The 72,089-nt window shown below is 38.4% G+C and overlaps 3 protein-coding genes across 3 annotated transcripts; 2 read left to right on the top strand and 1 right to left on the bottom strand.

Moving 5' to 3' along the window:
* The first annotated feature begins 12,990 nt into the window (after positions 1–12,990).
* LOC103967946 (methyl-CpG-binding domain-containing protein 2) lies at positions 12,991–15,642 on the top strand. Its single transcript, XM_009381281.3, has 5 exons — positions 12,991–13,220; positions 13,289–13,969; positions 14,061–14,114; positions 14,202–14,386; positions 15,082–15,642. Exons 2-5 carry the CDS (start codon positions 13,320–13,322, stop codon positions 15,291–15,293), a joined length of 1,101 nt encoding a protein of 366 aa, XP_009379556.2. The 5' UTR covers positions 12,991–13,220; positions 13,289–13,319; the 3' UTR covers positions 15,294–15,642.
* A 6,721-nt stretch (positions 15,643–22,363) lies between these two features.
* On the bottom strand, positions 22,364–25,597 carry LOC103967947 (arginine decarboxylase). The gene is given in 5 exon segments (XM_009381282.3): positions 22,364–23,725; positions 23,819–24,151; positions 24,153–24,377; positions 25,298–25,378; positions 25,458–25,597. Coding segments are annotated over 5 exon segments (1,701 nt in total). The 5' UTR covers positions 25,494–25,597; the 3' UTR covers positions 22,364–22,699.
* A 33,937-nt stretch (positions 25,598–59,534) lies between these two features.
* LOC103959396 (auxin response factor 19) lies at positions 59,535–66,139 on the top strand. Its single transcript, XM_009371744.3, is given in 15 exon segments — positions 59,535–59,761; positions 60,121–60,239; positions 60,728–60,826; positions 60,925–60,981; positions 61,130–61,285; positions 61,493–61,577; positions 61,674–61,764; positions 61,894–62,058; positions 62,204–62,326; positions 62,571–62,646; positions 62,751–62,889; positions 63,174–64,375; positions 64,377–65,009; positions 65,114–65,304; positions 65,565–66,139. Coding segments are annotated over 15 exon segments (3,339 nt in total). The 5' UTR covers positions 59,535–59,697; the 3' UTR covers positions 65,704–66,139.
* The last annotated feature ends 5,950 nt before the right edge of the window (positions 66,140–72,089 follow it).

Below are 72,089 nucleotides of genomic sequence, written 5' to 3'. Positions count from 1 at the left end.
CAAGCTATTTTCTGAGAAATCATATGTACCTTGACCGAGTATTTTTCCAATGCTTATTTAGGGATGTATAGCAATAGTCACTAGTTTTCATACCCTGCTTCGGGTTGAAAACAGTAGTGTTTTGTATCAATTTTAATTTTCCTTTTTGCTCTATGATTATGAGGCGTCGAGAATTTTATCGTAGTACAAAAATCATTTGAAGTCTTTGATTTGTTACATATTTGTGGACCAAGACAAAGACCCGTATTTTGCATTGATTGCGTTAACCTTCCCTAGTGCTGCAGTCAGGCTAAACCGAAGCGGACAACCATGTTGTCAACGGAATCCTTTCATGTCAAACTGAAGGGAATTTGGTTAGATTTTCTCTCCATTCAGAAAACAAAGAAGGTTTTGCGCTTGTCTTTTTAAGAGCTGACCTTGATTACACTATTGAGTAGGAGATTGGTTCATTTCAGACAGGAAATATATTACTATTCCTGCAAATAGTAGGTTATAATATGTCTGTCATTAGATCGTATTCTGCGCTGTAATGGTGGATCATTTGTATTAAATTTTGTTTTGTCTAGGTATCTACGATGCATGAAGTAGGTATACATTGTCAAATAGTACATGTTTTACAGCATCAATTTTCCCAAACTTGATTGCTCCCCTTATGTCGGTAAACAACAAAATAGCATCATGAGTGATATAATCTCTTGCTCCTTGTTAACTTCCATCTGGCGAATGATATAATCTCGTCTGCTTACATCCCTATAATTTCATCACCTTGTTGATTGAACGTTATTAGCCTCGTGAGTGGTATTGTTGTATGACTTGTATCTGTTTACACATCAGTAGCTCTTCTTTTTTCACTAGTTTTTGGAAAGCTGTATGATTATCCTACTTATTGTTGGAATATAAGTGTTTGTGCTAGAGAAATATTAGTTTAAGTCTTAGTATTTTAGGTTTAAATGTGAGCCATTGGATTATATTCCAATTGGGCAGCTGCGATGTAATCTTAGTGTTAGTAATGTGTTTGCCACTTGTAGCTATCTTATAGGGTAGATTATATGAATGGTGGAGATTGAACTTTGTGAGAGAGAATCCCTCCCTTCCCAACGGTATTACACTTGCACATGTCTTGTGTGCTGAGTGTGAATGAATGAAAAGGATCCTTCTGTGAATATTCTCCCTACAGCTCTTTGAGATTTCTCTAGAAACCTTCATCTTCATTTTCGATTCATTCCTAACAATAGAGATCATAGTCTCTAGATTCTAACATGGCCTCAGAGCCTCGTTTGGTTGCTTAACAATGGGTGATTGAATCTGTTAAGGAATTTAAAGAAATTGCTTGCAAGATCTGTGTCTAACATGGTAGGGTCTAGAGGTGGTGAGCTGAGAGCGTCGATCTTCAACGGTGAGAATTATGAGTTCTGGAGCACAAGGATGAAGACTATTTTCAAGTCTCATGGATTATGGGAGTTTGTTGAAAAAGGAGTAGAGTGCTCAGATTCGAAAAGAGCTGATGAATCTGATGCAAAGAAGTAGGAGGAGGAATCGAGTGATGTTGCAACTCTCACAAAGAAGCTCATAAAAGATGCCAAGGCGTTGGGGCTGATTTAGTGAGCAGTTTCTGATGAGATTTCCCCTTGAATCTCTTATGAAGAAACTTCTAAGGGAGCTTGGGATATTTTGATGCAAGAATTCCATGGCGACAAACAGGTTAGAAGTATCAAATTACAAGGTCTTCGTAGAGAATTCAAATATACAAGAATTAGAGATGATAAGTCTTTGCCTGTTTATCTTACAAAATTGTTTGATCTGATAAATCAAATGAGAAGTTATGGAGAGGAATTGTCTAGAGAAAGAATTGTGCAGAAAATGTTGATTAGTTTACCCTTTGCGTATGGTCCTATATGCTCTGTGATTCAACACTCAAGGGATATAGATATGATTGAGGTTCAAGAGGTGGTTGCCATAATGAAAAGTTTTGCACAGAGATTGGAGAGACATAATGAGAAAAAGACTAAGAGAGCATTTGCAAGTCTAAGTGTGAATTTCAAATCTGCCAATTCTTCTGGAAATCAAGGCAATCGATACCAGAAGAATTGGAAATCAAAATTTAAAAAGTGGGATCAAAAGCCTACTTACCAATCTAGGAAGCAAATTGCAGTTGTAGAAGGTGGAAGAAACCCTTGCAGGCACTGTGATAAATACCATTATGGAGAATGTTTTCTTAAAGGCAAACCTAAGTGTCGCAATTGTGGGAAAAATAGGGCATATTGTAAGGGACTGCAACAACAAGAAAAATGTTTAGTAGCTAAATTTTGCAACTCAAGTCCTTCCTACCCCAACCATGTTCTATGCAATAATGCGATTGACAAGAAGTCTATTGAAGATGTATGGTATGTGGACAATGGTTGTAGTAACCACATGACTGGTAAAGAAGATGTACTAGTTGATATTGATAGAAGCATAACTGCAAAAGTAGAAATAAGGACAGGGCAATTGGTTGCTGTTATTGGAAAAGGAAGTCTGGTGGTGGACACGAAGATGGGAAGGAGGTATATCAAAGAAATAATGGTTGTCTCTGGTCTTAAGGAGAATCTACTAAGTGTAGGGTAGATGATGGAACATGGATACTTTCTGATTTTGGGAGATAATAAGGCTGAAATTTATGATGACTGCTTTCTCTCTAATCTGATTGCTAAGGTGCCAAAGAAAGGAAACATAAGTTTTCCTTTGAAACTTCAAACATATTTACATTTTGCATTAAGGGCAAGTGTGAGTAAGTGAACCTTGATCTGGCATAGGAGAATGGGACATCTAAATGTCAATAGTTTGAAGTTGCTACATGAGAAAGAAATGGTACTTGGATTGCCAGAAATCAAGAACACCAATGAAGTGTGTGAGGGGTGCATTCTTGGGAAACGTTGCAGAGATTCTTTTCCAAAAGAAACAACAAGCAAGGCCACTATTCCGTTGGAATTGGTCCACACTTGATGTTTGTGGACCAATGCAAACTGTTACAAAGGTTGGAAATATGTACTTCCTCATCTTTATAGATGATTGTACTCGGATGTGTTGGGTTTACTTCCTAAGATACAAATCTGAGGTGTTCAATGTCTTTAAGAAGTTTAAGGCTACTGTTGAATTGCAAAGTGGGTATAAGTTGAAGAAACTAAGAAGTGATAGAGGATGAGAGTATACATTCATGGAGTTTAACAAGTTTTGTGAAGAAATGGGAATGGAAAGACAACTTACTGTGGCATACTCACCACAGCAGAATGGAGTGGCTGAAAGGAAAAACAGGACCATTGTGGAGATGCCTAAGTGTATGATGTTTAAGAAGAAAATACCACTGGAGTTTTGGGTTGAAGCAGTGAACACTGCAGTATATGTCTTAAACAGGTGTCCAACTAAAGCCTTGGACAAGAAAACTCCATTTGAAGCCTATAATGGAAGAAAGCCAGGAATTAAGCTTTTGAGAGTGTTTGCTTCTCTGTACTATGCATATATTCCAAAACAACAGAGACAGAAGCTTGATTTGTCTAGCACAAGATGTGTATTTTTGGGGTATGGAAGTTGTGAGAAAGGCTACAAACTGTATAACATTGAATCTGGAAAAGTTGTCATTTCTAGAGATGTAGTGTTCAATGAGGAAGCAAGTTGGGATTGGAGTGCACAAAAAGAATGTAGTGTTTCAGTTCCATTTATTGATATACTTACTGAGAAAGAAAATGAGACTAGTGAATCAAGTTTAACTCAAGCTGAGATTACAGAAGGTGATAGTGAGACACTAGAAAATATTGAAGAAGCACATGATGGAATTGGTGCTGCAGGACATAGTGAAAGTTCAGGTCCACTGGATTTCGATCACACTCCACTCAAATATAAAAGCATTGCAAAAGTTTATGAAAGATGCAATCTGTGTATCATTGAGCCTAAAACATTTGAAGAAGCTGCCAAGGATGAATCATGGCAGAAAGCAATGGAGAATGAAATTGCAATGATAGGGAAGAACAATACTTCGGAGTTGGTTAGTAGACCATCTGATAAGCTAGTAATTGGTGTCAAATGGGTTTACAAAACCAAGTTGAATCTCGATGGCTCAGTGCAGAAAAACAAAGCAAGACTGGTTGCAAAAGGTTATTCTCAAAAGCCTGGGATAGACTTCAATGAAACCTTTGCACCAGTTGCTAGGCTTAACACAGTTAGAACATTGAATTAGATGTGAAGTCAGCATTTTTAAATGGAGTGTTTCATGAAAAGGTATATGTTGATCAACCCCCTAGATTTGTGATTAAGAACAAGGAGGATGGAGTTTACAGACTCAAGAAGGCATTATATGGTCTTAAGCAAGCTCCAAGAGCTTGGTATGAGGAAATCAACTCTTATTTCACTAAGGCTGGTTTTCAAAGAAGTCTACGTGAAGCAACATTATATGTGAAGACTGTTGAAAGTGGAGTACTCATTGTTTCTCTATATGTGAATGATATCATCTACACTGGGAGTTCACAAGAATTGATGATGGAGTTCAAAACTGAGACGACATTATGAAATGATTGATCTTGGGTTGTTACATCATTTCTTGGGTTTAGGTGTGATAGAAATTGATTCTTACATCTTCTTGCACTAGAAGAAGTATGCAAAGACACTGCTGGATAAGTTTGGTTTCAAAGATTGTAAATCAGTTGCTACCCCTATTGTAGTGAATGAAAAACCATCTAAGATAGATGGAAGTGAACAAGCTGATGAAAGTCTATATAGATAGATAGCTGGGAGTTTGCTATATTTGATTGCAACAAGGCCATACATCATGTTTGCAGCAAGTCTATTAGCTAGATGTATGCATGGTCCGACCAGAAAACATATGGGAACTACCAAGAAAGTATTTAGATACATTCAAGGCACACTTGATTATGGTATAGCATATGAGAAAGGGAAGGAAGCAATTCTTATTGGCTACTGTGATAGTGATTGATCAAGGAGTGAGGATGACATGAAAAGCACATCTGGATATGCAGTTAACCTTGGTTCAGGTGTATTTTCATGGGCATTAATCAAGTAAAGCAGTGTTGCACTATCCATTGCATAGGCTGAATGTGTCAGTGCAGCGGAAGCTACTACACAAGCAATCTGGTTGAGATTTGTTCTCTCAGATTTTGGTGAAGAACAGGTTGAACCTACAACAATTCTATGTGATGATACATCTGTTATAGCCATAACCAAGAATCATGTGCATCATCATAAGACAATGCATATAAATAGACGATTTCATTTCATTCGAGATGCATTACAAGTTGGGGAAATTGATCTATTGTACTGCAAGACTGAGGAGCAAGTTGCAGACATTCTTACCAAAGCATTGGCTAGAGATCGGTTCGAATACCTAAGAAAGAAGCTTGGAGTAATCTCAGCACAACACTTAGAAGGGAATGTTGGAATATAAGTGTTTGTGCTAGAGAAATATTAGTTTAAGTCTTAGTATTTCAGGTTTAAATGTGAGCCATTGGATTAAATTCCAATTGGACAGCTAGGATTTAATCTTAGTGTTAGTAATGTGTATTGCCACTTGTACATGAATGGTGGAGATTGAACTTTGTGAGAAAGAATCCCTCTCTCTTCCCAACGATATTACTTTCGCACATGTCTTGTGTGCTGAGTGTGAATGAATGAAAATGATCATTCTGTGAATATTCTCTCTGCAACTCTCTGAGATTTCTCCAGAAACCTTCTTCATTTTCGATTCATTCCTTACAATAGAGATCATAGTCTCTAGATTCTAACACTTATTACCTTGCCATATTTAGGTTCCTCATTCTTGTAGTGCTATGGTCTATACATACACATACATTAGCACACCACATGCATGCACATATGTTTATGCATTTCTGTGTATGCATGCCATGACGATGTAAAACCAAGGATTGATTGATCTCCTAGTGAAGAGTCTAGTTATAGTCCAAGAGTTTTTAACTTTCAGTCTCTCATTAGACATATACTTAGGATGCATTCTTTAGTTGCTGTCTGAGAAGAATTATGTCTATTGTGTTTTCAGACCACGTAGAAAATGAAATGGAATTCGATTGTAAAGGTCAAATGTTGTGCTTTGTTTATAAGGAAAACTAATGAAAATGACTTGAAAACTTTGAGTTTTAATAATAAGGACAAAATAAAGGGTAAAATGAATAGTACCAGGATTGACTTTTCATGAAGTTTTGTTGTTTTTACGCTTGTCGTTTACACGGATTAATAGGATTGTAGAGGTTGGAAGAATTAAAATACTAGTGCAATGGAACATTTGGAGAAAGGCAAGACAACCAAGGAATTGGAAGAATTTACGATTTCTTTGTTGGAATTTGATTTGATCTTTTAGGCTACGTTTGTTATGCTGAAAATGAGGCTTCGAAATGGGAAACTGCTTCATCTTTTGGACATGGAAAACAAAACCCATGAGGAATGGAGAGTTTGTTTTTCTCCCTATTTTTCCAATCATTATTGCAGAATTTTCAACATTAATTTGGGGTGAGGATCCTCTCCAAACCAACTCATTCCACATAGTCTTCCTCTTGCTGCCACCGATGATGACGGTTGGCGAGGCCTGTCTTTATCCTTTTGTTCGAAGTCGGAGCAGCGCTGGTAGTTTTTCTTGAGTTGGCGTTAAGGGTGTCAATCAATTCCCAGTGTGTGAGACCCAAGAGTTCTTCTCCGTCTTCGATTTCCAAGAGGAAGATGAAGGGAAACAACGATTTCTAACTGCATGAGTTGAATCAAATGCCAAGATAACTTTATAGCTGGATTAACCTCTGGAAATGGCCAGAAAATGGCAAAAAAAAAAAAAAAAAAAAAAAAAGTCGAACCATTCAGGCCACGATTCGTCGGCGATGATGGTCAGATGTCGAATTGATGAATTGGTTTCAGTGGCGGGATATAGGTTTCAAGCTAGTGGTGGTTGTATTGTGTTGCTCGCGAGAAAATGACGTCGCAAATGGTCGGTTCTCTATACTGAGACGATTCGAAAGTCTAAGTCACAGGTTGAGCGACTTCCAATTTTGTGGGCATTAGACAATGGCCATAATACCATAAGGGAGCGTTTGTTTGCCCTTACTAACTATCACTCGACTAGATTAGACTAACTATTAGTCCAGTCCGATGTTTGTTATCATGCGGGACTAGTCTTAATGAGACTAGCTCAGACTCGCCTACACTAAAGGCTTCACTAAGGCCATCTCTAACAGGGCTGGCCAAATGGCTCGTTTTAGCCCTCTGGCCTGCCAAGATATTAATATTTTAATGAACAGTACAAGGCCATAGGGCCAAACATAATTTATTATCTAAAAACTACAACTTAAATTCAAATCCAACGGCTAAGTGACATCAGCTAGCCGTTGGATTTGAATTTCTTTTTTGCTATAAATATGATGGATATTGGGCTATAATTCACACAACTTTGAATTCAATCTATTTCAATTCAAGTTTGCAACGAACTCCAACTTTGGATCCTTTTCGGATTCCAATTGGGGGTCCTCATCCAATTCCAAATTGGAAGAAAAATGGCCGCAAATGAGACGAGAAGATGAGAAGTCTGATAAAGAAGTTCAAGTAAGGCGCAATAAACAAAACAGAGCAGCAACCATGGCTGCGATCATGGTGTGTCAACCAACAGAGGAACAACCTCAATGGGGTGGCTCTGTTGTTGGTTACTCTTACAAACCACGAAACAGAGCAATGACGCATGCCAATCTGATGACCAACTACTTCAACCCCAACTTGGTGTACATAGAAGAGGATTTTAGACGTCGCCTTCAGATGAGGCGTTATGTCTTCGAGCGTTTATTTCGTGATGTCCAGCAGGTCAATTCATACTTTTGACAGAAGCGGGACAGAGTAGGTCGTCCTGGTTTCTTACCTCATCAGAAGGTTACTGTTGCACTCCCAAATGATGGTCTATGGCTCCCCAGCTGATTCGATGGATGAAACCCATGGTATGTTTGAGTCTACATACCTTGATACTCTTGAACAATTTTGTGACACAATTGTTCAGGTTTACAAAGACGAGTACTTTTGCGAGCCAAATCAAGAAGATCTGAATCGGCTTATTCGCAAAGCTGAAGACTGTGGGTTTCCGGGCATGATAGGGTCATTAGACTGCATGCATTGGGATTGGAAGAACTATCCCACCGGATGGCAATGAGGGTTTAGTGGAAGGTCGAGAAAGCTAATTGTTGTATTAGAGGCAGTTGCCTCATATGACACATGGATCTGGCATGCTTTTTTTGGAGTCCTTGGATCCCAAAATGACATTACAGTTCTTGGGCGTTCATCCCTCTTCAATCGCCTGACGGAAGGTAAATTACCTCAACTTGGGTACTACATCAACGGCCGTCAATACAATATGGGGTATTAGTTAGCAGATGACATTTACCCAAAGTGGGCGACACTTGTCTAAGCAATTCCAAACCCTAGGAATGACGCGGAAAAGTTGTTTACCTTACACCAAGAGGCATACCGGAAATATGTTGAGAGAGCTTTCGATGTTCTACAAGCACAGTGGAAGATCATCAATGAACCGGCAAAAAGGTGGAGTCAAGAAAATTTGGACTCCATCATGATGTCTTGCATCATATTACACAATATGATAGTGGAGGATGAGCGCGATGGGTATATTGATGGAGAGTCTGATGACGACCAAGAAGATCCAAATAGGTCAAGAAGGGCTCGTGCAAAAATATATGATGGGCCCAATTTGGCTTTCAATCCAAGAATTGTTAGTATCTCTATAAATGAGTACATGTGATGCTATAGAATGATACGTTCCCATGCCACAAACAAGTACCTACAACATGATCTTGTTGCATATCTTTGGGCCAAAAGAAGCATGGAGTAGGCGTTTAAGTTTTATGTTGTTAAATGTTTTTAAAAATGTTGTTGAAGTTTCATGTTGTTAAATGTTTTTTTTATGTTGTATTATTTTTATGTAGGTTAATGTTATTTAATGTTGTTTCATATTGTTTAATGTTGTTTCATGTTACTTAATTTAATTTAATATTGTGTAATGGCTTAGGAAGTTATAGGGAAAAAAATAGAATTTAAAAAAAATATATGAAACAAATTTTGTAAAATAGAAGTTATAGGAAAAAAAAATGGAACTTAAAAAAAATATGAAACAAATTTTGTAAAATAGAAGTTGTAGGAAAAAATGGAATTTTAAAAAATATATGAAACAAATTTTGTAAAATAGTATGGAATGGTGAAAATTATGTGAGAAATGGTGTAGGAATGACTTAGGTATTTATAGGAAAAAAAAACTTTAAATTCATTTAAAAAAAATTGAATACAACGACTAGCTGTAGTCAGCTAGTCGTTGTATTCAAAATTTTCCCAACTATTCGTGTTGGTTATAACCGACACTATTGCTCTTATTCCTGTTGGTTATATCTGACAGTTTTAAGCAAAAATTTTGGCCAACCCAGGGCTGGTTGGAATGGGCAAGCCCTTTGGCCCTTTCAGAGTCCATGGGGCCCACTAGCCCTCTAACCTAACCTTCGGTTGGAGACGATTTTCGGGCTATTTTCAACCCTCTAACCCTCTGGACCCTTCGGTTGGAGATGGCCTAAGAGGTCATAGTGAGCCCCCCCAAAAACTATGGGATTGCTAGTCCCGTCTCCCTTTTCTGCAAGTTGCGTCGCGTGAACCCACATGAGTAGCATCAGCTCTCCCTTCTCCAATGACCAAACCAAAAACGGTTGTTGTCGATCTCCATCGTCCCGTAAACCAAGTGCCCTTTCGGCATCTGGGTCGACCTGAATGACGTCAAAAACGGGTCTCATGGTGACCTAAATTCTTCTATTAACAGCAAGATTGAAAACTTTAGCATGGGTGCAGTGACTTTGAGTGATTTTTGTTGATCAACTGTGATTTTCCCAGAAAATACAGGTACCAAATCTGAAGAAAAAAGAAAAAAATAAATACAAAGAGAGCGATGGGAAAGGGGACAGTATACAGAGGTGAAACGAGAGAAAAAAAAGGGAGGGGAGGGAGACATTGGTACAAAAAAAAAGGTCGGGCAAAAATGGGGAGAAAAGGGAAATAGGAGGGACAGGCGGAGGGACAAAAATGAGGAAAAAGGGAGATGGGGATGGAGTGGCGGAGTAAAAAATGAAAGTAACAGAGATTGGAGAAGTTAGAAGAGGATGATTCTAGAAAAAAAAAAAAAAAAGGAAAGATTGATATATATTAGATTAATATAAAATAATATAATATTGTAGTCCCGCTTCTTAGTCCGACACTGCACCAAACACTTCACTAAATTAGTCCAGCTTAGTCTATTTTAAGTTTGTTGAGCTTAGTCCCTGAAGCTAGTTCAGTTCGAGATAGTCTGGTGCAATAAACGCACCCTAGCACTCCTAACTTCTTCCTTATAAGTCGAAATTGAGCGCAATTTGTGCCTACGTGCTCGCTAGATCTAGGTGTATCCAATCGCCATAAGGGACGACAATAAAGGTTGAACTAAATTTAAAATGACCAAAATACACCGAACTTCACTTTTTCTCAAAATCAAAGAATTTAACCAACTAATTCAATTACATTCTCAAAATCCAACATTAATGAAACTAATCGCTCAAACTTAGTGATCCCAAGATTGCTCCTCAACATGATTCAAAAAGTCTTCGGGCAAAGCTTCATGATTTGAGAAAGAAGTTCCAAGCTTAGCGACTTGAATTATTAGATCACTTAAGAGCTTGACATAAAATAGCCTGAACTGATGTGATCTTATTAGGGGTGGTTCGGTATGGGATACCATACCGAAACTAGTATCCCGAATCCCAAACCGAAATTTTTCGGGATGGGAATTTGAAGACCAATCCCAAACCAAATTTTTGGGAATCCCAAATTTCGGGAATCCCGAAATATTTTCGGGATTTTGGGACAAATCGGGAATCCCAAATTGAAATATGAAATTATGAATTGTTCTTCAAATATATAATTCAAGAACACATTTATGAACTAGGAATTTCATTTCATTCACACTACCATTTAATTGAACACTGGCATGCTTGACTCTTTTTATCATAGTCAAAATTCAAATTAATTAAACTCTTTTTGCAATCTGTTGAGAGACAAAAGAATCAAGCCTTCTGAAATCATCAGCCATGGCAGCAGCAATAATAAAATCCACATGAATATCAAACAGAACATGAAAAATATGCAAGGTGTAGGGCATTCTAGGTTGCTGAGCATGAATTAGAAACTACTAGCATCAATTATAAAAGAATAATATATATATGTATAAATATATATATATATAATAATTAATATTATATATTTTCGGTTTGGTATGGGATTCCCGAAATATCGAGAAGCCAATCCCGAATCCCATACCGAAATTTTGGGATTGGTTCGGGATAGCATCCCGAAAATTTCGGGAATTTCGGTTTGGGAAATTTTTGGTTTGGGATCGGGATTTTTTCGGTTCGGTTCGGGATTTTCGGGAATTTTTTCCACCCCTAGATCTTATTGCATTGTAATTCTAACTGAAGTCACTCATGATTTGTGAAAGAGTTCAAGTTGATAATCAATTCTCACATATAGGGAGAACAAGACTTTTTCTTAAGCTATTAATCAATTGGAAGAGTTCAAATTGGTCACTGCATCGCTAATTAGAACATAGTAGATCATACGATGGTTTACATACTAGATCATACGATGGTTGAAAACCATCGTGACTAGCTTTAAAAGACTACATGCTTAAACACAACGTTTTTGAACAATCCCATGATGGTTTTTCACCCTCATCTATTTATTTTTTGGTAGTAGCGCACTCTCCATTAAACTTGATATGTTTACATTAAACCTTTTTTGGGATTGCACATCTCCTTTTTCCCCTAAAAGGGATAACAATTTTTGGCTTCTTTCCTACACCTCAAAGTTATTTTATCCATATTCGCTCATTAGACTCAAATTTCTCAAACCCAACTTTTGTTCTCAATCTTTCTGGTGCAACCATCGCTAAGGCCCTTTACCACCAACAAAGTAACTTAGTCAACAACACCACACTAAGTATGAACCATTTAACCTAAATCCCAAATATCAAAGTTTCGATAGAAAAATTCTATTTTTTATAACTTGTTTAATCTGAATGTTTTCATTTTGATATTACTTATTAGCTTTTAAGGTTTTGGATGGTGAATTAGTTCTTAGCTATTAATCTTCGCCACTTCAAAATAAATTTATGATCCCCACTGTTTGGAAGTGATTTTGAGAGGACCAGTATTCGTCACAAATAGGTGATGAGTTCGAGGTTTTTTTATTTTTATTTTTTATTTTTATTTTTTTAATTTTTAATATTTTGAGTCTTTGCATTGGAGGAAAAAAAAACATTGAATTTTGAGTTTTGACAATTCAGGTATATATGCATTGAAGACGATACGAGTCAAAATGCAAATCTTATTTTTGTTGCTTGAATTTCTTTGCTAACTTGAGCATCATCTAGAACTCAAATCTCATAATTTGAATGCATTTAGACCTAAGGTTTAAGTATGAGTTTTATTTTTCCGATGCATTAGAGAAATTTGGACTCATTTTCAATTCAAATATTATTTGAGTTTAGATTATGAAAAGAAGGACATGATGTTTTCATAAAATCATTTCTTTAACAAACAATATTATTGACATTAAAGGGACGTAAGAGTGGGCTAAGTTTCATAATGGGCTAGCTATGATGTGGTTCAAATTCGTCTTTGACGACAATCGAACATTTCATTTACAAGTAAAGAGAAATATCACTAAACCGTAACACTAAATAATTCGATAAAATCACTTTAAGACTTTATATACAAGCACATAAAGGTGTTTCTCCGTAAAAATTCACCTTCCAAATAAATCCAAATTACCATGACTGAAACAAAGTTTAATAAACTAAAAACTGCAGTAATTAAAGTAACCCAAAACCAAAAAAAAAAAAAAAAAAAAAGAAGGAAAGTAGAAAATTGTGCACAAATCATATTTGTGACAAATGATCCACCCACCAGCCATAATCTCCTTCCTTCTGGACTCCCTCTTCATTATTCCATCTTCTCACCCAGGACCAGGGTTGAACCTCCAGGCTCCAGTCACTGGATGATGATGCAGAGTACCTGCTCTCACCTCTGATCTGCGCATTTCTTTGTAACCAACGTCCCTGATCGATTCTACCCCTCCACCTTCATCATCATCCTCGCAGATCTCTCATCATCCTTGTAAGCGTTAAACTAGATCTGGGTCTTTCGAAATCTTCCATTTTTTCTCATGGGTATTTTGTTTGCAGGAGGTGTTTGAGATCTGCTGTTTCGTTATCCATGGATTCAAGAAATTTCTGTGCCGTTTCCATGGATTCTCGAAATCCCTGTAAGATAACGTTCAAGAAGCTCAGGAGGGAAGAAGAACAAAATACGCCTCCCCAAGACGCCATCGACGTCCCTCCATCTTCTTCTTCCACTTCGTCGGATTCGGATTCGGGTTCGGACGATGAAACCCTTCGAACCCATCTCCAATCGAACGAGCTGGTGCTGTATGACCCTGCAACTGCAGCAGCCAATGCCAATGCCGCAGACACAGTGCATGACAATGCCAAAACCCTCATTTCGTCTACGTTTGATCACCCGAACAACCCAATGTCGTTTCCATGGACATATCCGTTTAATCACCCACCTAGGGTTTTGCCGTCGGTTGGGGCTTTCACCGTGCAGTGTGCCAATTGCTTCAAATGGAGGCTCATTCCGTCGAAGGAGAAGTATGAGGAAATTCGTGAGCATATTCTGGAAGAGCCCTTTTACTGCGAAACTGCGCGCGAATGGCGGGATTTGGTGTCTTGTGATGACCCGGAAGACATTACTCAGGATGGGAGCAGGCTCTGGGCCATTGATAAGCCCAACATTGCTCAGCCCCCGCGTGGATGGCAGCGATTGCTCAGGATCAGAGGTGAAGGAGGCACCCGATTCGCAGACGTGTATGTAATCTGTCGTGCAACATTATCATCGGCATTGCCAACATGCAACTTAGTTTTGTGACACTCGCATTTCACTATTTTGTGTGTTCAGGTACTATGAATCGCCAACAGGCAAGAAGCTTCGTTCGTCGGTGGAGATCCAGAAGTGTGTTTCTGTGATTCTTGTTTAGTTCAGCTTGAATTTCTTCACTCATTTGGTTGATAGTTAATTATGCTGGTTTTGAATTTTCAGGTATTTGCTTCAACATCCCGAGTATATGGATGCAGGAGTGAACATGTCACAGTTCTCATTTGTAACTCCGAAGCCTTTGCAGGAAAATTATGTGAGAAAACGTTCTGACAATTACTCGAAGAAGCATACTGCTCATTTGACAGACTCTGCTGATACACCTAGACTTCTTGCACCTGGTGAAGAAAGTATGACCTTATGATTTCTTATGCAATGTGTACTTCTGTGCTTTTAAATGCTTTATTCTAAGTTGTGGCTTTTGTTTTCCCTCAGATATTTTTCCCCTGAGTAGATATAGAATGCTATTCTTTCCTGATGAGTCTGTATTTAATGGCATTCTATCCTGATGATTCTATATATAATGGCAATCATTCCTGATGTCTAAAACCAAATTATTGTTCTAATGAGTGAAAACGCTTTCACTGATTCCTGCTTGCTGAAGTCTAAAGTATCTGTCAAGAAAATTAGGGGAAGTGTTTGTTGGAATGCCCTGTGTACTTTGTAAAATATTTGGGTTTTGCTTTCTGGTATTTTACTTAATAGCTATGGTCTCTAAGGCATCTCGATAGAAGGGTTGGTCAGTTTATGCGTTTGGAAATTTACACTCGATAGTAATGCCGCAAAGTGTGATGCCATTTCCATATACTGTTCATCCTGTTCCTTCACGTCTATTTGGTATAACAGAACTTTCTTGCTTCTTGGACGTGAACGATATAATGACAATTAGTATAAGGTAATATATGAAATTCAGGGAGGGAATGAAGACATTGACATAGAGACCTTTCGATTTTAGACGTCCTATTTCTTCAGGGATGGTATCTTTCATTGCTTGCAGAAAAAGAATTAATAACACAAAACTCATAGTTTTGTCTCTCTACTGCAGTAAATCCAGTAGCATGTGTTGGTCCAGTTGACGGTCCAGAATTGCAACCTCGTCGGCTAGCACTCCCTCCTCCAGAAGCAAGGGAACCTCTGTTTGATCCCTCTGTTCGACCGACAAAGAAGCGAGCAACAAGAACTCCATCATCAAAGACTTACAAGGCAGATCCGAACATTAGCATGGAGTCAAGTCCAGAAAGACCTGATCAATCTTGAAACAGTACTCATCTACAGAGTTGTGACCAAATTGTCATTATTGGTGAATGAATGTTCATTTTGTGTTTTCGGCCCTGGTACGCCTGTTAGTACACAGTTGTATACAGTATATCCGGAGAAGAAAAGGGAAGGTTTTGAACTCGTATGAGGAAGAAAAAGGAATGAGAACATTTTGGTGTGTAGGAGTTTTGTAGGGTTGATTTCCTTTGATATGTACAAAAAAAAAGGACATCATAGAAAGGAAATCCACTTTGTATTAAGCCATGTCAGATCCAAAGAACAATTTTACATGTATATGGATATGGCAGTATTTATTGATGCACTCCAAAAGTGGCTTGTGAGTTTTCAACTTTTGAGGAAGAGATATTTCCAGTGCAAAGTTGCGTCTCTTGTGTGAGCAGTCAATCAGTCCTTTGGGAGGGAATGTATTTTTCTGTTCAAGATTTTGATGAGTCACTTATTCCTACCCTCCCCAAGTAGGCAATATTTCAAACTGGATAGCTATATTGGGTCGCACTAAGTTAGCATAATACATTTTTGTCTATTTAATTTGTATATTTCATTGGACATTCTCTGAGTCAGCCAGGCTAAGAGCTTGTTTGATATTTGCTTTTGAAATGGTTAAAAGTGTGTTTATGACTGCGTTTGGGTCGCAAAAGCACGTTCTAGAAAAACAAATGTTTGTTGAAAATATTGGTGGGTTAATGAATGCCCACAGTGATATTGAAAATATTGGTAGATTTTTCAATACCCACTTAGTAATGTGGACTTTGGAAATGAAGGAGATCGTATTTTTCAAAAGTTGTGTGTTGGAGTTACTCTATAAATAGAGCGCTCCGTATACTATCAAAATACAGATAGAACAAGAAAGATCAATAACATTATCTATCGCTCCCTCTTTTATTTGTCATCCCCTTGTGTTATTGTTATAGTGATATTTTACACCTGCTTCACTCCTGTCACTAGTAAAAGTTATCTCTCTAACTTTTATCTATTTATAACACGTTATCAACACGACTCTCTAAAATCTAACCATTTTCTCATTTCTCTTTGCCAAACGAAAGAGAAAAAAAAAAGTTTCCTGTAAGGATTTTACTGTTCATCTTGTTCCTCAGTATCAACTGCTGGATATACCCTCGCGAAGAACTATTTGCACCATGCCTGCTTTTAGTTCTCAACCTAACAGTTACATATATCTTTGATTTCTTGTTTGGTGTAGATCTTGATTACTAACCTAGTGTTTATTTATGTTAATTTTACTGCAATCCAAGATGGTGCGGTACAATCGCCCATCTTGAACTGCAAATTTAATCTTATTGCAATCCAAGATGGTTCAGTATCATCGCCTATCTTGGATTGCAGATCTAATTTTATTACAAATTTTAGGTGGAACGGTATAATCGCTCACACCACCCTGCATATTTAAATTTGTCTGGTGTTTAATTTCATTGCAATTTTAGGTGGTGCGGTATAATCGCCCACCCTGCTTTGCGTATTTAAATTTTCCTGTTACTTGAGTGGTGCGGAATAATCGTTCATCCTATGTTATGTTATTTCAATGAGAATGAGGCGGTACAATCGCCCTCCTCATTCATCTTCAAAATCTTGAGCCTGAAGTTTCGAGTGCTTATCATTTTGGCCTGAAGATCAAAATGAAAAATTTGTAAGAACCAGAAGTTCTAACACTACATACCTCCAGAATACATATTATTCCAAGTTCTTACATAGTCTCAGTTTTCTTTTAGAACAGAAAATGGCGAACTTGGTAAAACTTGATTTTGTTACCCTAGACATTACTGGGAAGAACTACCTTACCTGGGTAGTGGATACCCAGATCTATTTGGAGGTAGGGGAATCTTGGAGAAACAATCAAGGAGGGGAACAGTGCATCTTCTCAAGATCAGGTGAAGGCCATGATCTTTATCCGTCGCCACCTTGATGAAGTATTAAAAAGTAAGTACCTAACGATTGAATATCCGTTAGCACTCTAGAAGGCATTGTGAAACAGATATAATCACCAGAAAATGGTGATTCTTCCAAGAGCTCGTAATGAGTGGACTTACCTAAGGATCGAGGATTTCAAGTTAATGGCTGAGTACAATTCTGCGATGTTCAAAATTAGCTCCCAGATGAAACTCTGTGGGGAAACCATAACTGAGGATGATATGCTCGAAAAGACTTTCAGCACCTTTCATGCCTCAAACGTGCTCCTGTAGCAACATTATAGAGAGCGAGGTTTCATTGAATACAACCAACTAATATCTGTGCTCTTGGTAGTTGAATAAAAGAATGAGCTCCTGATGAAAAATCATCAGCCCTGACCTACTGGGTCTGTACCATTCTCAGAAGTGAATGCTGCTTCCCTCGAAGTGAACGCCACATCCTCTGGTGACAATAATCATAAATGATGACATGGCCACAGACGAGGACGGTGGAACAAGAAAGGCAAGAATCATGGTGTCCAGTTTCACAACTAGGTTCCAAGGCATAATTCAGGCCCGAGCTTTAAAAATGTGAATCGCCACAAAGGCAAAACTCATATGAACAATGCTCCCAGAAACTCTGAAAAAGCCTACTATAGGTGTGGTGGCAATGGACACTGGGCGCAGACTTGTCGTACCCCATAACATATGGTGGATCTATATCAAGCCTCTATCAAGGAAAAGGCTGTCGAGACCAATTTTCTCGACCAGGCTAAACCCATGGAAATACCTGAACCAGTTTGTGACTTATCAAGGCAGTTGAATGCAACCCACCTAGATGTTTCAGTTTATTGTGGAAATGGGGAATGAAGTATACCGGTTCGACTAAATTGTTTATGTTTGATGTACTAAACTTGTAGTTCAAAACTAGCATTTCAAATTCAATAAAAGTGATGTTTAAATTTCCTATTATAATTTGCTTTTAACTGTGATTCCCTTACTCAGAGAGCATGGATAAAAACTATGATCATTCTCAAAACATGAGAAATGGTGGAGATATTTGTCTTGTAGACTGCGCAACCACGCATACAATACTTCGAGATCGAAAGTATTTCTCAAGATTGATGCTTACAAAAGTAAGGGTAACAACAATATTAGGCCTTTCAGATGTAATTGAAGGCTTAGGGAAACCCCATATTATGTTACCAAATAGAACAATATTGTCTATACAGAATGCGTTGTAAGCTACTCGATCTACTCGAAATTTGTTGAGTTTTAAAGACATACGTTTAAATGGATACCACATTGAAACAAAAAGTGCAGAAAATGTGGAGTATCTATGCATTACCTCCAATGATACCCAGAAGCGTATATTGGAGAAGTTGCATGGTTTGATGAGTGGATTGTATTATACATACATGAAGACAGTTGAATCACATACTGTCATGAACCATAAGTTCATTGATTCAAAAGTTTACATGCTTTGGTATGACCGTCTGGGTCACCCAGGATCTACCATAATGCGTATGATCATTACCAACTCTAATGGACTTCCATTATTGAGTAGACACATTGCTATCTCAAATGATAATCCTTGCAAGGCTTGTTCTCATGTGAAGTTGGTAATTAGACCATCACAACTAAAGGTTGATGTTGAATCCCCATCATTTCTACAAAGAATTCAAGGGGGGTATTTGTAGTCTTATTCAACCATCATGTGGACCATTTCAATAATTTGTGGTTTTGGTTGATGCATCTACCCGATGGTCATATGTTTGTCTCTTGTCTACTCGGAATGTAGTTTTTACGAGACTTCTTGTTCAGATAATTAAGTTGCAAGCACAGTTCCCAGATTACCCTATTAAGTCAATCCGACTTGATCACGCTGGTGAATTTACGTCTCAAACCTTTGATGATTACTGCATGACATTGGGCATTGATGTTGAACACCATGTTCCTCATGTCCATAATCAAAATGGTTTAGCAGAAGCATTAATCAAGCGGCTTCAGTTAATAGCTTGCACTCTGCTCATGAAAACAAAATTGCCAATCTCTGCATGGGGACATGTCATCTTACATGCTTCATCATTGGTTCGATTAAGACCTATAGCCAACCATCAATACTCCTCGGTACAACTCGTGTTTGGACATCAGCCAAACATTTCACATTTATGAGTTTTTGGTTGTGATGTTTATGTACCTATTGCACCACCACAATGCACTAAAATGAGACCTCAGCGTCGACTAGGAATTAATGTGGGTTTTAATTCACCATCTATCATTAGAAATTTGGAACCCTTGACAGATTATATGTTTACAGCTTATTTTGCTGATTGTCACTTTGATGAGAGAGTCTTCCCGTCATTAGGGAGAGAAAAGACCATTCCAGAAGAACGGTAAGAGCTGATATGGGTTGTTCCCACCTTATCTCATTTTGATCCTCGAAGCATTCAATGTGAAAATGAAGTAAAAATGATCGTTCATCTTCAAAGTATTGCCAATAAAATGCCAGATGCATTTAATGATGCTATGAAAGTGACAAAATCACATATACCAGTTGAAAATGCAACTGCAAGAATTGATGTCCCTGTTGGACAAAATAAAGTGGCAGTGAATGATTCATCTGGTGCACGCCTGAAGCGTGGTAGACCTCCAGGTTCAAAAGATTCAGCCCCTCGAAAGAGAAAGATAAGGGCACAACTGAATCCAAATGAAATCATTCAAGAAGAGAAAATGAATGACAAATCCACAATTCATGATTCTATACTTTCAGAAAAAGAAAATGTCCTTGATGAGACACATGTACCTAAAGACACAGAGGTACATGAAAGCAAAGAAATCTCCATAAATTATACTTGTACTAATGAATTGTGGGATCAGAATGAAATAATCATCGACGACATGTTCGCATTCGTAGTAGCCAATGAAATCATATTAAGTGATGATCTTGAGCCCCACTTTGTTGATGAATGCAAACAGAGACAAGATTGGCCTAAGTGAAAGATGCAATCTAGGCAGAATTAAATTCCTTGGAAAGGTAAATGTTTTTGGACTAGTAGTCAAACCCCGTCTGGTGTAAACCCCGTGGGTTACAAATGGGTATTCATAAGAAAACGCAATGAGAAAAATGAGATTGCAAGATATAAAGCACGACTCGTTACACAAGGTTTTTCTCAAAGACCTAAAATTGATTATAAGGAGACATACTCTCCTATAATGGACGCAATTACGTTCTGTTACTTAATAAGTTTAGTGGTTTCAGAAAAACTTAACATGCGACTTATGGATGTCATCACCGCTATCTATATGGAGAATTAGATACTGATATATAAATGAAAGTCCCAGAAGGACTTAAGTTGCTTGAAACAACTAACAAACCACGAGGTATGCTCTTAATCAAATTAAGACGATCATTGTATAGGTTGAAACAATCTGGACGAATGTGGTATAATCGTCTCAGTGAGTATTTGATCAAAGAAGGGTATATCAACAATGTCATTTGCCCTTGTGTGTTCATTAAGAAATTCAACTCTAGATTTGCTATAGTGGCAATATATGTTGATGATATTAACTTAGTTGGAACCCCTGAAGAGCTCAATAAAACTGCTAAATATCTGAAAAACAAATTTGAAATGAAAGACCCTAAAAAAACAAAATTTTGTCCCGGCCTACATATCAAGCATTGTGTTAATGAAATTTTGGTCGACCAATCAGCTTACAGTTGAAAAAATCCTAAAGCAATTTGGCATGGACATGGCTTATCCACTAAGCACACCAATGGTCATTCGTTCTTTGAACGTTAAGAAAGATCCATTCCGTCCAAAAGAAGATGATGAATTGGTCCTTAGTCCCAAAGTTCCATATTTAAGTGCAATAGGTGCTTTATTGTATTTAGCACAATGTACTAGACCAGATATAGCCTATTCAGTCAACTTGTTAGCAAGGTATAGCTTTGCTCCAACAATTCGTCACTGGAAGGGAGTCAAAGATGTATTGTGATACCTTTGTGGGACAACAGACATGGGTCTCTTCTACTTAGAGAAATCCACAAATGACAAGATCATTGTCGGATATGCAAATGCTGGTTTTCTCTCTGATCCACATAAAACCCGCTCACAAACTGGATATGTGTTCAAGAATGGAGATACAACAATCTCATGGCGCTCAACAAAGCAAACATTAGTTGCTACATCTTCAAATAATTCATAAATACTTACTTTACATGAAGCAAGTCATGAATGTTTGGTTAAGATCAATGATCCATTCGGAATTCATATGGTCTACCTTCAAAGAAAAACACTCCAACTGTCATCCATGAAGAGAATGCAGCTTGTGTTGCCCAAATGAAAGAAAGATTCATCAAGGGCGATAAGACCAAACACATATCTCCAAAGTTTTTCAATGCACATGAGCTTTAGAAGGCTAAAGTTATTGAAGTCAAAAAAATCCATTCCAATGAAAATCTGGCAGACTTGTTCACCAAATCTCTACCAAAGTGCATGTTTCAGAAGTTAGTGCAAAGTATCAGATTACGTCGACTTACCAATCAGATAAATTTGACAAATACAGAATTAGGAGGAGATACATATCAGGAAGAGCATCCATGATACATGCATATTGTACTCTTTTTCCTTCGATTAGGATTTTTCCTACTGGGTTTTTCCGAGCAAGGTTTTAACGAGGCAACTGATGTTGATATGTGCGCATCCAAGGGGGAGTGTTAAAAATATTGGTGGGTTAATGAATGCCCAAAGTGATATTGAAAACATTGGTAGATTTTTCAATACCCACATAGTAATGTGGATTTTGGAAATGAAGGAGATTGTATTTTTCAAAAGTTGTGTGCTAAAGTTGCTCTATATATAGAGCGTTCCGTGTACTATCCAAATACAGATAAAACAAGAAAGATCAATAACATTAGCTATCCCTCCCTCTTTTATTTGTCATCCCCTTATGTTATAGTTACAGTGTGATATTGTACACCTACTTCGCTCCTGTCACCAATAAAAGTTATCACTCTAACTTTTACCTATTTATAACAATGTTGGATACTAAGAAGCATTTCCAAGTGTTTTTAGGAAAAGTAATTCCAAGTAGGAAACACTTGAATTTTAATAAAAATTTTAACCGTGTTTCCAATGAAAGAAGTAGCAAAACATTTATGAATGTTCTCATTCAGATGCAATCAACCCAAATTGAGTTTGGACTTTTTTACTTAATAAATTTAACTTATTCCTTCTAGAATCCTATCTTACGATATCTTTTGAGTTTTTTCAGTTAATTGAAGTTACAAATATTCAAGAACATCTACCCTTGCATTCGAGATCCTGTATGCAAATTCTTCTTCCCCCAATATTGCTAATATAAATATTAAAAAAAAAAGAGAAAAAAAAAAAAAAAAAAACGTAATATGCTGCTATCTTTTGAAGCAGAAAAAAATTTGGAATGTACCTACACCTTCTCCCTCCCAAACCAAGCAATGCATTACTTGCTGCAGACAACTATGGAAGCGAGTTCGGGATCAGAAGCTCCACTGATTACAGCACCTTTGCTTCTAACATGTAGCAGATAATCCAAAGCTTTCTTTGTGATAGTCTCCCCGGGGATTATTACCGGAATCCCAGGCGGATATGGACATATAAGCTCCCCACAAATTTCCCCAAGGCTGTTTTCAACCCTCACTCTTCTTTTTCCACTAAAAAAGGCATCTCTAGGAACTAAGCTTGTTTCAATTTCTGCAAAGATTGCAGACTCACCAACTCCTTCCACTTTCCTTTTAACAGCCTGAGTTGATGCAGAAGCGACCACCAGGTGCTTTATTCCCGACAATAACCTCTGGACATGCTCTCTACAGGTTCCAAGGTTAATTGCAAAAGTAATGGATTGGGTTTCAACAAGTTCACAAATGATTTCATGATCCTTGTACAAGATTTCATCAGCTTCATAACCGGACAAGCCAAGCTGCTGGAATCCTATGGTAAGCCGCAGGGGATCAGTTGAAGGGAAATTAGGGAAGCCTTGATGGTCGAGAACTGAAATACCTGAAATCTTTCTTATCGTATTCTTCACTTCAATGGACAACTGTAATGCCTTATCAAAAATATTTTCTGGATTTTCACTAATTTGAGCTCTAGCAGCATCTAATGATGCCAGAAGCAGATAACTAGGACTACTACTTTGAAGTGTTTGAAGACATCTTGAAATTCTTTCTCTATCTACAATACTCCCAGACATATGCAACATCGATGATTGTGTGAGAGAGCAGAGAACCTTGTGAGTGGATTGCACGGCTAGGTCAGCACCTTGCTGCATGGCCGAATATGGCATCTTGGGATGAAATCCTAGATGTGCACCATGAGCCTCATCAACAATCACAGGAATTCCATGAGAATGGCAGAACTGGGTTATCTCCCTCACGTTGCTGCATATACCATGATAAGTTGGGGAAGTGACCAAAACTGCAGCTGCTTTTCGGCCTTCTTTCTCCACTTCCTTGATTGCAGCCTCTACCTGTTAAAACGAGCAAATTGGGTCATATACAGACTAACACCACATCTTTCTACAAGCGATGAAATGCTTTGAAAGGTAACAACATAGACTTACCTGTGATGGAGTGACCCCACCAGCAATGTCCCAGTGAAAATTATAATGCGGGATGATGTACTTAGGTACTGCACCGGACAATATCATAGCAGATATGGCTGATATATGCGAATTGCGAGGGAGAATTAAAATTTCTCCAGGGGAACATGTAGCCATAATTGCTGCCTGAATTCCACAAGTGGTTCCTCCTACAAGGAACCATGTCTCGGTTGACCCAAAGAGACTGGCTGCCTGTTGCTGTGCTTCTAAAATGGGCCCTTTCGGGGAAAAGAGGTCGTCAAGATGAGGGAGCTCAGGCAAATCATGAACAAATGGCTTTAAGCCAATAAGCTTAGGTTAAAGAAGATGGTGCGGCTCGACCTCTGTTGTGCCCAGGGAAGTGAAATGTAGCAGCACTTTGTTCAGCTGAAGCCTTCAATGCAGTAATCAGTGGAGGGGAGCTCTCCTGCTGAGAAACCTGAGAGTTGGAAATGACGACCTGATCCTTCGTGGCAGACCTGGTTTTTCCAATCCCACTAATTTTATCTTGCTTCTTGATTGGCTCTAGATTCCCACTTTCCTGCAAGAAGATTCGAAGAATAAACGGATGCAGACGTTACTACCCATTAGAATCTCCTCCAGGCCATCTGTGACCTCCATTGACGTCCTCATGTTTACTCTATTCATGATAAACAAACTTGTGAACCAGAGCACACAGTTGTTTCATAAGCTTATAGAGAGCAATTTCCGACATTAAACAAACCATAGTGAGATATCATTTCCAGCTCTAAAGCATATAATCCAGACTGAGCTGCTAACAAATTCACCAGAAGTTTCCAAAGATTGTTTTCAACGTTTTTCTTTCATATTCAAACTACTGATTCTTATCCAAAAACTAGTCAACCATAACCCTTATCATGGCAAATCAAATCAATGCTTTCACTTCTTTCACGATTTCTAATATCTCCAACTATAAAAGCAAGTCCGACGCCAACGATGGAAAACTGCCATTAACTTAATAGCCTCCAAAAGAAAGGAGCTCAACTGTACAAAGTCACACACAGGCAACAACACGTTTTGATGGAAATTCTTAAATTTGCAACATTAAAATAAATTTTTCTCCACAGTAGTGTTTTTCAGACTCAGAGAATTATCCCTCGAGTCTAGACAATGGTTTCACACTCTTCAAAACCATCATTTTATACAAGTAATAATCTACAACATGGATTCTTAACCACTCTAATATTCACTATTCTGAATCATCCTTACAGAAACATCGACAATCTTCAACATACGAAACAGAAGACAACAAAAACTTTTCATTTTTCATAGCAAACTAGGAAACAAAATGGATAACATTATCCACAGACGAGGAGGAAAAGAAAAAACAGGACAACGAAGAGTACACGAGAGCTGGAAATTTCGAACTGGGTTCTTGCCAAAAGAAGGAAAGATGAACGAGGTAGTTGCGTTGACAGAGCAGAACGTATAGATAGATACCTGGGACTGGGAAAGACAAGCGGTTGGCCTTGCACAAGTCCTGAAATTCCAGTTATTTCCAAGACCCAAATGAAAACTACTCTGCAAAAACAACTCAGTCAATTAATAACAATGAGAACCAACAGATCGAGAGAGAGATAGAGAGAGAGAGAGAGCTTACAAAGTTTAAGGACGATGCTGAGCAAGTTGAAAACATGGTTCAGTGGTGGCGGAGAGACCCTGAGAAGGATGTTTTTCGCAACATCCCTTTTTCTACTTTTTTTTATTTTAATTTTTATTTTTTATTTTTTTTGGATCAAAGGAAAATGATTCGATTTGTGAGATTCCTCATTTCTCACGCGTACCCGTGGGCAGAGACACAACATTTTTTCAGCCGTCCCTTGAGGTTACATTTTTTTTTTTTTTTTTTTGAATCAAACTATATTATCTACATTTAGTAATAATGTGGTTCAAATTTATCTTTGCACGAGAATCAAACATAAGATCTCTTACTTACAAGTAAAGAGGAATACCATTAGACTGTAATACTAAGTGGCTACAATGTCTTGTTAACTAGACATGAAATGATACAAAATTAGTTTAGTTTGAGACTTAATGAGTTAGGCCGTTATCAGATCAATTATTTAAGTATTGGTTAAAATAACAGGTTTGACACGATACGATTTGTTAAAATAATGGGTATAACATGAAAACAAAACGGACATGACAAACCACGACCCGTTTGCCATGCCTATTTGAAGTAGACTCTATTGATGAATTATTCATGGAAGTGATTTTCACACTCTTTTAAAATTTTGGCCACCACATTAAATGTATCAAGCGAAAACAAGGACAAAATTAAATAGATGTATGTGAGAAGTAAAAAAAAATGTATTTATCATTTTCCATTAATCATTAGGGAGGTCTGAGTCTTGCACAAAATGCTCTTTTTTTCCACCGAAGAGAACAACATACATGATTAAACAACTGTGTATTTAAGTTGGAAAAAGGTGTGTGTTTATCATTTTCTTACCAATACATGACAAATGACAATCTTTTTGTAAATGGTGAATTGCGTTGAAGAATAAGGTCTTCTTCTTTTCCCTTTTTTTTTTTTTTTTTTTTTGGCGAAAGGTCTTCTTCTTCAACCGCCTCCTATTCTAACTTAGAACTTAGATTAGTAATATCAATTTAAAAAAAAAAAAAAAAAAAAAAAAGGACATAATTTTCTGAACACCAGTTTTTTTTGTAGATTGGATCACTTTCATTCTAGTTTGAATGTAGTGGATCACTCTGATATGAGCCTAAATTACCTCAACTTACTGCATAATTTGGATAATATTGGGCATGGAGTTATGGCTTTTCTTTTGGGTTTAAATCGACTAGGCCTGAAACAATTGGGCTCAGGCAAGATACACTTGAACCCAAGAGGGTGCAGGTTGATCCAGCCCAACTCGATGTATAACATATAATTTGATAAACCAATACATATAAAAAAATTTTGGTCGGATAGTAATATAAGGTAATATAATGTCACACGTGGTGACAGACCCCTTTATGTTTGTTTGTATATTCTCTAAGTTTCCAAGAGTTGGTGAATCGTATTCACATTTAATGTATAGAATGCAGTTGCAAATGTATAACATACAATAATTTAGACACAAAAATAAAAATAAATAAATAAATAAATAGATAGCCAGAGGAATCTTTACAACCAAGAAAGTGGTTCTGTTAGAGCAGTTCCACCAGAGGTTTTTTTGCCCAGCACCTAGTCCAATTAACAGCCTGGCACCCTGTCCAAAAGCTCCAGCCCATGAAACAGGTTGGCACCCAGCCCATGCCAGGCAGCAGGCCAGCCCATTTCGGACAGACCCAAAAGCCGGTCCAAAACGCTGGCGCGTGCGCAACACTTGCGACTGGGCGCGAGTAGGAGACCGTGTTGCAGGCGGCGGGCCCCGCATCTCAGGCCAACTTGGCTTCGAATAGCTGAGGGCTACGTGGCCCTCCTCAGAGTCGTTGGATTTCCAACGGCTAGTTTTTGTAGGTCGTTAGATTTCCAACGGTAAAAAAAATTTAAATTTGACTTTTAAAATAGACCTGTCTGATCACAGATCAACGGTCCACGCTTTTTTCACCCAAAAAAAAAAAAGGCCCAAACGGTCAGAATTTTGACCGTTGGCCACATGGCAGCTGATTGGCTGTTGGATTTGATTATTTTTCAAATCCAACGGTCTAGATTAATTACAACATTAAAATTTATTAAAAATTAATTAAAAATTATGAAATTTTTTTAAAAAATACAGAAAAATTTTAAAAAATTAAATTTTTTTTTTTCTATAAATACCTAACCCTCATCTTCCACCTTACACCACATTTCAATATTTCTACTTCTACACTTTCTACATTTGAATATTTTGTACACTTTGAGAGAAAAAAATGACTTCGTGGAAGCTCATTGAAGATGTTACGTTGTGTGAATGTTGGGTTCGCACTACTCATGACCCGATTACGGGTAATGAGATGGATAAGCGAGAAATGTGGAGTAAAATTACGAAATCGTTTTGCAATGTACATGGAAAAGATGCCAGATCTAGTCAAGGTCTTCAAGGTCAGGTCGTTGGAAAAAACTCAACGCATCCTTTACTTGTTGGAAAAACACCATCTCTCATGCTTCTGGTAATCTGCGTAGTGGGACAAGTTTAGCGGATGAGGTAACAATATTTTAATTTATTTAATTTCTTATGTAATTTATATGCATTCCACGCCCATCAATATTTTAATTTATTTATTTGTGTTACTGTAAACACGAAAATTGAAATTTCGACGTCTACAGTTACACCTGTATTTTTTAATACTATCTTATCCCACATTTTTATAGACACTTCAAGCACAATCATTCTACAATGCAAAGAACCATAACAAATCATTCAACAAATGGGAATGTTGGCAAATTGTCAAAGATTGCCCTAGATACAAAATTGTGGCAACTGGTCCAGAAGTTGTCATGCACGGTATGGGTCTACACAGTTCGCCAGAAGCAAACACAGCCGAACAAGAAGCCAACACATTTGAAGACACGGAAGGGACGCCTGAAGAAGTGCCAGAGACTCAACCGACTCGTCAGTCCCTCAGGCCTCAGGTAAAAAGACATCAAAGAAAAAAGGTAGTTCTTCCAAAAATGACTACACTAAATATATGGAGGAACTTGCTCGTCAAGGTGAACTGAACATGGCATGGGAAAAGGCTAGAGATGAGGAAAAAGCTACTATTATGGCAACAATAATAGCAGCTACTGAGGCTCGTGATGCGGCGGCTGAGAGACAAAGAGAAATAGTTAATCGAGAGAACGAGATGATTAGAGAAGCACTTCATCGAGAGAATGAGATGCTTAGAGAAGAAAGGATGGCTCAAACAGATCGTGACACTATGAACAAGTCTCTAGTAAGACTGTCTCCAAATTCAAAATATTTTTTGACATCAGAAAAAAGAGATGTCGTGCGAAGGAGGCGTGCAAGAGATGCCGAAACAAGTCAAGGGGGTTCCAGCTACAGAAATCCTAGCAACCAAGATCCTAGCACCACATATCCTAACTCCACAGAATTTGTATAATTTTCCATTTATTTGTACTACTTTATTTAATTTGTTATGTAATTTCTTAACATTTTTAGAACTTTATTTAATTTCTTATGTAATTTCTTATTTATTTTTAGAACTTTATTTAATTTCTTATGTAATTTTTGTACTTTATTTAAATATTTGAATAAGATTACATAAACTCCCCAAATAAACATTTAAAAAAAAACACCAAATAAAATTACATAACCTCACCATTTAAACTTTAAAAAAAAAAAAAAAACACACACTAAATAAGATTACTTAAAAAACAATACACTTTATTCTTCAACCACAAGCCTTATTTTAATTATCTTCGCCTTCGTGCAATCCCCATTGATGGTCAATCAAGTCATTCTGGCAGGTTATGTGCCAGTATGTCTCTTGCAATAAAGTGTACCGCTGAACAAAATGTTCGGATAATGACACGTGGCGTGACAAGATTGGTTAAAAGTCTTATCGAAATCTTGCCTAAATTATTGTAAACAGGAAGTGACACGTGGGTTGTCGGGATTGGTTGAAAATCTTAGCGGAAATCTATTCACAAAATAGTACGTTCGGATAATGACACGTGGCCTGACGAGATTGGTTAAAAATCCTATCCGAAATTAAAACTATTTTTTTATTTATTATTTTATAAAAAAATTATTTAATATTTTAAATGGACTGGGTGCCAGCACATTTTTTTTGGAGTGGAAATGCTTTGGCCTATTACTGTTCATTAGGGTCTATTACTGTTCACTGAAGTGGATAAATGGGCTGAGTGTTGGCGCAAAGTCTTTAGGGGTGGAGTTGCTCTTAGAACCAATCAAATGTCAAGTGTATAATATATAACAATTTGCACAGTTTTATTTCAAATGGAAAAACTCAACGACAAATACAATATATTAAAACATAAACACTTAATGAAATTATATATAAAATCACAAATCACTGACTTGTTCCTTGAAGATAGAGGCTTGCAGAAGCAATCTCCTAAGACAAAAATTTATCCCTACACCAGTGCAGCAGTTCAATGGACGTCTATCTTGCAGGATACAACTATCTAATCCAAGTTCTTGCACTCGAACTCGGATTCTTGGCGAATTGGTTGTGGTGTTTCTCTGTGAAGTGTGAAGGATTAGATGGAAAAAATTGTTCTTATTGTTTTTGATCCGACAACCATATATATAATGGCGTAAATGAGCAGTTGAAACCGTTCACATTTATCTTTAAGAACGGTTACAACCGTTCATGTGATCAGTTTTATCCTTTCAGAAAAAACTGAATGCAAAAATCAAAAACATAAAAATGATACTTGGGTTTTTTGTCCATCCAAGCCCAAGAGCCCCAAGGCCCAAGGCCCATCTTTGACATTTAAAATATGCACCCAAACCTTCCATGACACACCCCGATCGAGATCAGGGCATGCTGGCCGTCACGTGGAAGTGGCGTAACCATGTGCACAGTGCGGAAGCTAATAAAATAATAATATAAATAGTACGAATAATTAAAAACTAGCGTTACACAAGGTAAAAAAAAACAAGTGCAAACGAGTGTGAATCCTAAGTTCAGAGCAAGGACGCCTAATGCAGTCAAAAGGAAACAATACGACAAAGGCACACTCGAAGGTGGTCCTACACTGGTGGAGGTCTGTCAGATATGCCGGGAAAGTCCTCAGGGAATCCACCGAACGTGCTAGCCAACTAGAACCTGGAGGGGCGCAAAACAAAAGCATGAGTGGGCAAAAACAAAGCTTTTCGAAAACCAATTCAATAAATAGTTCTAACCCCTCGCCGTAAAACCTGTATACTTCCCAGAAAAATAGTATATATATACATATATCATGCTCGAAAAGCATGCCATGCAGTATGCCTCGAAGTAATATGCAAATGTTCAGGAAACATCAATCAATAACAAGTAACTGTCAGCCGGAGTCACCTAACGTGACCTGTACGGCTGAAACTAGAGCTCGAATCCCCATCTCACTAACTATACCTGCACACAAGTCGGAACCACCTAAAGTGGTCTGTACGACAGGCCTGGGTGTAATATAAGTACGCTCTAGTGCTACGATCACGTGAAGGGTGGGCGAATAATCGCGGGTCACCTACGAGTCGGAACCACCTAAAGTGGTCTGTACAACAGGACTGTACACCTAACTTGGATCCAAGATGAGTGTGTGGTGCGGGAGGTGAACATCACGTGAAGGACTGTGCCCTACTCTGGGCGGGAGCACTAACACCGGGGGTGCAGGTTACGGGCTCACTAAGTCTCTAAAATCACTACTGGATGTAAATATAAAGTCACACTCACCTGGCACTTACCTGTGCATCCGCGGCACTAATACACATGCATATATATATATATATATATATATATATATAACTAATAATGCATAACAAATGGCAATGTAATGCATGGCATATAATGAATAACGAATCAAAATCAATTTCTGGGAAAATATAAGTATATAGGTATATACGAAAAACCAAAAGCCCACTCACTAGTAAGTGGAAGGGTCGTAACCCCCCTGCCTTGAGTGACCACACTCGTCCTCGGGATACGTCTCACCTATATGCGAAACAACTATAAAAACGTTAATTTTAAAGCACATAACCAACCTTTAGAAATAACTTCTCATACATTGCTCAAATGGGGTGTATGAATACACCAACGTGATCTACTCAACCTCAGGAACATCCCCATATTTTTAAAATATTTTTCACCGTCGCACGCGCCCCACGTGCCGACCAAGGCACGGCCACACGCGCCGGCCACGCGCAGGCACGTGCCTGGCACGCTGACGGCATCAACTGACGCCGTTAGGAATATTCCGTTATCTATAACGGTTTCCGTCAACGGCGTCAGGAATATTCCGTCAGATTTGACGGAATATTCTGTCTTCTTCTCCGGTGAGCCTCCGGCACCGTCGCCAGCGCAGGAAAATCGGGAAAACTTTAAAACGTCCTAACTTCTTCGTTTTTCACCCAAATTTCACAAAATTGGTACCAAAATGAAGCTTACAACGAGAGGAACACAATCATACCACTTTCAAGTGCTAAAATCCACCAAATCTCACCTGAAAAATCACCCCAACTCCGGCCAACCTCGAAACTTGTGATCCCGACGTCCAAAACCAGCAAACGAACCACCCCGAGCCTCCTAGGGACCTCACCAAGCTTCCTACAAGCTTGAAATTCCCTAAAACGTGAGAAATTACGTGTGCATGAACAGTACCAAAATCGGGCATCGTGAGTTCAACGTGAAAATGAAGGTATTCTTACCTGAAATGGGTATGGTTGGACTCCTACAAGCCTCACGAGTCTGAATATGTGTTTGGTTTCTTCGATCTGTGGAGGTTAGATGAGTGTGTGGGTGTGTCCGTACGTTTCAAGGAGAATGGGAAAGGAATGGGAACTCGGGACAGGTACAGGGAAAGGGAGAAAAGGGTGTGGAGTGTGGGAGTATGTGTGTGGCTCAAAACATGCCAACAAAACCCAAAACATAACACAACACGTAAAGGAAACGCACTAGGGGCAAAACCGTCTTTTCACGCGTACGTTTTTAAAATTCCTGGGACGGGCTGTCACATTCCAAGTCTAAGGCCCATGGTCCATGGTTTTGGCCCAATTCATTTCAAACTATAAGTGAGTGAACTCACTTATAAAGAAGAAGTTATAAAGCTGTTTGGGCGTTGTGGGACTTGGAGTCCCACATAAAACTCAAGTTCCAACAATACCCTACATTTTCTATTCAAACTCTAGCAGTTCTGTCATGGTAAAATTTTCTGATATTTGAGAGATACTAGCTTCTTTTAAAAAGGTTTGAGTGGGAAGATTATCCTAAATAATTGTACTTTGCACCTAATACAATGTTGATCTGCCAGTGAATTATACATACTAACATAGTATCAATTATATTATTGTCCTCTTTCTATATTCCAAGTCTTCTTGATCTGCCAGTGAAGTATATATTTTTTTGAGAAAAGATCGATAGATTTCATTAAAAGTCCAATGGACAATATCACGGTTACATATTAGCCTCTTAAAGATACATATCAAAAGTCATTAAGTTTTTTGAAAATCATAAGCATTGACAAGGCATTCATCACTATGAAACGCATGAGACTCATACCAAGGATTTACTTAACACGATTGTGACTAGCAACCTCCACTACTTGTGAATATAAGTGAATAACTATTACGTGAGACCCCTTATACTCTAGCATCAAATTCATGCATGCAAATTAAGTGTCGACCCCCAACCCACATACATAAACAAGTTTTAATAACTTAGATAAGCAAATCACATTCATGCCTTAAAAAACAATAACTGGACGTAATCAATTCATATAAAACATATAATCATGGCTTCGAATTCACCTCTAACTAAAAAGAAATTAGTTCCACATGTTCACAAAACAAAGATAATTAAACTTAAACATTAAAAACAAAGATAGAATACACCTAGAAACACTCCAGGTGGCTCCTCCTTCCTTCCTTGCTGCCAACAATGGGGATTTGTGTGAATTTAGGCTCTTGAGGTGTGGTGGATGGTGTGGTGTGAATTTGGGGTAGAAGGTAGTGGTTTTTGAGTGTTGTGGCATCATTTATTTATAGGGTGAAGGGGAGGCACGAAATTGGGCTAAAAATGAGAGGAATTAGGACTCCAAATCACCAAAGAACAAGGACACTTTCAATCAGATTACAAGGAGGACAAGGAATGGTCCTTGTGGCAGATTCTAGAACTTCTAGAAGGGTTAAATGTGGCATAAACTTAATGCATGAAAATAAGGCTTCTAGAACTTGATATTTAGGTGATTTAATGTGAAAAGGAGTCCTCTTTGAAGTTGGAATTAAGGTAGGAAAAGATTAGGATAGGATAAGATAAGATAAGGTTGGATAAAGTTTGGATAAGATAAGGAAATTTGGATAATATTCCTTCCTTGTAGATGATTCCTTATCTTCAAAGTCTTCAATTTAATTCTTCTAGATCTTAATCACATTCCTAGCCTCTCTTGATTTTCAAATTCATCCATCCACCTTGCTCCATGCATGTGCAATCCATTCCAAGCCCAAAACTGCTCTAAAATGCTCCAAATTGCACTTTCTTGCCAACTTTGTCAATTGAACCTAAAAACACACGGAAATAGCTTAAAACACTCTAACAAGTAGAAATTAGCTATGTAAATGCAAGAAAATAAGCTAACTAAGTCGCATAAATATGCTCCTATCATTCGTCTCACCATTTTCCCTTCTTATTGGAAAGGGATTTCTTGAGGCAGTCAACAATCATCTTGTTGGATGCTTCGGCCTACCTATTGCCTTGAGGATACCTCGGAGTGGACATGTGCTACTTAATGCCATACTTTTGGAACAACTTCGCCAAATCTTTGCCCACGAATTGTGGGCCGGTGTCAGCGATGATGGACTGAGGGATGCCAAATTAGTAAATAATGTTCCTCCACATGAAGCGCTATATGTCCATCTGAGTCGTGGTTGTCATGGGCTCTGCTTCTACCCATTTGGTGAAGTAATCGGTTGCCACGATCATCATGCAACTACCCCCAGTAGTGGGCGGCATTGGCCCTACCAAGTCGATTGCCCACTGCATGAACGGCCAAGGACTTGTCTACAGGTGTAGTTTGCTGGCAGGCAGTGCTGGTACCGGCTTGTACCGTTGGCAGCAGTCGCACTTTTGTACTAACTTCTTAGCATCTTGGTGCATGGTAGGCCAGTAATAGCTTGCATTAAGAGCCTTCTGTGCTAAGGATCGACCTCCAAAGTGATTTCCACAAATGCCTTCGTGGATTAAGCTTAGAACATTTAGGTCATCAGGAGGTGCTAGGCAGCGGAGATGTGGTCCAGTGTAGGATCTTTGGATGAGAACGTCGTTCCATATGTAGTAGCGTCCTGCCTTTATTTGAAGTTTTCTAGACTCCAACCTTTCTGTGATGAGTGTGTCATTGACCAGGTAGTCTATAATGCCAGTTGGGAGTTATACTAACCTATGACACTTCGGCTGCCGGCTCCATCTCTATGTTTGGCTTGTCTAGATACCAAGTTGCTTACGTGTCTTCTCTAGGTATTGCATCATCCTTGGATGTTTTGCCTTGTACTCCCCAGTAGTCTAGCTAGTGACTAACCGGGAATCAGAATGAATTGCAAGCTTCTTCACCGCCAAGTCTTTTGCCATTCAGAGGACTGCTAGTAGGGCCTCGTACTCTGCTTTATTGTTGGATGCTTTAAAGCCTAGAGTGATCGCCTGCTCGAGCATCAAACCGTCTGGGGTGACAATGACCACGCCTGCTCCTGAGCTTTTGTAGTTGAATGCATCGTTGACATACAAATGGCAGAAGTCTCCATTGGGTGGAGTAGGTGCGGCTAAGGTATGCTCGGTTGCTTTCGATGCGTCGTTGGGCCGCTCTGTTGTGTCGCTTAGGCTAGGTGTGAATTCCGCTATGAAGTCTGCCAAGGTTTGGTTTTTTATCGCTGTGCAGGGTAGAAAAACTAAACCTTGTCGGCCAAGTTCCAATGCCCACTTCATCACTCGTTGAGAATCATCCAGACCATGTAAGATTGACCGTAAAGGATATTAAGTCATGACGATTATTGTATAAGCTTGAAAGTATAGTCTGAGCTTCCGAGCCACAACAACTAGCGCCAAAATTAATTTTTCAATCTTCAAGTATCTAGTTTCCGTATTGAGAAGAGAAGTGTAGAATACCAACAGTTGGCCCTCAACTCTTCTCGTATGAGGGCAGAGCTCACTGCTACTTCTAAGATTGCCAAGTAGATGTATAAGTCATATGCTGCTTCCAGCTTGGATAGTAAGGGAGGTGATGTAAGATACTTCTTCAGGTCTTGGAAAGCATTTTTGCACTCATCATCTTATTTGTATTGTTGTGCCCTTTTAATGGCCTTGAAAAAGGGTTTACATCGATTGCTAGACCACGAAAGAAAGCAGTTGAAGGTGGCTGCTCGTCCAGTCAAACTTTGGATCTCTTTCAAGGTGGTTGGAGATTTCATTTCTAGGATCGCTCGGATTTACTTGGGATCTTCTTATTGGAAATGTGCCTTAAAGCCAATTATATGATGCTACTTTACAGACATTTTACCATGTTAAACTAATCTAGTTTAATATAAAGGGCAAAAGATTATTGTTTAAAGTTGTCTCATATAATTGTTATATGCTTAAATGATAAGTCCAAGGAATATGTACTTAGAAAAATGTGATCTAAAGAAGTTAGATTCATGGGACCATTCTCTTTTGTATACATATCCTAAACATTCCTGATCATAGGATTGTCGATTGGGCATTGATAACCTGTTAAGATCAGTACATGATATGTCTTCTCTTAGGGAGAGTGACTGGTCTCGAGTCATTGGTGTGAATGACACCAAGACAAACATGTAGGTGCTCAATAAAGAAGGAGTCCACTGAACATGATCAACAAGGAGTTCTCATACTCATGTCACATGAGAACTCATGGTTGGAATAATGCAAAGTATTCCTTTGACCTGAGGCATCATAGTTGTCTTATGGTTAGGTCCTTGATCTTTGACTATGTCAAAGTCACTCCGTCAGAGGGTGTCCACGGCATAGTTGGGGTTTAGTCACCTAGCCATAGAGACAAGTGAATGCACAACAAGGGATCTCTAACCTTCAAACCATTTTAGGGAGAATACTCTATGATATGATTATGAATCTCTAGCCACAGTACAAATGAAATTTAGGAAGTCGTTCTAAATCACATTCAAGGTAATCATATAAGTAAAAGAATCACATTAGATAGTAGACATGAATAAACTATCAAACCAAACAATGTGGTCAAGAGTATTGTATTAGAGAAAGACCATATTGCATTGTAATCCTAAACTGAATAAGTTCTCCACCTTTTCTGATTAGCTTGGGTAGCCATGACATACTGCTAGGTGTCACTCATGGTTCGTGGAAGTCCTAAAGGTGTGCAATCACTAAAGGGAGAATTGAAAGTATGTTTCAATTTATAATCGATTTGAAGAGTTCTAATTGCCCACTGCCTCGCTAAAAGGAACTTAATGGATCGTACACTGTGTAAGGTAAAAATTGAAGAAATAAGGATAATTAAATGGTTTAATTATTTATGGCTAGGATTAATTAATATATTAATAATCAAATGCATAAGTTCGTTATAGACCTCGAGTTAGTATTGGGCCTCAAGGCCCAATGGGACTTGAATATCAAGTCCAATAACTCAAGTTGTATAACAACTTGAACACACAAAGGGCTTGAAAGCCCAATAAACCCTTAAGGCTAGCCACATTAGAGAATGAAGGGTTTTGGTTCTTTTGTCACTTAAGTGAAGGGACTATATAAAGAACTTTATAGCCAAAATTCATTTAGGGTTTTCTTTGAGGAAATTGGAGATAACACAAGCTTTCTTTTTTCTCTCTAAGAGGCCGGCCACCCTAGAGGAAAATAGCTAGCAATCTTACTTCTTCTAGGTCACTCATCTCTTCATTAATGCTCTCCTTGGTGTGGAGACTTAACGGTTCTTTATTTTGGGAACTTGGAGAATCCATTCTACCATCCTCATCCAAGAAATCCATGAAGCTAAGAAGTAAGGAATGAAGACCTTATCTCTTGGGTGATTAGCATTTGCTTATGCAAAGAGGAATCAACAAAGGTATAACATTTCTCAACTCACTTTGTTCTTGAGTTGAGTCTTGGTTCATCATACTCACTAGGCCTTGAACTTCATGGGTAAAGTTTTGGTTTTGAGTGCATACAAGCATGATTCCGCGTTTTAATTGTTAATTACATGCATAGATGTTGCTCAAATGAATTAGTTTTCACAAATATATCCTTCAGTGCTTCGATTCATCGTTAGGTTACTATGTACCCTAAGAATCTGCCTAAAGATACTCCAAATGTGCATTTGGCGAGATTGAGCTTGATCTTGTAAAGATGTTGAAAGTTTCTGCCAGGTTGCCGATGTGGTATTATCACTGCTTGCCTTTCACCATGATGTCGTCAACACAGACCTCCATGGTTACCCCAGTTTGCTTATTGAACATCATGTTTACTAACCTTTGGTAAGTGGCTCTTGCGTTCTTGAGGGCAAAGGGTATGACCTTGTAGTAGTAGGTGCCTCACTCGATCACGAACGCGATTTTCTCCTCGTCGGGCTTGTACATGGCTATTTGGTTGTAGCTGGAGTATACATCAAAGAAGTTGAGTAGCTGGTTCCCAAAAGTTGAATCTATTAATAGATTAATTTAGGGAACTAGATAAGGATCTTTTGGGCATGCTTTGTTGATGTCGGTGTAATCTACATAAACCTTCCATTTGCCCTTCTCTTCCTTCTTTACTAGCACGATGTTGGCAAGCCATGCTGAGTACGCTACCTCTTTTATGAATCCGGCCTCCAATAGCTTGTCAATTTCCGCTTCAATGATCATCACCCGTTCGGGTGTAAAATGCCTTCTTTTCTAAATCACCGATTTAGCAGCAGGCTCGACGTGCAGTTTGTGGTAAGCTATCTCGAGATCGATGCCGAGCATGTCAGAAGGTGATCACGCAAAGATATCATGATTTTCCCTAAAGAAAGTTATGAGTTCTTCCTTCTCGGTTGGGCTAAAACGTGAGCCAATTCTAGCTGTTTTTTCTAGCTGTTGGGGATCAAAAATGATGTCTTCGGCGTCCTCTTTGGGTTTTCATCCCATTTCATCTGTTTAGGCACCATATTCTTGATATGCTTGTTGTAATTGCTATTCGGTAGTTTTTTTGTCCTTTCGGACCTTAGTAGCCTTTACAGGGGTAAAGGTCTTCTTCTTTGATTCCTTCAGTCCTTGCACAGTGCATCGTCAAGATGCGGCCTAGTCAGACTTGATTTCTCCGACTCCTCATCTCGAAATGTTGAATCAGATTTTTTTAATTCTTGATGGAAGTGACAGCATCCAGCTTGATCAACCAAGGTCTCCTAAGAATCCCATTGTAGGGAGATGGGTCACTTAAGATCTTGAATGTTTGCTTTGAGACAATTGGCGATGTTTTCACGTCAAGTGTGATGTGGTTGATGGTAGTCGAGGTACACCCATTGAATCCGGTGAGTACCTCCGCTCAGTGTATAATTGTGCTTTCCAGATCTATCTTCTGAATTACTGAGAGCTGAAGTAGGTTGACCGCACTTCCATTGTCAACCATCATTATGTCGACTATAGCATGAGCTAGTTGGATAGATACTACTAACGAGTCATCATGTGGAAAGTCGACGCCTTCTGCATCCTACTTGGTGAAGTCAATGATGGGTCTAGGTTGGGTGTCAACTGCTTGGACCTCTAAGACTAGTGAAGCCTGCTGGATCTTCCTCTTTTTGAAGTTGTTGATGGCCCCCAAGTGCTTGGATTCAGCGAAGATATCATTGATTCGAATCGTCTTAGTTGGCAGCTTTTCGTCGTCGTCTGCATTCTTTCTAGGCTGGGCAGCTGGTTTGTCCAAGTATCTATCGACCTTGCCTTCTTTCACGAGCTTCTCCAAGTAGTTCTTCCAAGTGTAGCAGTCGTCAATTGTGTGACCGGGTCCTCGGTGGAATGCGCAATACTTGGTGTGATCTAACTTGGAAGTATCCCCCTTTGATTGTTTTGGCAGCTTGAACCATGGCTCGTTCTTGATGTCGCAAAGGATTTGGTGGATTGAGATCGAGAACTTATAGTAGTTCTTAGTCGTTGGGTCAGTCCCTACGCTTGGTCTCCTACCTGCTTTTGCTAGACTGCTTCTCATTCTCCTTCTTTTGAGCTACTGCTGACTCTTTCAAGGCTACTCGGGTGTCTTGTCTGCTCGTCGAGCCTCGTCCCAAAGTGTATTCTTCTCTGCCAGAGCGAAATAGTCTGCCAGAGTTAGATCTTCTTTCATGATCAATTCTCTGAACAGTGAGTGGTCTGCTAGGAGTCCTTTTTGGAAGGCTGCACTTGCTATCGAGTCGTCCCATCCGACTATCTTCGCCTTCTCTGCTTTGAACCTTTTAACGCATAAAGCAACTCCTTTGGATTCTTCTTCACATTGAATAAATGGTTGGACTTTTTCTTGATCAAGTGGCAGGATGAGTATTCTTTGGTGAAACCAAGGAAAGATCATAAAAAATCCAGATGGATCATGGCGGTAAGGTGTGAAACCAATCTTGCGCCTTGCCTTGTAAAGTGATGGCGAATATCTTGTACATAAGGGCATCGTTGTTCCGATAAAGGAACATCGTGCTTTGGTAGTGCTTCAAGTGCCTCTTCGGATCTCCATCTCCTTTGAAAGATGTGAAATGTGGCATGTTAAACTTGCGTGGAGGCTCTACCTACTCGATTTTGTATGTGAAGGGTGAACTGCTCATGCTGGTCATGTCCCGTCGTAGTGCTTCATCAGCGACTTCGTTACGTTAGAAATCGCACAATCACTCGTTTAAGAGCCTCTCTACCTCTTCCTAAATCTGCCTTTGTTGGGGTAACGGAGCTCTCGGCTGCCCCCGGTCTTGACCTGCTAGTCTAGGCTACTCTTCTTAATGCTCTGCTCTATTACGCTGCTGCTGCAATGCATTTGGTTGAGCTTGAGCCGGACTAATGACTGCTTCTCTCCACCCTTCATGTTGCTTACTCCGATGTGAGGTGGAGGATGCTCCTTGTGGGCCTAACTGTGAATGAACATTTTGCCTGAAAGGTTGCTTATGTTGACTATTAGAGTATGGCCCCAACCGTGAATGTATGCTCGTTCGTGGGCCTAGTTGAGAGTACACGCTCCTCCGCACACTAAGACAGGAGTATACGTTATCTCGGAAGCCCAATCGGGAGTGTAAATTGCCCAAATGCTCGATTTGTGGCTGGTCGAGTGGCTGCTTGCTAAGACACTGCTATAGAGGTTTTTCATCTACCCTTGTCCTACTTTGGGACACTTCATCTAAGGCACGTTGGATCTTAGCGCGATGTAAGATCTGATTCACCAAGGTCGTCTACTGTGCAAGGGCGCTTGTCAACTCTATGACTTGTCGAGACAAGTTTTGTTCGCCATTCGGATTGGAAGAGCTTGGAAGCAATACATCTCCTTGAGCAGTGGAAGTGTGGTAGACTGGGAGCGTGAGTTTCAAATTGGGGAATGTCAAATTCGAGGAGAAGTGTGGTGAAAATGCCCCTGGTTCAATCGCAGGCCTAGAAATTTAAAGCCGGGACGGTTGAACTAATCTTGGACCAATTTGGGCTGCTTGGAAGGCCACTGGAGTAGGCTGGGCCACGGAAGTGTGCTGCTCGGCATGTGGAGCACATGGGTGCGATGCAAGGTGTAATACCCTAAAATTTTAAATATATGAATACGTGGAGAAAATCGAAAATAAATGAATTTATGGTTTCAAAAATTTAATTGAGAAATTTTAACATTTTGTTTCCGAAAATTATTATAATCTACGTTGTAAAATTGATTGATAAGTGGAAAAGATGAAAATGCCATAGTTGGTTTAACGTAATTATACGAGGATGTATTTTACCCTCATATATTTTAACATATTTCTTGACATATTTGAATAGAGGACAACCCTACAAGTGTGTAGGCGAAAACCGTTCGCGAAGCGGAGTTATAACGAAAGAGATATAAACGAACAAAGATAGGGACAAAATGGTCATTTAATTGTTAATCTAGAAAGCTCCAAATTGCTGGAGCAATTATCTGTGATGCCACGTGTGTGGCTAAGATGAAAAGGAAATAAGAGAAAAGGATGAGGGCGGACAAATCAGAGAAGGAGAAGGAGGAGTGAACCAATAAGAAAGGGGATAAAGGAGGGAAATGAGGGAAGAGAGAAGAAAGGGGAAAAATCGGACCCTTTTCTAACCCGCGACCCGACCCAACGGGTTTCATGCTTTCCGACGCCTTTCAGGCGGTTTTTCCAGCGAATCATGCCAAATAAACACCTGGGAAACACTCTATGACCTTCCCTCTACTCATTCCACCCCAAATTAGATGAAATTTAGGCTTAAAATTGTGAAAACCGACGGTGGGTGTAACGGGTCCGGGGTGGCGACTCCTCCAAATCCTGAAGCTAAACCCTTCAATTACCACCATCTTTGGACTCCCTGTGAGGCCTAGAACAAAGCCCATGCATTGATTGTGGCGTCAGAGTTCTTTTGGAGTCGAATCAAGAACACCCAATTCAAGGGTTTTTGGCGATTAGAGGGCAATTTGAGGTGTTTCTCGGTCGAATTGGACTTCGACCCAAGTATGAAAGTAGTTCTTCTCAATGAACTCTACTTGTCACAAAATTTGGTAATTTTTGGAGTTCATCGGAAAACTAGTGAAAACCGCCACCCACAGCGAGGCGTGGCCAGTAGGCCGATGCTGCCATTTTGTGCAAATTTTGATATTCTAAATACGAATTTGGTATCCCTTTGATGTGTTTCGTTTATTAAAGCTAATGTTGGTTATTTCAGTTTTGAATATAATCGGACATGGATTGAAAATGAAATGTGAACCATGATTGGCTTGATCCCTTCATAGTGTACGTAGGCAGTCTAACGAGAAGGTTAGATGCAGCCATAAATAACCAAGATTAATCTTTATCGAAAATTAGAAAGAAGAAAAGAGATTGGGTGTTTAGTTTAAAGATGGACCTTATGTTTTTGTTAATAAATTTAGCTATAAAATATGTGAGGAATTAAGAAGTTATTAAAGAAATTGTGATTAATGGTAGTAAATAAACAAGGGTTTATATTGGCCTATCACCAAAATTATTTTCCGGAATTAAAAATTTCGGGTTGGGGTGTTACAAATGGTATCAGAGCAAATGATCCTACCTTACAATGTGAGACATTATTGATGGTTGTGGATGCGAATTGTGAATTGCATTGATATTGCATTATTTCATAAGTTCTTTGACTAATGATGAATTTATGTGAAATGCCTATATTTTGAATCACTATGAAGTGAATTGATTTTGAGTGGGAGTAGAAAAATTTTAAAATGTCATATTTTATGTTATAGCTTCAAAGACGAGCACTTGATTAAAGTCTCGAATTAATCTTGAATTGGGTTGATATTATGTTATGTATTATGAAAATTTTGAACGTTAAGATGATTGTGAAAATGTGACAAGTAGATGAAAAAGTCGTATTATACCTTTGCAATTGAGAAATGTTGAATTGGGCGAAGAGGCCCGCGTATATTGAATTGGATGAAGAGGCCCATGGATGTTGATTTGGGCAAAAAAAGCCTGTGGAATGTGGATGAATGTTGGAATGGGTAAAATGACCCTTGGAATATGAGAAATGGATGAGTGGGCAAAAAGACACAATGTTTTCGGTGAGAAGCTCCATGTGTGGGTTGCAAGAATGGATTATTGAAGCGATAAAAAAATGTGTGATATGTATTAGTCAGGTATATTACGATCATTTCCAATTACTAGTCACTTATTGGGATAAAAGAAAAAGGTGATGAAATCGTTGTTTTGCCAATGATATTTATGGCAGAAAATTTAAATATTTACGAAAATCAAGATGAAATTTATCGAATGGGAAAAGAAATCATAAATCGAAGTTATGAATTGTTCATTATAATTGGAATGGTGAAAAAACCATGGATTTCTTCATTTATTGAATTATTGGTGGACATGAATAATAGAATGAGAATTTGACTTTGTTGAATATAAACGGGAAAATTGTAATATTTACTTAGTCACTACTGATTATGGCTCGAAATTATGATATTTATTTGGCAGATGATGGGAATATATGATAATTGTTTTGCCAAAATGGATATGGCAAAATTTTTCTGATGTTGGATATTGCCAATGATTATGGCCACAAATTTTGAGAAGGAATCAAGGTAACGGCTATGTATAGCCAATGTTGGTAAGTAGTTTTACCCATGATTGTGGTTCTTATTCTAGTATTTATTTTTGGACCTTGAATAAAATTGTAGAGTGAGGTTATGATTTTATTCACTATAAATGGAATGGTGGTATTAGCTTTAAATTCCTTTTCGTTACTTGATGGTAGAAATCTTGGGGACGAGATTTATTTTAATTGTGGTCGAATGTAATACCCTGAAATTTTAAATACACGAATATGTGGATAAATCAATTTATGGTTATGAAAATTTAATTTAGAAATTTTAACATTTTGTTTCCGAAAATTATTATAATCTATGTCATAAAATTTATTGATAAGTGGAAAAGATGAAAATGCCATAGTTGGCTTCACGTAATTATACAAGGACGTATTTTACCCTCATATATTTTAGCGTATTTCTTGACATATTTGAATAGAGGACGACCCTACAAGCGCGTAGACGAAAACCATTCGCAAAACGAAGTTATAACGAAAGAGATATAAACGAACAAAGATAGGGACAAAATGGTCATTTAATTGTTAATCTAGAAAGCCTCAGATTGCTGAAGCAATTATCTGTGATGCCACGTGTGTAGCTGAGATGAAAAGGAAAGAAGAGAAAAGGATGGGGGCGGACGAATTAGAGAAGAAGGAGGAGGAGTAAACCAATAGGAGAGGGAAGAAAGGAGGGAAATGAGGGAAGAGATAGGGAGGGGGAAAAACCGAACCCTTCTCTAACCCACAACCCAACCAGACGGGGTTTCATATTTTTCGACACCTTTCAGGCAGTTTTTCCGGCGAATCATGCCAAACAAACACTTGGGAAACACTCCATGACCTTCCTTCTACTCATTCCACCCCAAATTCGATGAAATTTGGGCTTCAAATTGTGAAAATCGACAGTGGGTATAACGGGTTTGGGGTGGCGATTCCTCCAAATCCTAAAGCTAAACCTTTCAATTACCACCATCTTTAGACTCCCCTTGAGGCCTGGAACAAAGCCCATGCATTGATTGAGGCGTCAGAGTTGTTTTGGAGTCGAATCAAAAACACCTAATTCAAGGGTTTCCGGCGGTTCAATGGCGATTTGAGGTGTTTCTTAGCCGAATTGGACTTCGGCCCAGGTATGAAAGTTGTTCCTCTCATTGAACTCTACTTGTCACAAAATTTGGTAAATTTTAGAGTTCGTTGGAAAACTGGGTTTCCGTTCATTGGAAACCGCTACCCATGGCGGCGCGTGGCCAGTGGGCCGATGCTACCATTTTGTGCAAATTTTGATACTCTAAATATGAATTTGGTGTCCCTTTGATGTGTTTCGTTTATTAAAGCTAATGTTGGTTATTTGAATATAATCAGAAATGGATTGAAAATGAAATGTGAACTACGATTGGCTTGATTCCTTCGTAAGGTACGTAGGTAGTCTAACGAGAAGGTTAGATGCAGTCATAAATAACCAAGATTAATCTTTATCGAAAATTAGAAAGAAGAAAGGAGATTGGGTGTTTAGTTTAAAGATGGACCTTATGTTAAATAAATTTAGCTATAAAATATGTGAGGAATTAAGAAGTTATTAAAGAAATTGTGATTGATGGTGGTAAATAAACAAGAGTTTATTTTGGCCTATCATCGAAATTATTTTTCGAAATAAAAATTTTCGGGTCAGGGTGTTACACTAGGGCTCGGCTTGGCAACACATTGGGCTCACGTTGGGTTTAGGCGGCTCGGCTTGGGCTTGGGTCCGTGTGGGCTTGAATGGCACATCTTAGGCCATGGTTGTGGTGTCGTGGACCTTGCCGAGGGTGGGTGTCGTGGACCTTGCCGAGGGTGGCTGTCATGGTGACCACCGTGGTGGTTGCCACAGTGGTGCCCTGTGGAGGTAGTGCCGCTCCACTCATTGTTGTGTTGAGTCTTGTAGATTGTTGCAGTCCTAATCCTTGAATGTTGGAATTTCCGTTCGCTAAGGTTTTCGAATCTCTTACCATTGTACTTTTCTTTTACATTTTATCAAAGAATTTTAAAAAAAAAAATCCAAGAATAAGAACATACGAAAAATCTACAAAGGAACAAGAAAACGAAAAACCTTGAATGCGAGAGTCTTCTATGAGCGTTTGATCAAGAATCTCAACGAGAGCACTAATTTGTGGATGCAAATTTCTTCCTTCTTATTCCTGGATGAAAATGCACCTGCAAAAACAATTAACACCTTAAGTCAAGGCCAAGAGCCTCATGCGCCCACGATATGTGGAGAGGGGCTTTAGCCGAAGAACCTCTGATACCAAAGTTAGAATAAAAGTGTTTGAAGAATTTAGAAAATTTTGCAAGAGGATTCAACTTAGGTTTTTGGAGAAAATGAGGTATTATTTATAGGGGTATGGCCGGCCCCCTTTGGAGAGGTGGGAACCGGCCTCATTTGGTGCGTTTAAGGTGTAATTGCATGATTTATGTCACCATAATATCTTGCAACCAATAAGGAAATTAATTAGAAAATTAATTAATTAATTAATTAGAAAATCAATTAATTAATTTAGGTAATTAATCTTATTTTGAATGAATATTTGGAGGTTGCCTTGTGGGGGGGGATTTGATGAGGATGGATGAAATAGGTTTTGAATAAATACCTATTTTGATCATTTTGACCTTGATTGAGTGATGATTGTTCGCTGCTTATGCGTAGGAGCTCCGATGTGCCTCAAGAGTAATCTTGTCTTTTTTACCCAAAAATCCACGTGTCGCCTCCATATTTTTCTTAATTATTTTTGGCTTCACACTAGTCGTTGAATTTGAATCAATTATTGCAACTGAGGAGCTGGGCCTTAAAAAATAGCTAGGATGGGACGAGGTGGAGATGATGGGGTTGGTCAATAGATTTTTTCTTCCTTTAGCCGCATTTCGCTCAAAATCTACAATTGGCCAGCCTGATGCCTCTTTGACCAAATAATAGCCTGATGAGCTCCATAGTATTATAGCCCTACCTTCGGTTGGAGATGAGCTTTTGGGCAAATCAGGTCATTTTTTGACTTTTGGATCTTTAGCCCTCTCCATTGGAGATGTCCTAAAAATTTTTAATCAGAGTTTGAATTTAGAGAGGAATGGTCAATTTACAAATCTATGACTCAGTAAGGAATCTTCTTGAGCCGTGTGGTTAATGTTGTAATTGGAATACTCATATTCATTCTCATTGAGGCAAGTCATAAATGTATCATGTTCTCTTATTCAAAATTCTTCATAAATTCTAACGTTGCGAGGATTCCTAGTTTTACTTTTTATATTATCATTCCATTTAGGAATTGTTATTGGCATTCCAAAAATCTCATTTTGCACTGTAAACTTTCTATAATTAGAAAGGAAAAAAACACTTGTGAAGAGTGTAGAATAAGATTTGTGAAATGCTAATAACAATTTCCTTCCATTTATGATAAAACCTCAAGTTATTTAGTGACTACATACAATGAGGTAACTTTACGTTCAAATGATAACCGACATTATGACGAAATATTTATCTTCAATCTGTCTTCTTCTTCTTCTTAATTTTCTCTTGTTGATGAGCACGCTCCATTATCGTTAAAGAGATGTTCAAATTTGTCGGCAAATAATAGTTTTTCTTGGAATTAAAGAAAGAAATGAAACATGTCATATCGACACCAAAACATGAAAAGAAAAAGGGTAAATTACACTTTACCATCTCAGGTTTAGGGTCAATTTCAAATCCTTACAACATTTTTAAAACATTTCACTTTCATACCTCAAGTACTATTTTATTTCAATATAATACATCCGTTACATTTTTCATTCATTGATCCATTAAGTGCTAACGTGACGGCCACATTTGTGTCACGTGGCAAAAAAATAATTTTTTTATTCATTTAAAATATTATAATAATTTACCCTAAAAAAATAAAAAAAAACACAAATTGAAACCCACCTCCCCACAAACAAACCCAGAAACCTTCCCCCCCCCCCCCCCGACCCACCTCCCTCTCCTCCACTCTCTTCACCTCCCCTCCCATCCAAAAACCCACCCCACCTCTTTGGAGAAGATGCATCAGCGGCAGCGGCAGTGGGTCCCGCTCTGCCACAATCTCCTCTCTACCGAGCCGTCCCTCTCTGCCATAATATCCTCTCCACCGATCCCTCCAGCTCCCACCTCTTCCTCCTCGTTGGCGACTGCCAAGGCCACATCACCCTCCTTGACCTCCACCTAAAATCATGATCCTCTGGTTGTTGGGTTTTAAAGCTTGAAGCTTGTAGATGTGGGTTTTTTTTTAATCTGATTTGTGCTCAAATTTTGGGGTTCTGGTTGTTAAATTTGTTCTTTTCGAGGGTTCTGTGAACTGGGTAGTAGACATTAGATTTTGCCTGGAAATTTTGAATTAGGGTTTCCTTACATTTGATTTGGGATTGTATTTTTGTAATGTAATGTTAGCGGGCGAGGTGGGGGTGTGGTGGGATAGGATGGGTTTTTGGATGGGAGGGGAGGTGAAGAGGGTGGAGGAGAGGGAGGTGGGTTAGGAGCAAGAGGTTTCTGGGTTTGTTTGCGAGGATGGGGGCTGCGGGACGGTGGGTTTCAGTTTTTTTTCTTTTTAGGGTAAATTATTATAATATTTTAAATGAATAAAAAATTATTTTTTTACCATGTGACACAAATTTGGCAGCCACGTAGTACAAATGTGGCCGCCACGTTAGTACTTAATTGATCAATGGATGAAAAATGTAACAGATGTATTATATTGAAATAAAATAGTAGTTAAGGTATAAAAGTAAAATATTTTAAAAATGTTGTAAAGAATTGAAATCACCTCTAAACTTTGATGTAGTAAAATGTAATTTACCCAAAACAAACAAAAAAACATGTCCTATGATGGTAAGTACGATGAGAATGAGATTCCATGTTTCCAACGCCAAAAAGTAGGTGAAACATGCCTGTTTCTTTCTATTCCTGGTGAACTAGGAGAAACACGTGTCACAGGGAGATATGAATGGAGGATTTTGGCATTTCAGGTTATGTTTGAAATGATGAATTTCTAAATTCGAAGAGATTAATAATAATAAGAAGAGAAATTATAAATGTTTTGCAAGAGAATGATAAAGGCGTGTAGGAGAGGGGTGCAAATTTCTAATTAGAATTAGTTATTTACATATTTTTCATATATGTCATTTAGTGGTGGATTCAACATTTTAATTTTAGGTAGTCCTAATCAAGGGAGTTATGAGCCAATCCATCGGCAGGCTGGGATGCTTATGCGCCTAGATGGTGTCTAGACAAAGATTACGTGGACTATGCAAATTTAAGTAAATTTACTCAAGTAAATGTCTATTTACACTTACAAACTATACTTGTACTGAAATTTGAGGCTTATTATTCAACATAAAACATACAAAAATATCAGAATTTTTGCTTGAGTATATTTGTGAATTTGATGGTATGAGATCCAAGTGCAAGTAGCTATGAGTTCATAGTATTCTACGAAATACTTTTCTGGGATTGTATGAATTTAGAAGGAATTTTGTAAAAAATAACGGTGTCAAACATATGGTTTTAAAATATTGGTTGAGTAATACACCATCCCTTAGCTAACTAAAATGCTAAGGTAACACAACCTAATTGGACAACAATTAAAAAAAATGAGACTTGGTCACGTGGGAATTGGAGAGAAAAGTTTTTCTTGTCCGATATAACCAAGGTTCAAGAATAGAGTCATAATGATATTCTCTCTTTCACCACATGTCCCGATTGTTGGGTGGTCTTCAAAAGTTTTCAAATGTGCTTCTTTGGATGTCCAAGTGGTTCCAAGACCACTCGTGTCCAATCAGCCCCTAATGTCATCGCAATGCGCGTTAAGAACACTTTTAATCCGTTCTACCTAATTGTTTGTGATCAATCCCTTACAATCTTAACATTTAATATTTTAGGACTTGTAAATCATACACCCAAACCTAATCCTTCACCCAAACCCAGCAAGGGTTTTGACCTTTGGCATATTTCAAAAGCAAGATTCTAAAAAACATTAGGCGCTAGTCAGACGGCGGGCTGGCACCTAACGCCTAGGTGACTAGGCGGGAGCCTATGTGGCTAGGCAGCCTAGACGGATTTAGGTAAATTTCTTGTATATCTTGTAAATAAGTGCATATTGACACTTATAAAAAATTATATTTGTATGAAATCTATAGATGAAATAATAAAATAATGATAAAATGCAAAAAGAGTATCCAACAAATCCAAAATTTTAAAACACATTAAGCATATATGTCATATAACCATAGTGAGGAGTATTGTAGGATGACACATGTACAACAAGTTCACAATTTTAAACCACTTAGACTTAGATAGGATTTTTTTTTTTTTAATTTCATTCAAAAAAAACAAAAAAAAAAATGCCCCTAGAGCCCAGCCGATTTTTCCAACTGATTTACAAGAAAATAACTCAGGTCACCAACGCTTATGCCGTTTTTTAGAACACTGTTCAAAACTGAGTGAAAATTGAGAATAAGAAAGTTTAGGGACGCCAAACCCAAGAGGCTCCCAAAGCAAATCTGAAACACCAAAACGCAGGCCGGCGTGCTCTACTTTTCCCCAATCCCATACTATGTGATGTTAGTGTGGGCCCTACTGGCCTTTGGGAGGAGAAATCAATAGACTAGGATTCTCTCTCTTTTATTTTCATCAATTTCCATCTCCTCTTCTTATATTTTTTTTATTTTATCTTTTTCTTATTATAAAAAATTAATATGAAATATTAACGTGATTTAACTGTAACCATTCAAATAGAAGGAGAAGAAATAAAAGAGAAAAAAAAAAAAAAAAAAAAGAATCTTACTCCGGAATCAATTGCCCAATGCCCTCAAATTCCTTTTTCTCTCCTTCTACGTTAACCCTAATTTCTGACTTATATAATTTTCTACAAGCCACGTATCATTCTCTCTATGGCTGTGACACATGCGCGCCATTACGTCGGACACTGTGAGTCCCTTAAACCTGCCGGGTTTTTGGCTACTGCATGCACGCTCGCGGCTCAGTAATCACTGTCAATAAAAGATAACGGGATAAGGACATTATATTCCTCAAAAATAATGTTCTCATTTCCCAGGAGGGTTTGCAAATTTAAGCATGAGGTGTGTAAAACAAGCAAAACTCACAGATATCAAATGTTTTAGTTACACCTCTTCTAATATTTATAAGAAGTGAAATCCAATTAGATTCATTGATATTTAGTATTCAACAATTTGTTTTAGTATATGATGCAAAACGTAAAATGCAAACAATCTGGATCTTGGCACGTCGAATTGTGAGTAGCTGTACATTAATAAACACAATACTTAATTCAACGTATAATTCATATTAATATTCTAAATAAATTACACGTCAAAATATTTGACAAGAGAACAATATTACGTATGTCACGTATTCTAAACTTTTTGCAATGGTTTTCAGAAACTAGCAAGGGAACTAAGCACATTCTGCTAATCATATTCCTATACTAGGGTTTAGGATAGAAAAGTTTAGAATAGAAAAACTACCACTAATTTGGAGTATATACGATGTGGTTGTCGATGTGTGGTAGGATGGGCATATTAGTGGTTTACCGACTAATTCATCCGAAATTGGTTAACTTGGGTTGGGTTTGGATTGTATTTGTCACTCATACTCACATTAGGAATAAAAAAATGAAAATGAATTCCAACCCATGGAACCCGCTCAACCCAACCTGCCTAAAAATGATTTGGGTGAGTTGGTTTGCTTATTTTCTTGGATGAAATGAGTTTCAACAATATCAATCCGAATCTATTGGATTGGCCAACGAATTGAGGTGCAACCCAACCAACTCACTTTACAAGTTAACTCGCTCAATTTATAGTGTGCTGGGTTTTAGATTTGAACTTTAGAGTTTAATATTTATGATAATACATGTGTTGTAATTCTAATAAATTAGTCATACCACCTTTGAAAGATTCAATCTCTCATAGTGAAACTTTAGCAGATTTATTTGAACCACATTATAACTAATCCATTATGATGTTTAGCCATTATTCTAAAAATCTCCGTCTAGCGTTGCCTAAGCCCCATCTAAGGGTTAGGCGGCTGGCCACCACCCCATTTAATGCCTAGGTGTTTGAAAATTAAGAAAGGACGCCTAGACCTGTTGAGGCGCCCGCCTAGACCTGTTGAGGCGCCCGCCTAGCCCGCCCAGATCTGCCTAGACACCTGCCTAGGTTGCAATTCACTTAGATAGAAAATAGATAAGTTTCCTTTTGCATTTTAATTGTTTCCAATCAATTGTAAGATACTTATTGAACACTTAAATAAACACACATTATATGTTTGCTCCCTATGTTTTCATTATGTTCCAATACTTCATAATATATATGTCTTTCTATTTTCTAATTTATGATGAAATTATATATATTTTAAGTATAAACAGACATTTATTTACACGAAATACAATAGATTTACTTAAATCCGCCTAGCCCGACTAGCGACTAGCGTCTTTTAGAACCTTGTGTTTAGCCCACTCCCCCACCACTTTAGTGTAAATAATATCGTTTGTTAAAAAAAAAAAACTTTCTTTAATTGTAACTTTCCTCTTACATTAACTTCGGTGGATATGATGGAAAATCACTCTTCATGCATCAAATGGCTTCATTTTAATATCAGTTTAATACAAACAATCACATTCAAATGGTTGTAATGAAATTGCAAGTGTAAGTGGTGAATTGTCCTAATGGATAGGGTCTTCCTCTTTCATCATTGCGTCTTGAGTTTAAATTCCCCTCCCTCTTCTTAATGTTGGACTTAGTTCAAACTAGTTGTATGATGCTGATTTTTTTTTTTTTTCTACTTATACATTTGGCACTAGTATAGTTTGATGATCCTTCTAAAGATGATTTTTTTCATCGTTAAATTTGCTTTCGTTTTTTTTTATTTTTTTATTTTTTTAGGGTGAATTTCTTCAATGTTGATTAAACAAACTAGAACATTTAAAAGTTTCTTTTGGGTGAGAAGGGAATATATATAAGCGAAAATAGACTAACATCCATCAATCATTTGTGCAACGGTGTTGCGTTGGTCACTTGTTTGTCATTCCATATAACCCTATTCATTCTGTGGCCATGATTGATATGATGACAACACATCTACAGTCCTAGGATGATCATGGAACCACCATTACATTTATAAGGAATTATATTATATAGAATCTTTAATCTTAAAGTTTTTTTCGTCTCTTAAATAACGAGATAAAAATCATCACAACTAATCACCACCACAATCACTTGTAGGAAATTATAGGTCGTCAAGATGCCACTCCGACTCCGGCCAAGGTTTTCTGATGAAGCTTGCAGTTGATGATATATATGGATTAGGCTAAAGCCAAACCAGCAGACCCTACCACCCATCTCTCCAGGAAACATGCATGCATGGTACGTGGACCCACACCATGACCCAAATCGCATTTGCCTGTTGGAATTAAGAAAATAAATAAAAATTAACAAATTAACAAATAACTATTACTTTTTTTTTAGTGCATCAGTATTTTTATACTAGAGAGAGGGGAAATTCGGCTAAGCCATACAATTAACAGCTTAATTTGGTATTCAATTTTCTGTCCACGAGATTCGAATTTAAGACCTCTCACTTTTAAGCGAAGAGGAATACTACTAGACCGTAATATTGAGTGGCAACAAATAACTCTGAGGTCCTTCACTTCGACACGTCTTTCACTAGGAGAAGATGCTCTTCACTTCGACACGTCTTTCGCTAGGAGTAGATGCTTGCCCTTTGTTGACTTTGGGTTGGGAGAAGAGGGTATTTCCATCTCGAAGGATAAAGACACTTAGACAACATTTTTGGGTAATTTTTTTTATTGTAAAATTGGCTCGAATAGGCTACGACTAGTAAATCTATCTTCCATAAGGGCTTTCTCTTGTCCTATAAGACACATTTACATTTGTTTTAACAATTCAAAACCGGCTATTGTTCAAGTTTTCTTTCGTAGATCATCCTTTCAAAAATTAGATAAATTAAAAACTATTAATGCATCTAATTGAGACCAAAAAAAAAAAAAAAGCAGACGATTACAGTGACTTCCAGAAAACACTAAAATGGCCACCATCAAATTCGATTTCCAAAACACTATAGCATCACCAAAAAAGTTTCAATGCAAGCGACCTTTCTAATTTCTGTAGTGGAGAAAAAGAAAACCATAAAGGTGAGGTGCTACAAATTTTTATTTACAAAATAGGAACTAAATCACAACAAGATGCTCCATACGTCCTGTTGTTTTTTTTTTTTTTTTTTTTAACAAATGATATTATCTACATTAAGAGTGAGAGAGTATACTTAGCCTCGCAATGGACTAGCAATAATGTGGTTCAAATTCACTATTGGCCAAAATCAAACCTAAGATCTCTCACTTACAAGCGAAGAAGAATATCACTAAATCATCCTACTAAGTGGTCAGACGTCTAGTTACTTAGTATAGAGCAAGGTTTTTTCCCAACCCCTCCCAGTTTAGAACGGACTCGGCTTTATCCATCTGCACGTGGCAGATCTCATTCAATCTTCTCCCCAATTATGCAATTCGTTTTTACTTTTCATAAAGAAAATCAATCGAATAAAATATATCAATTAAGAAATATTGTGTGTGCTGTTTGAACCGAAATTAATATCTGAAAATAGGCTAAATTTCTTTTTGTTAGAGGAAAAGCATGAGGGCAATGCACTGCATGCTAATTTCTTGAGCAGTCGAATGAGAGAAAATTTAATTTTACAATTGATGCTCTAATAAAAAAATCTTACCTGACTAAAAAAAGTGGGATGAGAAAATAATTTAGACTAGCTTTGCGACTTCATTAAGTAGTTATCAGGACATGTAAAATACTTGTTACTTCAAGTAGTTGTTAGGACAAGTAGAGTAAAAGGTTTGCAAATTTAATAAAATATGTTTTTTTTTTTCTTTTTTCAAATTTGTATTGGTGGCGTTTGTACGTTTGTACTTGTGTATAGTGTTGGGTTGTATGTAGAGGTGTAAGTGAGTTGAACCAAGCCGAATATATACCATTTTCGTTTGGGTTACAATTTTATCGATTTTTTTGTGTAATTTTTTGTTTGTTTGAACCTTTGGTTTGGCTTGCCTTGTTTCTTTCCATTCTATTTTTTTATTTTTCAAATACAAAATGATATTTGTGGGATCATGATTTTCCAATTAAGGTGATAGGAATACCGCTACCTCAAAAGTCTAATCATGGACTCACTAGCTCCGAGTGGAGTTGGATCAAACAGAGCTGCGGTGCTACAATCACCTTGTTCCAGGGCAATGGGTGAAGTCCAAACAACTTTGCTAGAATGACCATACTTGTTCCATAAGACAAGGGATCTAATTCGGTATGGAATCAGCCAGATCTCAATATGTCTTGGAGTTCCTGCAATCTAGGAATTGTCGTGCGCCGTAAGTAATCACAACTCCTAAGAGAATGCAATATCTACGTCTATATATCCTCTAGGATTCTCCCGATTTAGAACAAGATTCTATCCTAAAAGAGTATCTCTCCCGACAGGTATAAAAACATCCGTCTATAGTTCGTCTCTGGTAGTGTAATCTCTGCACTATAATTCTCTTGTCCACTACTTAAGTCTTAAACTTACTTACTAACTTGATCATCGGAGTGCTTTTGGTTGGCAAACATCCCCACCCGCCCCCCAATCTAAGGCTTGCTCATGATTGTTTGCTCCCCCAAATGCCCATCACTAGCCTTTCTCCTTTTAGGGTCAGGATTTTTTGCATCGCTTCAGTCAGTTTACATATTTTTTAATATGAATATAGAAGAGAGGATAGGCTCATTACATTTTTTTTATATAGGTTACTCGAATTTGTGACCACCACCAATGACAGTGTGCGAATTTGGTTCCAACAACATTACTACTTTAATTTATACTAAGGCAGGGAGCGAATTTGAATCCATAATGTAGTAAGTCAAGAGAAATATCCTAATCAACAAGGCAATTTACCACTTGCAGTTGTCTCGTTTCTTACACTAGCCAAGCTTTAGCTGTATTAACCAGTTTAAAGTTGGTATTCAAAAATTACATTAAATTCAGGCTATATAAGTGTAAAAATCAATAACTACAAAATTAACAGGAAAAAAAAATGAAAAAAAGTAATGATATCTACATACCCAATTTTACTTCTCACACACCCTTAATAATTTTTGTTCATTGATCTTCTTCATTTCATTTGATTCGACAACAAGAAATTGAGAAGAGTATGTCAGAGGTAAAAATGGGTGTGTGGGCACCACTACCCAAAAAATTTGGTATTCAACATTTAAAAAATATTTTAAACTTCAAATTTAAAACACAAAAAACTTTCCGTTTAAGACTTTTAGGGTGCGTTTGTTGCACCTAACTATCTCGGACTAGACTAGCTTCAGGGACTAAATTAGATTGACTTGGCATGGACTAAGCGATACTAGAATTGTGAAATGTTTGGTGCTGTGTTGGACTAGCTTGGATTAAATTTTTATTACTTATTTTTAATTATAAAATCTTACATTTTTTTGTCTGATTCTCTCTCATTTCTATCGCTTATTTCCTTTCCTTTCTTGCAAATTCAAAACTTCCAAGATTTGCAGTTAGCAACCTAGAAACCAAATCAGAACCAAACTTCAAAACTCTAAGACTCACTCCAACCCTTGGAATAAGTCTCAAAATTTGGCTTCGAAACCCACCCTATTTCTCTTAAACATTTGGCTCAAAATATGGTTTTGGGTTAAAAGTTAAAACTCAAAATTGGGGCAAATTCCAACCAGCTTTTGAGTTTGGGTTAGTGGTGTGATCCACTTCTACGAATGGAGGATGGGAGTTGAAGGCCGAATGTCAAATTTTCACCAGCGCACATGCACTGCAAGTGGAAACCCCACCCATGTGGGCTTGTCGCCCACTTGTCCATTCAATTAATGAGCCTAATGGCTCTTTTGTTCAATCCAAGGGCAAACGTTCAAATGGGTCGTTGGATCCAACGGTCCACATTCAAGTGTTTTAATGTTTTGTTTTAAGTTTATTCAATCCAACGGCTAAAATCTAATATGATTCATGTGTTTTGTGTTTTATAAATCTCTATCATGTGTTTCATATTATTTCACAGTGTTTCATAGTGTCAATTTAGTGATTTTTTAATATTTATCAGAATTTAAATATTTTCAGGTTAAAATGTTCCTAAAATTAAATTAGGGTAGTCTACACACTTTTTTTTTCTTTTTTTTTTTTAATAAAAAGTTACTTTAAAAAAATTAGCCTAAAAATTCATTCTTTAATAATATGGGGCTAAAAATTTAATCCAGAAAAGTTGGAGTAGAAAAGTTGTTCCTGAGTTAAAACTTAAATTTTCTGGGTTAAAAATTATAGGTTTTAACTGAAGGTTTGCAGATGGTCTAATACCCACATAACGAAGATACTCATCAGACAAGTCATTAATATCCATACTTTCCACATTAGAAATCACTTGGGTCTCTAAATTCGAACCTCTAGACCTCTGTTCTTCAACAATTGGGTCGCCCATAACTACCCCTTCGTCAATTAGGGTTTTGGAGCTCAGGAAATTCGAACATTGGGGCTCAATTCGATTTGGAAATCTGCGGACGAATAGAAAAGTGGATGGAGAGGCGAAGCTAGGGGTTGGGAGGGAGGGTTAAGGGTGTATAAGATAAGGTTGCCGAAGGTGATGCTGAGGGAGTCGTAAGGGGATGGCACGTGGAGCTCGTTGTGACGGTTGAAGGAAAGGCGGACAAAGGGAAGGGGCGGAGGAGATTAGTTGGGAGACGGTTATTTGAGGTGGTGGAGAGAGCAGTGATCAGGGACCTTCACTCGAATGGTGTCTTTAGTTTCCATCGATCACACTCACTAGTGAAGGAGTTAGTCCAAGCTAGTCTCATCTAATCTCATTAAACATAGTCCTAGCACAGAACAAACACAATACCACAATAATAATTAGTCTAGTCCATTCCAGTGAAAGACAATGAGCCCAAAAACACCCTTTATGAATGAGTTGCTGGAAAACTTTACGAGTTGAATATAGTATATCTCAAGCATGTCTTGTTTCTATCATAACCTGATAGGACTAGCCAAATCCAAGCCTCGAAATCGAAATGATTTATAACCCTATTTATATGATGGATCTTACATCAATATATGGTGAAATCGTCCACTTTTCACTTGTGCGTGTTACAAATTTTATTTTGTTTTTGTTGTGTAAATAAGTTTAATTTAGTTTTCTAGGTTTTTAAGACAATAAACAAAAATTATAATTAAAACCAGAAATTTAACACAGCCAACCAGTAAACATGATGTTGAAAATGACAAGAACAAGGGGAACACAAAGAAGCAATATACAGTAACTTTCATCATGTGGTGCGCAAGAAAGCGACGGGGACGGTCAACAAAATAGTCAATTACTTAATCATGTTTGGTTTTTGTAGCCAATAACAAATAGTCATGCTTTAATTGGGTTGTTTACTTGTAGTGGGCTAGTTGATATTGCGAAAGGGTCAAAAGGGTAAATTTGGGAACAGAAAAAATAATTGTAAGAACAATGTAAGATGTGAAGTGATTTTAGAAGCATGAAAACAGAACAAAACCCTTGACAAACCAAAAGCTTTTATGAACTGGTTTAGACAAGTATGACTTCAGTTGGCAATTTTTAGCCGAAAGGGTTTAATATAGTACCATATCAAATCGATGGGATTAAACACAACCTCCTCAATAATACTAGTTTTTAAGTTTATGTTTTAAATTTATTTGTTAACTTAATTAAACTACCATCTGATATTTTCAAATTAACGGTTAAATTTGAATCATATATTACAAGTGAGGAGCTGGGGTCCCAAAAAAAGGCTAAAAGAAGGACTACATTCAGTAGAGACTCCAAGTCGTTCTTCTTCTTGTTGATGTATGTTGTCAAAATGTGAATGAATGTCTCGCTAAAGTAAAAAAGCCAAATAGCCTTTTATGTCATTGGCTTTTTTTTATTTTTTATTTTTTAATTTAGTTTGAATTTACTTAAGTCGAATTAATCTAGTGGCCGACATGAATCAATACTTAAGTAATAACTCAATTATCAACGTCCACATCATTTAATTTATAAAATTTGATTTAGAAATTTGATCTCTCTAGCATTATCCTTTGTGTTTAAATCTGTTTAATATAAAACTTGAGTTAAGATTTTAGAAGTGATAATTGTTGTAAATTGCTAAAAACTAACAGAAATAGATCATCTTCGAATCTTTTCCTCCTAATCCATTAAGTTTGGGGATCCGGACTGTTAAAATTTGATCCAACAGTTACAAACAGGGGCCTATTTTAAAAGTTATAATAAATTTAGCCGTTTGATCAAATTTTAATGGTCTGAATCTACGTACTTGGTGGATCATGAGAAATGGATATGAGAGAATTCTTTTCCAAAACTAACCATGGTTAACAAGAGAAAACCAGAATTAACCCCAAATCCATAAGGTCAACTAAATGCCAAAGCCCCATGTTACCTTTTAGTCAGTGCCATTTTCAAGGAGGAGAGAGAGAGAGAGGAGCATTGGGAAGAAGAGAGAGAGAGAGAGAGAGGGGGAAGAGAGAGAAGAGAGGAAGTGTCTGGTCTGGGTGGTGTAGGGGAAGATAGGGGGCAAAGCTTCAGCATTTGGTCCCTCTTAATCTCAGCAAACCCTCCTTTTTCTCTGCCTCTCTGTTCCCTCCTTTTACTTCGCCGGAAAAGCCCCTAACCTTTCCCGGGAAAGACTTTTTCCGGGAAAGTTTTTATTTTTCCATTTTTTCAATTTGTTTGGGACCTGCAGATTCTGCCGAGCTGATCTGAGCTCCGCTGATGATCCGAGTGCTTCCTCCGGGGGCTGAGGCGAGTTCAGAAAGCAGCTCCAATTTCTCGCCGGGGAGATGAGCAAGTGATATTTTCTGCGATTTATACAATTTCGTAAGAACTCAAGTCCCCGGACCAAACAATGAAGCCGCCGGCGAACGGCGCCGGAGAGTCTGCCGCCAGTTGCGCATCCAATTCATGCCAAGGTCGGTACTTTTTCTCTCTAGAAACACTCAATCAATTTACTCTCTCCCTCTAAAGATGATGTTCAAAAAGCAGCAGATGGATCGGTCGATCCATACAATTGTTGTCGGTTTTTTTTTTGTCTGTTTCCGACATCGTTTTGTTCGTTACAAGTTTTTTTTTTTTTGTACGGACTCGGTAACTAACTGCCGCTGCGCGGCGGTTAGTTCTGAGATTCCCAGGAATCCGGATTCTTTCTCGTTCAGTTGGTCTTTAATTTTCTTTCCCCTCGTTTGCTTTTTCTCGGGAAACAAACGGAAAAAAAACGGGGGTTTTGGGCTGTGTGGGGTTTCTGACGAATAATTGGCTGACACGTGTGCAGGGGGAGAGAATGTAAAGAGCATAAACCCGGAGCTATGGCAAGCGTGCGCCGGGCCGCTGGTGAACTTGCCGCCGGCCGGGACGCACGTGGTGTACTTCCCTCAAGGCCACAGCGAACAGGTGGGTGTTTTTGGTTGCGGATGTTGCTATCATGCGCCGCATCAGCATTTATCCTTCACATTCTGCCTTGCGCCGCATCAGCATTTATCCTTCACATTCTGCCTTGACTTTTTTATGAATGCTCATCATGGTTTTTGAGTTCATTTATTAAGCACCTCTTTCTGTTAATAGCAATATACATACAGACATACATACATACATATATATATATGTATATATATTTGAAAAGCATAGAGATATTGTGCCTACTACTAATTTGTTTTCCGAATAAAGCAATTGGTGTTGATGGTTTTCAAGAATTTACGATTTACAGAAAGAAATTTTGGGTGTCTGTCAACAATTACACTGATAGCTCAATAATTTATTTATATTTAAGTATTACATTTATTATTTTTGTTTCCTTTTTGAGAACTTCCTCGGTCTTTTCTGTTACTTGTTCGATTTGGAGGTGGTCTGTGCTGATTTGTGTACGAAATTTCCGATTTCAGGTTGCGGCATCTATAAAAAAAGATGTGGATGGTCAAATACCAAACTACCCGAACCTTCCATCCAAGCTACTATGTCTCCTTCACAATGTCACCTTGCATGTATGGCTGATTTCATCTGCTCTAAGTATTACTTTGTAAACAGATTTATAGTCTTGATCATTTCTAATTGATTTTCTCACTTATGTTTGATTCACTAGGCGGACCCCGAAACAGACGAAGTTTATGCTCAGATGACACTTCAGCCTGTGTCGTCAGTAAGTACTATCTTCAAAATGCCTGGAAGATCATTACGTTGTGATAGCACTATGGACATCCCCTTGTGTCACTTTTAAGTGATATTCCATTGTCCTTTAAAAGGTAAAAATTTCTGAAACCTGAGCTCATCGACTTCTTCTCGTGCAGTTTGACAAGGATGCCTTATTGAGATCAGATCTCGCGCTCAAGACAAATAAGCCCCAACCAGAGTTTTTCTGCAAAACATTGACAGCAAGTGATACAAGCACTCATGGAGGTTTTTCAGTGCCCCGCCGTGCAGCGGAAAAGATTTTCCCTCCTCTCGTAAGCAGTTTTACATCATTTCCAAGGTTTGCCACACTTTTATTTTTATTATTAGGGGGAGGGGAAGGGGGCGGCTTCGAAACTATTACAATAATTTAGGTGAGGGCTGAGTTTTAAACCCAGGACGCATCAGCAGAAACGCAAAACCCTGTCCACTAGGATATTGGACCACATGCAAAGTTTAATAGTGTTTCTGCTTCTACATAGGATTTCTCCATGCAACCACCTGCTCAAGAGCTTGTTGCCAAGGATTTGCATGATGCTGTTTGGACCTTCCGCCATATCTATCGAGGTGTGACATCTTTCTAGTCATTTGAATGTCACATGTATGGATCAATAAGGTGCCATCTATTTCAAAACATCTTATGTGATTTCTTGTTTGATTCAGGGCAACCAAAACGTCACTTACTTACAACAGGATGGAGCCTATTTATTAGCGGGAAGAGGCTTTTTGCTGGTGATTCTGTTTTATTCATTAGGTGATTACTATGAATTGAAAATTTGAGGAGTTTCTGGTTTAGAGTTTTGTTTTTTCTTCCCTCTTTTGGACACGAAAATATATAGTGCACAAACAACTTCATATGATGATCCACAATTTTCATGATCAGGGATGAAAAGCAGCAGCTTCTTTTGGGAATTAGACGAGCTAACAGGCAACCCACCAACCTATCATCTTCGGTATTATCAAGTGACAGTATGCATATTGGAATTCTAGCAGCTGCAGCTCATGCTGCCGCTAATAATAGCCCCTTCACGGTGTTCTACAATCCTAGGTTTATCTTTCATTTATTTATTCTAAGATGTCTTAGTTCAACTATAGAATCGTAATTGTGGGAGTGAATCGCCCTGCTATTACTCTTTAAATGAATTCAATATATTTATCTGAAATTGTACTGAATTTTACTTTTCTATATGCAGGGCTAGTCCATCGGAGTTTGTTATCCCTTTAGCCAAGTACTACAAGGCAGCATGTGGCAACCAACTATCACTAGGCATGCGCTTTCGTATGATGTTAGAAACTGAAGAGTCAGGGACAAGAAGGTAGTTGTATACTTGTATTTCAGTATATCTACCGTGGCGAAATCCAGGAATCCCAGCATCAGTGATCTAGAAAATAATGAACAAATAGATGTTACAAATTAGAAATGCTGATGATTTGGTCTAGGGAATGCAATTCTGTATAGCACATTATTTAAAGTAATGGAGTCATCAAGTTTGCTGGATTTTGACAGATAAAAACCTTATGGTAGTTTAGGAATTGAACATAAGAAGTTTTGTTGTGCAGGTACATGGGTACTATTACAGGAATTAGTGATCTTGATCCTGTTAGATGGAAGAACTCGCAATGGCGTAATTTGCAGGTAAATGTTATGGCAACTTCTCATTGCATCTCTTCCCTTGTTACTTCCGGTCATCTTGTCGGTCATGTAAAATAACCCCTAATGCCTCACATTTCTTTGAATAGGTTGGTTGGGATGAGTCAACTGCTGGGGAAAGGCGTAATCGGGTCTCAGTTTGGGAAATTGAGCCTGTTACTGCTCCATTTTTCATTTGTCCCCCACCCTTCTTCAGATCGAAGCGTCCCAGGCAACCAGGAATGCCAGGTAAAAGATATAATATAGCAAACGATAAATTATACTAGTTCTTTGTCGTAAAATGATCAACGTTTGACCTTTGGATTTCAAATGTATCATTGCTGTGATCTTTTGTATGTTAACGCAAATATGCTAACTGATGATTTGAATCCTTTGGAGGCTTCATTGTTCTTTTACTTGCATGTTTTATGCTCTATTTTTGAGTCGGTCGACAAACCATTAGAAACATCACCACATTTTGGATTTGAAATTTTGGAGAAAAGACATCAACAACTTTGATTTTTCTTTCACAGATGAGGACTCTGATATGGAGAGTCTTTTCAAGAGAACAATGCCTTGGCTTGGTGATGAAATGTCCATGATGGACCCCCAGGTTCTACCTGGCCTTAGCTTAGTCCAGTGGATGAACATGCAGCAAAATTCGTCCCCGGGCAACACCATGCAGCCAAATTATATGCATTCTTATTCTGGTTCGGCTATGCAAAACCTTGCTGGAGCAGATCTTTCTCAGCAGTTGGGCTTGTTGGTTCCTCAAATACCTCAGATGAACAATTTACAATTTAATGGCCAGAGGCTACCTGAGCAAGTGCAACAGCTTGATCAACTCCCAAAGCTGTCATCCTCAACGAGCCCGTTAGCATCCATGATGCAACGTCAACAACAGTTGGGTGATAATTCTCAACAACCCCGACAAAATTCGGTTAATCAAACTCTGCCCTCGAGCCAAGTTCAGTCCCAGCTTTTGCAACCTCCAACACTTGTCCATAATAACGGTGGTATTCTTCAGCAGCAATCGTTTAGTCAAAACCATCTTCAAAGAAACCTCCCTCAGAACTTAAAGCAGCATCAACAACAATTTGCAGCTCAAAATCAACAGCAGAGTTTTATTCAGTCTCAACCGCCTGATCAAATGAACCAACAGTTGCAAAATCTTTCCGATAATCAGCTTCAGTTTCAACTTTTTCAAAAGCTTCAACAGCAACAGCAGTCACTTTTAGCGCAGCAGGCACTGCAACAGCCCGGTCAACTTGTCCAACTCCAGGACCAGCAGAGGCAAACGTTTGATGTGTCCCAGAGCTTCTCGAGGTCTTCTCCCACCCAAATGCTAGATATGCCTCAAATGGCAAAAACCTCGCATCCTCAGTCAAGAACAATGCCACAGCAGATGACAAAGAATAATAACAGCCAAGCTAATAGTCAGTTTTCTCATTCACCTCAGCAGCCAAAGCTTCAACAGCAGAAACCTGGTGTGCTGCCTGAAATGTCCAGGCATATGGGACATCTTCCAAAACCAACAACCAATCAGTTCTCTACAGCTGCCAGCAATATGATGACTGGAGTTGCCGGAGCAGGGCAGTCAGGGATTACAGACGAGGTTCCATCTTGTTCAACTTCACCATCCACAAACAACGGTCCTAGCGTAATTCAACCATTGATGAACAACAGAGCCCATCGGAACTCATCAATAGGGGAGGACATGGCTCTGTCTGCCACCTGCAATATCGAGTTCCGGTGCCATAAACACGATGCCATCTCATGGTAACTTAATGAAAGATTTCCAACATAAGTCTGAAGTTACGCCTTCAGTGAACATTGCTCAGAATCAAAGTCAAGGAATCCTTACACCGCAAGCATACATGAGCGGTGCAGCTGCCCACACAGATTACTTGGACACATCATCTTCAACAACTTCAGTTGGCCTCTCGCAGAACGATGTCCATTTACAGCAGAATAACGCACCATTGCCTTTCCATCCACAATCAATGTTATTCAGGGATGCCAGTCAAGAAGTGGAAGTTCTGGCAGATCAGAGAAACAATGTTCTGTATGGTTCCAACATTGATGGCCAATTGGGGATACCCTTGAATCCTGATCCTATGTTGGCAAAAGGTGTGGTGGGGTTAGCAAGGGATTTTTCAAATAATCTCTCTTCGGGTGGCATACTTGGCAACTACGAAAATTCAAAAGATGCTCAGCCGGAGCTTTCATCTTCAATGGTTTCCCAGTCCTTTGGAGTTCCAGATATGACATTCAATTCGATTGACTCAGCAATAAACGATAGCGGCTTCCTGGACAGCGGCCCATGGGCTCCGGCTCCGCCACTTCAGCGGATGAGGACATACACCAAGGTTTGATATTTTAAATTGAAAACTACAATGGAATTGTAGTACCATCTATTTGAAGTATTTTGGATTATGTCTTTCGCTTTAAGTTGGTTGGTGTTTATGTATAGGTGTACAAACGCGGAGCTGTTGGGAGGTCCATAGATGTGACACGTTATTCAAATTATGATGGGCTTAAACAAGATCTGGCTCGACGGTTTGGTATAGAGGGACAGTTAGAGGACCGGGGGAGGGTAGGCTGGAAACTTGTGTATGTAGATCATGAGAAAGATGTTCTGCTAGTTGGAGATGACCCTTGGGAGTAAGTCTTTTAAGTCTCATTTCTGCTTGAAATTTGAAATACATCATGCGCATACACGCATCAAAACATCATTTTCCTGTTTGTATAATCGTATACCGTAAAGTTCAACATTTAATTGTACCAATTAGCATGGCCTCTTTTTGTCCCTCGAAAGTTGAAGGTGTTTTGCATTAAAGATCCATTAACATTGTGGACCAAAAGAATAGGATCTTGATTTGTCATTTTACTTGTTTCTAAATTGGTTGTTTCGCCTATTCCAGGGAATTTGTGAACTGCGTTCGCTGCATCAAGATCCTTTCCCCACAAGAAGTCCAGCAGATGAGTTTGGATGGAGATTTTGGTGGCAACGCTGTGCTTCCAAATCAAGCTTGCAGCAGCTCGGATGGCGGGAAGGCCTAATGTTTCGTACCAAAATCTGACAATTTTTCTCCTTAGTAGGAGCTTTAGATGTTTGTAGGAAAATCTTTCATGGTAATCAGCATGGTATAAAGACCAAAGTTAGATCTTTCCGGTGACTTACCCGTTACCACTTGCTGGAGCAAGCAATTTGAGAAGAAGTCTTTAGTAGTTAAGGTTGGCGTCTAACTTTCTGGCCTAGCTCTTACATAAGCACTGGAGAGGATGAAGTTCTGAACAGATACTAAACCAAAGCTTCTTGCAGTCCTAGTTGGTCCGGGTTCTGTTCGAGGGAGGGCAAATTTGTGGCCCAGTGAACAACCTAGTACGGCATATTTATATTTGCAGGTACAACGATTATATCTCAAGTCAATTTTAACATTCAGTCTCCCACTCAAGTACATTGTAAAAATCAGCATCAAGAAATTTTTGTCATGCAGCTGTGAGTGTATAAATGTGCAGAAAAGAAGTTTCTAAAATTTCATTTCTGAAATCAATTTCACAACATTTTAAATGTGTTTAACCAAGTGCATGCAGATTGAACAAGAGCAACGCTAGGTAGGCTAACTTGCAAAATAAATAATATGTCACTAATAAAAAATAAGTACTTTATTTTGTAAAGTAAAGAATGTGTCGTCGACTTCTATGTAATTTAGATAACAAAATTTAGTTTACAAATTTAGTCGTTCCAGCATTACTTATTCAATAATTTGGTGTCAAATAATTCACCAAGCTCAATGTGAATTAAAGAAAAAAATAGATGTCATCCCAGACTTTGTCTAAGTTGAAAGTAAACGATGAATTAGTTATGAAAAAACCTTCTCATCTAGTTTATTCATGATTAATTCGTCTGCCTTCAACCTAGATAAAGGTTGCGAGTTTAACATCCACTTTCTCCTTCAACATGCATGAATCCACTGAGTTATTAATTTCAATCCAATCTTTGACGCCAAACGATGGCTTAGTGTTTGGACCAAAATAGCCTCACTTCCTATGGGTATTTAATTTCGACATAAATAAACAGTAATCGGCTTAGAATTTGAAAAACACTTTTTGATGTGGCAGGTTTGAGTGGCAAGACTACCCTTGTTCACACTAGAAATGATGTTTTGAAAGCATATTTAGCGGGGAAAAACACTTTCCAGTGGCAAAACTTGTAAATTCAAGAGGATCAAAGCTCGGATATCTAAGACCAACTCCACCGTTGCAAAGGCTCCCCCCCGGGGCTATTCACTATTTAATTCACCCAGTGAACAGTAACTGCCTTTTACATCTCCACTCTTACACTGAATAGCCCTGACAATATGCAATAAAATATTAGTATTTATTTATTTATAAAATAATACAAAATAATTTAATTTATAATTTCGGATAAGATTTTTAATCGTTCTCGTTGCATCACGTGTCATTATCCAAAAAAACAATTATTGGTGATGGATTTCGATAAGATTTTGAAACCATCAAACCGCCACCAACACATCAGCCCGAACTTCCGACACACAACAAAGCAGCACACCTGAATGCCTTTCTTAATTGTTGCTGCAATTCTGCAGTCCATGACTTCGCGAAACGGTGTGGTGCCAAAGGGGTGCCGTGAAGCTAGATCGCCCGATTAATTTCAAAACGTCATCGTTCAAGTCCTGGCTCCCTCCTTCTCAATCTCCCAGATCCGCCCTGCGCCGGAGCAGCCCCACGCTGTTTGGCTCCGCAGCTTCCAAGGACGACAGAGGTCAGTTTCTGTTTCCCCAAATGGGATTCGATTGAATTTTGGAGAAAAATGGAAGCATTATTTCAATTAATCATTTAAATAAATGTTTAGAATTTGGAAAATTTGAGGTAATAGAATAAGCATGGCAAATTCAAATGAGTAAATGAAATGTTGCTCGTATGCCTGTTGCTTAACTTTTTTTGAATCGAATAGTACCCGGAAGAGTTCAAGTAGTTGTAAGGTTGAGGCCCAGAAAGGTAGAGGAGATGATGGCTGACGTCGCCCAGACGTCAACCTTGCGTCACATGGCCTTGCCGGCCTCTCCCTCGGGCCCGCTCGGGCTCCATCGCCAGCACACGCTAGACCTCCCTACTCGAGCTCTCTGACCCTATTTGAGAGCCAGTTCATATGGCAATAGCCCACGGTGGAACTGCTCTAAGTAGAGACTCATCCTCTACCAACAATCACATCAACCACTTGGATGAAAGAGAATGTATCAAGCCAGAGAAGCTTAATTCACAGGGCTGAAAGCCTCTATAAAGGCAACAAGATAATTAGAGGAAATGACACTTAACTGAAATAACCAAAAAGACTTCTAAAAGCTCTACCACTTTTCATACATTCTTTTTGTAGTTCAAACACTTCCTTTATAGCTTTAGCTCTGCTACTTTTCGTTTGTAGTATCGATTTTCTTGCTTTCAATTTCCTTTCGTAAGTATATACATTGTAACTGCAAATGACTTGCCAGACAAGCATCAAAGTTTGCCCGAATAGGTTGAAACTTTGTCTGGTCGTTTGTGTTTATTATTTACTTATGTGCTATTGTCTTTCCATACAGTTTGTCTTTTTAAACTAACACTTTATATGAATTCCTGCAAACTTTTTACCTTTGATTCCTGCTTGTTATCTGCTTTACTTTACTTTCTGTCTTATCCTTTCACAAGTGACTGTAAATTGATTGGATCATGGTTGATCAGTTTGTGATTATGTTTTTGGCATTCGACATAAAAGAAATTTAAAGTTCTTGTCTTCAATGTATAGAAAATAACTTATTATGGATTTAACCCCTCCATAAACAATTTTTAGATTAAGAGGCTCAGTTAACTGGTGGCGCAATAAAACGACTTATAAAGCATCTAAAACCAATCTACAATGTGTTGGTCTTGGTCAATAGTGGCACGCCTGACATTCTTATTAACTTTGTAAGTGAGCCTAAAAGCCTAATAAAGGCTTCACTAAGACACATTTCAAAATTAACTCAAGAGTTCATCATTTACGTAGGGGAAGTTGTGGGAGGATCTTATATGCTGAACATAATTTTGGCATGTCCAGTGGGACCTTTGGTGTTATATGCCAAAACAGAAAGGAAGAAACATAGACTCTGGAGGAAGATTCAGAGCAGCCTTGCCACAGCTCTTCGAGTGGGTTAAGGCATCTGACCAACATGAAGACCTTGCTTCTCCACAAAGCTCTAAAGTTACAGATAGCCCGACTCATTCAGAGGGATTGGGCAAAGGGTGACAAATGAAGACTTCCAGTCCACCATGATTTAAGTGATGAGAAGCATTGGAAAAATTGCTCAGAAACAAGAGGGGAAGTCAGCAAGTTATGCTCTGTCACTGGTGCATTTCATAAAAGGTTGGAGACATATTTTTCTGCCCCATCTCACCAAACAAATGACAATAACCTAGCTGCCTCTTCATCTCTGCAAGATAAAGGGAGTGGAAAAGGGAAGACAAATGAGGACCACCACTCCCAGCCCGACCTTAACGGTGAAATCTTCAAAATCGAGCGCCCGCAGTGGTCCTGATCACATCTATTAGAGGAATCACAATCGGGCAAAATAGAACAAATGTTGTAGCCTCCAGTTCAAATGGAGGATTGAACGGGAAAATCGTGCCTCCAATAGTGACTAAACCACATCCTTATATGACTCCACCAATGGCCAATAAAGGTGGGATAGGGTCCAATTGGAGGCAGCCTGAGACAGTGTTGGAGATGCTAGTCTACACAGAAAACAGCCCCAAATAGGAAGGAGTATCTATGTCTTTGCCAAATAATGCGGCAAACCAGCAACGTTGGAATGAAGTAGCTGACTTGGGGAGGTTAATAATGCAAAATGCACATCTTAAGAAACCGAAGGAAGATTGAAGGGCGAATTGACTAGGGTTTGAATAATAGACAATTGGGTGAATGATTTTCTGATTACTCTCATTGTCAACAATACAAGGTATATATACAAATACAACATTCAATTACACCTATTTCTAAGGCTAGGAATTCGTGATCCACCTTCGGTGGGATTTGATCTAGACTAAATTAAGAAAGTAAATATTACAAATACATAACAAAGATAACTATTAACAGCACAACCTTCAACTCACCCAATGTTCAAAATAACCTATTAGAAGCCTTATCCTGCATACATTGATGAGCAAAACCATTTTGCCTTCAACTTCAAAATGCCTTCCTTCCCTACTTTCACTGGAGAGTATTGTAATGGATCTTCTAGAGATCACATTTTTAAATTCTCAAATCATTATGTGGCATTTGAAGATAATCCCAACTACAAGCTGAGGCTATTTGGGAATTCTCTGGTTGGATTGGCTTCTCGGTGGTACTCACTCCTACCCCTAACTACATTGCTAACTGGGGGCAAATGGAGATGGGCTTCCATGTACAATTTTACAAAGTGGAACCTGAGGTGACCATCAATGATTTAGTAGAAGTCAAGCAGTATTAACATGAGTCCACATAGGACTTCATGATAAGGTTCAGGAATGCCAAAATGAGGTGTCAGTTCCTTGTAAACCATGGAGAATTCCTCAAAGCCCACTCCCTTGTATAAGAGCAAAGCTCACTAGTTGGAATTTGATGATATGGAGCAAGGGAAGGACATGGAAGCCAATGGAGGGAGAGTTGCTAGAGGTGTGTGCTCCTGAGATGGTGCCACCCTTCAAGCCACTAATAGTGAAGGATTTGGTTCAACCTGTCAAGGATCTGAAGGTAGTTATGAATAATAGGGGATTTGTGCCCATTAAGCCCCCAAAGTACCATCCTTATTCCTTTGACCTCACTAAATCATCAAGTACCAGCCTTATTCCTTTGACCTCACTAAAGCAGCTGACATATATGAAGAGGTGGTGAGGGCTAGGGTTATCTTGCCTGACAAGAGAAATGCAAAACAGGTTCCAGTCACTACCACAATAAAGCCCGCAGTAGAAATACTAGTCTTAACTATGAATGCAAAGAAACATGCAAGAGAAGTACCTCAATCCCAAAATGGCAAATACGACATTATGTCATCTTAAATGCATTTTAGCTCTTCTTATTGCGTATGATGCCTTGCAAATGTCAGAAGATCTTAGGGGAACACTCATAATGGCCCTAACAAGTTTTAAATTATTCAAAACAAGCTTCGAATCAGCAGAGATGGCTACAACATTGTTAAGATATTGAGGCTTGCCGCCTTGCAAGTATCACATTTGATGAAGGTGACCTTATCCTTGGGGATGAATATCAATCGACCCCTATATGTTAATGGACTGGTTGGATTTTGCTTGATTATGGATCAGAAGTAAAGCTTTTGCCTCTACGAACACTTCGTACAATGGGGATGAATGTCCATCAACTATCACCGTCAATGCTAACCATCCAAGGCTTCAATCATGCTGGGGAAACACAATGAGAACTATATCATTACAAATAGAGATAGGGGAGCTGTATTCAGACAATTTTTTCCACGTGATTGATGTAGAAACGTCCAACAATGTTTTATTAGGGCACTCGTGACTTCATATATATTGCGTAGTTCCTTCCACATTCCATCAGTGCTTCAATTTTTTATTGAATGGTGAAGTCAAGAAGGTTTCAACAGACACTGATCCATTCAGAGGAGAAGAGGTGAATTATGCAAATATGAAATTGTACAAACCATCAAGTGTCACATTTTCACAACCAACAAAGAATGAAGAGGTGCAAAAAGAATCACAATTGCCAGCAACAGAAAAATTAAAGCCACCGAGGCTAGTTCAAGTCAAAGTCACAGTGTGTTAAAAAACTCTGCGATCCTAGACGGAAGTTCTCAGAACTGAAATATCAAAGAGAACCTGACCAGAAAGTAATGGTGCAAATCCAAAATACATTTGAGACGCTTAAAACCAGCTACACAAAGCCTTTTTTCGTAAAATCAACCAATCAATTCCTGGGGGCTATTTAATGGTCTCAACTAATTTGCAAAGGAATGATGGTCGACGTAGCTGCATCATTTCCTTCAAGTGTAATGAGTCCTTGACTACATCATCAAAAGTTCCACTAAAGATAAAGGCGAGGAAGCGCAAAGCTAAAAAGAATGGCATCAATGTCGCAGTACACCATGAAAATGGTATGCTTAAACCATCTGCCTTGAAGTCTGAAAAACACGAGTTGGATGGTTTTACCGATCTCAAAAAAGTAATGTTAATTGAAGAAGAGTAAAGTAATAAGCCACCTCAAGTGTCCGTCTTCCAACGACTTGGAAAAATGCCTAGCTCTCAACCCAAGAAATCCCAAAGAAACAAAAGACCGGGGGGATGGGGGATTTCAAAAGACAACAAAAGGTGGCACGAAATCAAGACGAGTGCAGATGTGCAAGAAGAAGTACAAGATGTTGCTCAAGTTTGCATGATCGCTAGCGAAGAAT

This window comes from the organism of the source record quoted next, unplaced genomic scaffold (genome assembly GCF_019419815.1).
Source record: "Pyrus x bretschneideri cultivar Hongxiangsu unplaced genomic scaffold, Pyrus_bretschneideri_v1 Contig36, whole genome shotgun sequence".
Classification (NCBI taxonomy): Eukaryota; Viridiplantae; Streptophyta; class Magnoliopsida; order Rosales; family Rosaceae; genus Pyrus; species Pyrus x bretschneideri.
The sequence above is the reverse complement of the archived record's forward strand: the minus strand, read 5'-3'. Positions and strand labels throughout refer to the sequence as shown.

What these genes read in the sequence shown, in the direction of transcription:
- LOC103967946 (XM_009381281.3), top strand. Translation starts at nt 13,320, where the DNA reads ATGGATTCAAGAAATTTCTGTGCCGTTTCCATGGATTCTCGAAATCCC. An exon ending in GGCACCCGATTCGCAGACGT is followed by an intron (nt 13,970 to 14,060) that starts GTATGTAATCTG and finishes TTGTGTGTTCAG; the next exon opens with GTACTATGAATCGCCAACAG. An exon ending in TCGTCGGTGGAGATCCAGAA is followed by an intron (nt 14,115 to 14,201) that starts GTGTGTTTCTGT and finishes TTGAATTTTCAG; the next exon opens with GTATTTGCTTCAACATCCCG.